The sequence below is a fragment of the Drosophila grimshawi genome, unplaced genomic scaffold, assembly GCF_018153295.1.
Source record: "Drosophila grimshawi isolate 15287-2541.00 unplaced genomic scaffold, ASM1815329v1 contig_848, whole genome shotgun sequence".
Taxonomy (NCBI): Eukaryota; Metazoa; Arthropoda; class Insecta; order Diptera; family Drosophilidae; genus Drosophila; species Drosophila grimshawi.
In genome coordinates this window covers 4273883-4345971 of record NW_025063692.1, presented here as the reverse complement: position 1 = coordinate 4345971, position 72089 = coordinate 4273883, and the positions used below count along the sequence as shown (strand labels likewise).

The following is a 72089-nucleotide window of genomic DNA, read 5'->3' as shown; positions in this document are numbered from 1 at the left end:
GATGCTTGTTGGGCTGGTGGACTTCCAGCCACGCCCACTCCACCTGTACGAAGGCGGCACATCAGTTGTTGTTGCTGTTGTTGTTGTTGTTGTTCTTGTTGCTGTTGCTGTTGGCATTAACTTGACACTTTCCCCATCGTGCCACTCGTAAGTGTATGTGTGTGGCATGCCTCGAGTTGAGCTGTGTGTGTGTGTGTGTGTGGATGTGTGCCCAAATTTATAACTGTAAAAGGCACTTGAAACACATTCGCATGGAAATTTCGCCTGCATTTTTGCCTTGATTAATGTTTGAAGGCGTTGCGGTGTTGGGGGTGTGGTGGTTTGGTGGCGTGTGCGCGAAGGGGCAGAAAAATCGCTCGTGATAAAATATATTTGTGTGTGAAGCATCATGTCTGGCAAGTCAACCAAAGGATAGACTCGAGACGACACCTTAACGACGCCTGCTTAATAAATATGCCCCAAAAAAAAATTGCAATTGTTTGCGGCCAGCTCAACTTGCCACCAAAGCCAGTTAACAATCGGTTGCATAAGTGTTTCCAATTGGCTTACGTTCTGAAGAAACTGAGGTTATATTGTCAATTGGCACATTGGACAAATAACAAACACAAAACAAAAGAAGCAACAAATTAAATCTAAAAATAATGCAGTATTTGAAGAAATTTTGAAACAACAAAGTCTTTTTTATATGTAAATTTGCCGATGTGCCAGCAATTTATTCACTGTCTGTGTTTGAGAATAATATGAATATATATATTGTGTATACGCCATGTTCCACGCATTCTATTTAAAAGCAGTGGGACTCTTTTAAATCGATTATTCGACTACTCGATTACTGCACAACTGTCCAGAAATGACAATCTATGCCAGGTCAAAGCACCATCGAAAAATCAGCTCTCATCGGGAATAGTTTCGACCCGCTAAGATATCCTTCTGTCGACAGTCCTAAGCCTAGTGACTTGCCACACACAAAGTGTTCAGCCTGGGCTACTATGTCCACTAAAGGCCTACGAAAGCGATAAAAATCGATAATCGCAATTCGACAAAGCCCAAATTCCCATAAGGAAAGTTGATGACTAATTCCGACTTATTCCACACTTCCTAAATCTTTATTCAGTAACGATCAGGCGTTTCTTATCAACTGCCATTAATTCAGCTTAAGTCTACATTTTAAAAGTGCTACGATAATTCTTAAAAGTAAGTCTGATCTGTGCTTACAAACTAAGCTTATCTTGGTCAATGAGGCTATATATGACTATAGTTTCTACAATTTTAAATATAAATAAATAAATATACATATAGTCATCATCTCCCTTGGAAAGACACTCTTGGTTCGCGAGTTGGGTGACTTCCTATAGAGTTATATTCTTTTTTTTTCAGTTATACTCTCATATAAAAGGAATATGATATTTAGAAAAGATTTTTTTAATCAAGAAATATTAATCAATAATCATAAATATGCGCAAGAAAATCTGTCTAGTTTTAAATTCGATTTTCATTTTATGGCGACTTTCTAAAATGTTGCGATTTTTTTCTTTTTTGTGTGGTAAACTGGACTCACCGAAATTTGAAAGGCATATTATTGTTTATTCACTGGTCGAGGCAGAATCACTCGACAAGCAGCTGTTATCAGAGTATTCCGCAGTCGGTTCTTCATCGTGTTAGATTCGATTGCCATTTGTTGCTCTTTGGAATACGTTGTTTAATCACGCATTTGAAGCGATTGCGGATGTACATTTATTTTGGGGTCTCCAAATCCAAATCCAAATCCAAATCTCTTCAACATTGTCGCCCTTTTTGGGTGGCTTAGCTGGGCAGAGAAAGACAGAGGGGACTGGACTCTTTGTTGCACTCGGCACGCGCTCATACATTTGCCCAGGCTTGACCCATGTATGTAGTGGCAATGGATGACTGTCCGGACTGCAAGCCCCCCATCCACCCATACCCGATGCCAAACTTACCCGCGCCAACCGTTCGCAAAAATGCAAATCGTGCTGAATTGCATTTTTCGTTGTAGCATCAGCGAGCAAAATTTTTGGGCAAAACTGCACAAATTTTTATAGGCAGCAGTACGAGTACGAGTAGAGCTTGAATAGTTGCACTGGCGCCAACTAACCCTTCCCCCCCAACCCCTCTTCAGTTGCTGCTGCTGCTGCTGCTGCTGCTGTTGAACGAGGCGTTGATAAATGTGGCAGACGCCAACGCCAGTTGCAGCAAGGACTCAGCTGCAGGGTCAGGACCAGGGTCCTTCTGCTGCTGCTACTGCTACTGCTACTGCTGCTACTGCTGCTACTGCTACTGCTACTGCTGCCGCTGCTGCTGTTAAGTGTTGCAAATCCAGTGAGCGGCATAAAATGTTGCGTCATCCAGCGTGAAATGCTGCTAGCTGCAGCTAATAGAGGACAACCACCATGGCGTTGTGTGAATGACCAGTTTTTGGTGAAAACCATCACCAGCCACATCAGCCCCACCACGCATCCTTTCCTTTCCTCTCAATTTTACTACGATTTTCCTTTGCATTTTTTTTCGACATACATATAAAATTTTGTTTTTTTATTTTGCTTTTTTTTTTTTGTTGTTGTTGCCGTTTTCGGCTTCTTTCATGGTAAATGCTGTGGCAACGTTGTTGACAATTTGTCGACGTGTCAGAAGACTCAACGTGAATGTGACAAGTGACGGCGACGTCAGCGTCGACACCAGCGCGGATGCTGACGAGACAGGACACTGGGCTCCATTGGTCGTCTCTGCAGGACTGCAGGACTAGCGGACTATTGGACTCTTGCCTCTTTTGTTGTAGCTGTCATCATTTTCGCTTAAATATTGATATGCCCTATGCCACAATGCGGTTCCATGGCCTTTGGCCAAGTGCCTTGGCCCTTAACAAGTTAACAACTCGTTAGCAGATTGATGAAAGTATCCACTTATCGCTTAGCCTGGAAGTGCTCACTACTTCTTTCAATTACTGCTAGTCGTTAGTGATTTGAGTGTATCAATGTATTTGACAGGCAAAAGGATGCATCAGCATCTGCGACCTCATAAGTATCTATATATTCCTGATCAGCATTAACTAGCAAAGCAGACCTCAACACACAATAAAAGAAAGAGACTTTTAATTTTAATTAGATGTTTTGGATTGGCTGAGAAATGCAGATTCTCTCCCTTTCTCTCTCTCTCTCTGTCTCCGTCTCTTTCTATGCCAAGCTTGTAGGTCATTTCAAGTGCGTTGTGAACCCAGTGTGAACCCTACTATTAGTTTGCTTTTGTATTTCGGGCATTTTTTTTTATTGCGTAAACGAAAATTAATTTTATACACAAGCGAGGAAAAGTCAGAGTTGAGTGTTCGTGCGGACATAAACGGCATAATTGATATGTGTGCGAGTGTGTGTGTGTGTGTGTGTGTGTGTGTGTGTGTGCAGGTCAGACAGTGAGGCAGTTTGCATATAGCGATCCAGATCCAGACAGCAAAATGGTCGGCAAATGGTCGATGTCCTTATGTCACTAATTACATGCATGTCAATTTTTCGCTCAACATTGCGTTTCCATTCCATTTCCATCCCATTTCCTATCCAATTCGGACATCCCATCCCATCACATCCCTTCCCATTCCATTTCATTCCGTTCCGTTACGCTGGCGAAACGATTCACTCAGAAAACGGCAACACAACCAAACCAAACCAAACCAAACCAAACCAAACATATTTGGACAGTTTGTGGACAGGTCGGATGGGTCCAGCTGTGGACTGTGGACGCTGCGCGTTGGTCATCAGCATACAGCATCAGCTGGAAGAGTTGAGTGATGCTTCGCGTCCGGTTAACTGATTGCCCCTTCTGGTCCACTACATGAGCAGAAAAAATCAAGTGCGTCTTGATTTGTGTATTGAAATTATTTCATCTTATTTGAAGTAGGATCGCTTACTATTTACGACTGAATACAAACTTACCTCAAGTGAAATCGAAGTCTAAGAAAGCTAATCATAAAACAAGTTAGAGTGCCTTAGTCGAGAAAGATCGAACACCGATCTCAGTTGTTCAAAGAAAATATACAAAATATTAGTTTACATAGGAAAATGTGTTTTGGTTAACAAGTTATTAAGGAAATTTGCACAGTTGGTTAATAATATGTCTGTAAATATTATATATCAATTGGAAGGGTATATCTTTATCAATTTAAATCGATATTCGTGAAAAGCAAACAGTTATCGATCAAATTAAATACACTTTATCTCTACGGTATACGAAAACTTATAATCAAAATTCCCTAGTGTCTAGCTCATATCTCTGAGACTCTGACTCGGCGGTTGATGCTCCATAAGAATATATATATTCTATATATATGCTTATTTTATTCGGATATGCTTCCTTCTGAGTGTTGCGTACTCAATCACAACTTTATTGTGGACTTTTCCATATGTTTGGTGGGTTCAGGGTATAAAAGGAGTCTGCGCTCATTTTATTCATCTGTCAAGTATTGTTTACTCGAATTGTGAGTGATTGATTGTGGTAAGACCTTTTTTTCTCGCTGTGTAGACGCCGATGCGTTCATATGTGCGTATATATTTTTATTAAATTTTTCATTATTTGCTGACAGCTGTCGGTAAATGGAATTGTTTATTACCTGGCTTCGGTTCCATTCAGCGGGCTGCTCCTGCTGCTCGATGTGGTCCTGCTGCCGCATCGTTGTCGGTGATTATCATAACGTTTGCACTGGACAGCTGGGCCTGCCAACCAGCTGCAAATGTTGACAGTTTTGGGTGGCACAACAAAACACAATTGTGGCTATTGGGTGCCTCAGTGTTCAGTGCGATTAGCGAGGAGAGAGCAGAGTGGGGGTTTGCATCGGATGGGGTTATGTACGGAATACACGGAATACATTCAGCGAATCAAGAGCTCAGCCTGAATTCGAGAATTGCATTGCACAGCCAAAGCATTCATTTTAGAAATGCATTCTAGTAACCATAAACCGCAAAACAGAACGAGCAGCACATGTGTGTGTGGCACAACAGTGTGTCAGAGCTTGAGTTGTGATAGTTGTCGACTTAAATAATAAACCAGCCTAAGCTTAGTAGCTGCATAAAGATTAAGTTATACAATTGAACCCCAATTTGATTCAAATTCAGTATTCAACTGGACGCAAAACCACATTCGAAATGAATTGCATATGAATATCTTTCGTGCAACAATTGGCAGCAGGCTATTTAATTATTAATTACAATTTGTGGCATAGCAGATGTCTTCTAGGTGGCTATAATCGAAAACGAACTTCGAATTCTAATCAGACATTGTGGACTAAGAAGCCAGCTAGCTAAACTCGATATATAATGCACAAATCACATCACAGCAGATTGAGTCGCTTTAGCCAGGAAAAGATGAAGTATTCAATCTCTTCTCGACAAAGATTCTCGTATTGATGGAAGTGCAAGAGGCTCAATAATAATAATAATAATAATATTAAGAGAGAACATCATAAAATGTACAAGTAATAGGAAAATGTGACTTTTGGCTTTGTAACAGGAGATTAGAGACAGGAAAGTATTCTTGTCTGGAGTGACTGCCCGGCCAGCCTGTTGCACAACTTATTGGTACCCTTCCTGCACACAACTTGTTTCAGTCGTTCAAAGTATTCGGAAATGATTATTCGAATTTCTGTGGTTGTTGTTCACACACAATTACAATTAAATTACCGATTTCAGAGGAGGAGACAACAGTTGCAATACGCTTGGGGATGAGTTCGATCAGGGGTTAGGTGGGTGGCAAGATTCAAATTGCGACTGCTTTGCTAACAATGACAACTCAAATAAGTTGCATGCAGTTTGCACTTAATTGCCAGTGCCAAAGTGGCAAGAAAAAAACTGGAGCTAAAGTCAGAGGCAGTTGCAGTTGCTGCCAACTGGCAAGTGGCAAGTGGTAAATGGCAGCTGCTCCTCCTGCTGCTGCTGCTGCGATGCACAGTGGTGCCACCAGCAAAGTGTCAGCGGTCAAAAATATTTGTTCATGGCTCTACATTAAAATATGAATATTACAGTCAGACTAATAATTATACGTATACTATTCACAGCTTTCAAAGCAGCAATCGTAGGAGTTGAACTCGAATCCCGGGAGGATTTCAAATATATATAAAAAGAACACTTGAACTAGAGACATCAAATAACATATTGTAAAAACAATATTACCAAATTTGGCAACTTAATACTGTTAAAAAATCAATAACTAAAGTAATAAATAAAATAGTACCAATAGAAAACTTTATAAATATAATAAAATAATAATAGAAAAGAAGGCTTTAAAATTGTTCCTTTCTTTTTTCCCCATATTCAGAAATTATTTCTAAGAAACGGAAAATATTTCAGGGCAAATCTATTTTTTAGAGCGATTTTTTTCTGATTTACAAAAGCTACATATTTCTGGAAAATCCAAGAAGATTAAATTATATATAATAATATCTTAATATATTTAGCAACTTAACATAAATAATGCAATAAATAATATTAAATAATAAACAATAAATAATAATAAATAAGTAAGCAAACTTTCAACTAAATGAAATGCGGATGGATTTGTAAATATTAAATTTGTAGATGGAAATATACTGAGATGGGAACATCTTAACTCTTCTCTGTTAGGGTATGTAGTTTTCGGCTTGCCTAAATTAGCCAACCAACCAACATTCTATCTTTCTCTCTCTCACTTTGTTTCTCGCTCTCTCACTCTCTCACTGATTTTTGACAAGTTTATATTTAATAAGTAGGGAATCAAAAGAAAGCAACTATCAAAACTGTTGACTTTGATTTCGCTTCCATTTTCCTCATTTTATTTTTTATTTTTTGCCCAAGTTAGCGACCAGTATGCGAGAGGGTGGCTATAAATGGGCGATGGGCGATGGGCAACATGAGAACCAATTAAAGACATCGTTTCAGCGTCGCCGTCGCCGTCGTCCGGCGTTGTTGGCAAACGTCAACGTCGAAAACTAATTAGCATAACAAGCAACAAAGCGAACCAAAGTGGAGCTGCTGCTGCTGCTGCTGCTGCTCTTGGTGGTGCTGAGTGGGTGTGGAACAAAGCCAAGTGGTGCTGCCAACCTAGTTACTTTGACTGGCTGGCTAGCTGCATACGTGTGTGCCTGTGTGTCTGTGTGTGTGTGTGTGTTTATGTGTGTGAGTGTGTGCTTGACGCTTCCGCTTGTGTGTATGCAGCAAGCAGCGTCTGGTCTCGATGCTATTCCCGGAGTTCCCTCAATCTCCCTCTCGCTGTCTCATCAAAAGTTGCGGCATTGAAATGAGCCGCCCAAACCACTGACCCCCCACCCTCCCACACACACACACACACACACACAGACTTGCAGCCACATGGCCATAAACAAATACAATTACAAGTCAAGCGGGACACTGCCACCCCGTCATGCACTCAGAAAAATCAGAGGCCAGTAAACTTAGAAACTTAGCTTTTATTTTTATATTGCAGACTTTTATATTTCCTAATTTGGAAGTTCATTTTCAGCATGTTAGTGTAATTATATACATTTTGTTTATTTGTTTTTAGTTCATGCTTCAGAAATATGACAAATATTTGAGTTGTAAAATTGGAAGATTTTTGTAAAAAGTAGCAGGAAACTTGTTGGAAATTTATGTTTTTTTTTTTGGTGACAGAGAAACCTTTTCAACATTTCATGCACTCATTTTTGAAGACATGAAAAAACTAAACAGAAATGATTGAAAATGAATATTTTTTTCTGAGTGTGACCCAAGCCGGAGCCTGAAGCCTGAAGCCCGAACTGGAGACTGAAAACAGAAACTGAAGTTAGAGTTGGGCATCCTTTTACGCTTGGCGCTGTTGCAACTTGCAGCCTGACATTAATAAACTGTCGGCATAAATAAAATGCAGCAGCGGCAGCAGCAGCAGCGGCAGCAGCAGCAGCAGCAGTTGCAGCAACAGCACCAACAGCAGCAGTGCCAGCAGCAGTAACAGTGGCAGCGGCAACAGTGGCAGCATCAGGCGAAGGACACTGGCAAATAAAAATAGAAGGCGTTATGATTTATGCGCCTCTGCTGCGGCTGCTCCTCCGCAAAGGCGACACTAGCAGTTAGCAGCGTGGACTAGCATAACAGCCTCCTTATCCTCACCATCGACCCCCTCGCTACGTCAATCCCCAACCCTGGCTACCATTGACATCGTCTTCCGGCGTGCAAATAAAATTTCGGGCTTGGCGGTCGGCGCATGTTTCTGATGGCGACGAGACAGCAGCGAGACAAGCTCAAAGGGATTAAATTAAAATGTCCTTTGAGTTGTGTTTTAATTACTTCCTCTCTCTGTCGCCCACTCTCTCTCTCTCTATGTGTTTCCGTCTCTGTCTCAGTGTTTGGCTCCAAGTCACTGTGGCAATGAAAACGTCGTCTGCCTTCCGCACTGTGCCAGCAACGTTAGTGGCCTCAAGACACAGTCCAACCTCATTCACGCCTCCATTTTCGCCTACCCCGCACATACTCAAACCCCTGCTCCTCCCCCAATTCGGCCCCTTTTCACAACCGCCAAGAGCAGCCGTCACAGCCGGAGACAGCATCGCTGCTGGCAAAACTTAAACAGTCGCACAGCTTCTGGCCACAAGCCCAAAAGTTGCACAAAGTTTTCCGTTTCGGTTTCCCTTCTGGCCCGCCCAAAACAACGCATCAAATTGTTCAACAGACCAGCGAATAACCACGAAAATCTCTTCCAAGTGTTTCCCCAATTTGGAAACATGTATCTGAAAATATTTCTAACTATATACATATCTAAGATAGTTTTGATTTTTGAGTTCTGATATTTGAATAAAGAATTTGTTTTCTTTCTCTGCTGAAATTATTTAAATTTGATTAAGTGCTAAGAAGGGAAGACTTAACTATCAGGTTAGCTTATTATTGTATATTATATATGTATATATACAGCTAAAATAAATAAGTATGAAAATTATATATTATTATAAATTATAAATTGTTAAGCTATCACTCTGATTCCTTAAAGTTTTCAATTTGTAGTATTTATAAACCTTTCTAGCTGAAGATCTACTTCAACTGAATTCCAAATAAATTTTTATGAGCCGAATTAACTTCAAATTTTCTGGAAAACGAGAAAAAATATCTTTTTCATTTCACGATTTTTGTTTTTGTTTTTATTTTGTTGTGAGCAGGAAACAAAGATGGAAATTGCAATGAAAAATATTTCCAATAAATTTATCTATCTGCAACAATATTGCACGATGTATGCGAGAGCTTATCACACGCACAACATAACCCGCTGTTGCAAAGCAGAGCTTGTAAAAGCTCACCTATCCATGTGCAACATCTATGTCAGTGTGTGTGCACGTACATTGTCTTTAAGGCTTGGGTCAATGGAAGCCAATAAAATGGGTATCGAACGGAGGGGCAGACAGACAGACAGACAGATAGACAGACAAACAGACAGACCAACAGCATCTACAGCTCAATACTTTTGCATGCATATAGATAGATGGATGCACAGACAGTTACATAGATACATAGATAGATAGATACATGTGTAACTGGCGGCAGCTCATTCATTCTCATCAGCGTATTGGGGATTTGTCGCCTTTGTAGTCGCCTGACAACCTGCGTGCGTGAAACAGCGCTTGCAGCATCGTGCGTGACTGCCAAAGGGAGAGGCAAAGGCAGCGGGGAGAGATATAGCAGACGTGTATATGAGACCGGACTCCGGGTAGACGCCCCAAAAACAAATGGCCAATTAATTGCCAGTGGAACCAGAAGCTATCGACTCTAGCCACACACTGAACAAAATTAACCCAAGTTCGAACTTATATCAAATATCAAAATTGAATTATCAAATATTCAAACCAAGACGTCCTTGTTGAGCTCCCTTGCCGTAATTAAACTTACTAAATGGTACAATTGATTCCGCTGTGTTGATGAGCAAAATTCAAATTTCTGTTCCCTTTCCAGGCCTACCAGTTACTTCTTCTTCCCACTTTCTCTTAAGCGTTGTACTACTAATTATCCTATTCCAAGGACTCTGCAATGATTTTGATAAACGTTCTCTATTTTTGTCGCCACGTCTCGTGAATAATAATTATGTTTGGGCATCTTAACAAATTCATACTAACTATATTTTATTTTTGGCAATTTGGCAATTAAATACAATCAGAAATTACATACTTTTGAATTTATACTTTAATTAGTAAATTTTATTTTTGATTTAATTTAATCTCTGATTTACAATTTGTATTTTTCTGTATCGACTGATGTTAGTCGGCTGCAAATAAATAAATAAATATTCAATACAAAATACGTATTATGAATATAATGTAAGCTGGGCTATAAAATGAATAATATTATGTATTAAGGACGATTGACAATGACCTACTTTTTTCGAGTGTAGTCAGACTGGTGCCCAGTTTGGTGCGGCGGCTTTTGCTGCTGCCATCGGCTGCCGTCTGCCACAATCGATTATTTATTTATTTATGCCACGCTGTGCCGCCTTCAATTGGCTACAATTGCCGCTTATCTCTGACGCTGGCGCTGATGCTGGCGCTGATGCTGACGGTGAAGCTGACGGTGAAGCTGACGTTCGGCGTTCGGCGTTGGTCTTTCGGCTTTGGGCTTTTGTGGGCGTCGCGGACCTGGACCCGGGGCGTTACAAATGTTTTGCATATCATTGCCAAGGGAATGTGTGTGTATATGTATGTGTGCGAGAGAGAGAGAGAGAGAGAGAGAGGGAGAGCGCGAGAATGGGATGGAGGCAGAGAAAGTGCCTTAGAAAAGCCCTACTTGGGGACTTTGCATATATTTGCCAATGGCTTGGGCTGGGCAAGTATTTTAGGCCCTCTCCCGCTCACTGTATCTATCTCCATTGGCCGCTTTCCGCTTTCTGCTTTCGGCCTTCTCTGCATGGGAATTTATTTGAGCAAATTTGCAAATTATTGCGTTGCGTGTGGTGAGAGTTTCTCGGGGCAGAACGTGGAACGTGGAGTGTGGAAATGGAAACGTGGACATCTATTACGCTTGCCCATTTACATTTGTCAATTGCCTTGTTGGCATTTTTTTAATGGCCAAACTCGAGCCCCTCACCATCGACCCCGCCTCCGCCCCCGCTCCCGCCCCTGCCATCCTTTCAGCCCACTCCTGACCCGCTGTTAAAGCTCTGGCTTAAGTCAAATTTGGCAAGCTGTCTTTTTTTTTTTTTTTGGTTTTTTTTTTATGGCTTTTGAGTGGATTTTGGTGCCGACAGCGCCACAAATTGGCGAGACATGCATTAAGACAATGACAATAGCCGCAGTGTTCAAGATTTGTTCCATTCTTTCTTCGGTTGTTGGACTTAAACTGACTTTGAGTCGACAGCTATTAAAATTTCGGCACACAGTTGTAAACAGGAAGAGTTTGCGGCTTCAGCGAGGTTGGATTTTGCTTAATTTATTCAGTTTACGATATATATATTTAATATAGTATTCAGCACATTTTTTTTTTGGGGAAATTAGTTTTGTTTTATCGATAACTGACTTCGATAAGCGAATATCGACATATATTTAGTTCAATAAATAAAAGCAAACATTTAATTCAAATTGATACATGATGATGATAAAAGTCACAAGGAGATGATTCCGCAGCCTACGTTTTTTTTTGACCCTTAAGTTCCTGTGCTGGAAATAAGAAATGAGAGCATTTCCATGAAGACTTATATTTGAGTGTGCAAAATCGCTTAAAGGGAAATATGTCAAATGAAATTCAAATATGTTTAATAGTCTTAATAGTTTTATTGTGAGTGAGTTGGATTTTTATTTGAATAGGAATTCTAGGATTGTGTCTAGCAACTGGTTTGTGGCAAATGCGTCTGCCGCTTGCCTTGATGCTCATGATTTTTCTGCTTCTGGTTGTGCTTCTAATTCTGTTTCTGCTGTTACCCAAAATTCATCTATGCATGCAGTTATATCCGCAGAATTGATTACAGTTGTCTGACCGCTCCACTGACCCTCACCGATACATGCCGACACCCACACAGCTCACAGCTCAATTGCATTTGTTCAACATCAACGATTCATCCGGAAAGAGAGAGAGAGAGAGAGAGACGAAAAATAAGAGAGAGGGGAGAGGGTTAGTGGCGTTAGAGGGGACGGATCCGATTCTAAGGTGGAGGCACATAAAACCCAACTAAAGTTGCACAACAAATTGAACACTGTGCGTCAGCCAGGGGACAATTCAATTGGCCGAGTGGTCCGGTCCGGTACGGTCCGGTGAGATCCGCACCTGTAACTGGCAATTGAAACCCAAGGCATACACACACACATACACACAGACATATGCACGCACATTGAACTGTGGCAAATGTCAGGCACATACTACGACACGTCAAGCAGGCAGGAAGGCAGGCATTAGGCATATAGATGGATTCATGCTCCGAGGCTCCACAATTCAGCCAACAGCTCGAATGACGCTGCATGATGACGCACTGGGCCAGCCAGCCACCCAGTCAGCTATCCAGCCAGCTATCCAGCCAGCCAGCCAGCCAACAACAACAACAACAACAATAGTTACACAAACTGCCAATTAACTTGAAAAAACAGCCCGCTGCGATGGCTACGATGCCCACCGAGGCATTACAAGTGCCCCCAGACCCATCGAACGGAGACGCAGAAAAACAAAAAAAAAAAAAAATAGAAAAGAAAAATTGTTCATGATAAATATCCTTGGGGCTGCTAAAGTTCGAATACCCTTTATACATAAATAATTGCAAAAGTTTAATAACTTTTAATTTTTAATGCAGAAACAGAAGGATGCCCACTACTCAAAAAAAAAAGTTATTTCTAGCATTTGTCAATTCAAATTCGAACACTATTATTATTCAATATACGATTTTTATTAGTTCGAAATTCTGGTCTTTCTTTACCTCCCTTACAAGCATATTTATCAAACATGCTGTGAACACACTATGTGTAAATATAAAGCACACCCTTCATGGCTGCAGTAGCGTTTCCTTCAATGGCTTGGGCACTTGCCAACTGGCATAGTCGGAAAAATCCATCGTTAGGACACCGAAGATAGCATACCCTCCACAGAGCGGAATTATCCTGTCGACAGCTCAAAGCCCATTCGAACAGCTATAGTATATAGTTGACCGATTTTGATAATTGTTTGTCATATGGAGTAAGTTTGGTTTGGAGTACTTGATAAACAAAGGTAAAATGAAATTTGTTCTTAGATATTTCAAGATTCTTCAAGATAGTTTTAAAAACTGTGGCACTAGTTTACCTATAAGCACAAAGACATTAGAAGACATTATAATGCTGTTGTGTGCACGACACAATTATAAAACCCTCTGCAAGTGTATAAAAATGGGGGAAAAAAAACTAATGTAAACTTTTGCTGTGCTGCGTCGCTGGAATCAATTAAAAATTCAATGATTTTGCACTTGATTGGCTACGTTTTTGGATCGCCAAGGTAACGTCTACGACAGCTGGCTGGGTGATACCGATGGGGATTTGCAGCTGGTGCCGCTCCCCGCTCACCGCTCCTCTCTTACATCCCCCTCCTACTCCCCTACATCTCCTCTTCTCCTCACTAGCCACGTTAGGCTGGTCAGTTTTCAGTGTTCAGCTGAGCATTTAAAAGCGGATAGACTTCAGCTTTAACTTTGGCTGCAACCTGAATATCTTGGCAAGAAACTGTTGTCAGCGCCAATTGGCCAATAAGTCTCAGTTTTGCCAAATACTTATCGATTTCATTCATCGTTTACATAACTTAATCTAATCGAATTGGGAAGCAGTTCGCAGGGGACTATCAGAAAGTTAACACATCCAGTGCCAGATCATTCCCACACACAGCCCGAATATTATGCATTATTTTAAGTGAATGTGAAGCACATTTAAATAGGGTTATAACTAAACTTAATGGAATGAATGAACTAAAACTAGCTTCCACAATAAGAAGCGAAAATCTGCGATGCGTATTTCCCAAGACAACATTTCGCATTTTTCTGGGAAATGCAGAGGATGGAAAACATTTAAAGAGCTCTTTCATCACACGGCCTTTCACGGATAGTTTCTCAAGATATAGCCGTTTCATTAATGTATAATAGACCCTGACATTTATTGATCAACTAGATCAGATGAGAAACACAGAAATCTGAACGTATTTTCCTATGGAACAAACTACTTTCAGCAAGCCTAGCTTGGCTCAGGATATCTCCGAGTCGAGTTCAACTTTCGTCATATCTTTTAGTCGAATATTTATCGCTCTGCCACATATAATTATCATTATTCGATTTCTCTACCAGTCGCTCTTTTTACTCTCGGCCTACTCTCTGGAGAATAATTGTGTTGATTTTTTTTTTAGCTTTTATGGCCCATTTGTGATGTTAAGTACAGTCGATTGAAATGCAAATTATGCTGGTAAATGAGCAGTGAAATACTTATTACGTAGTCCTATATAAAAGTGTCGGATCAATGGGCTTAATCGGATTTTTCATTTGTATTTTATATGTAGACACATTTGGACACATTCTGTAGCTGTAGCTTATTTGCAGTAATCCCTACAAAACTGTCGGACAATGTGTTAATTATACAATACAATAAGTTGGACAAGCACAAATATTGAAAATACTGTATTTATATATATTAAATATCTTATATATATGTAGGTATATTATATATTATTTTTATATTCAAGTTCGAGTTGATTTCGATGCGAGCTTGGGACTTTCAATGGATTTAAATAATTCAGTTGGAATGCGACTAAAATTCCAACTAGAAATTAGCAAAGGCAAACATTTTAGATTTGCTATTTATTTCGTTGGTTCGATTGTTATTTTAATCAAAGATTTTAAGCTGTAATTAAACAAAGCAAAAATTGCCTGACACATTTGTATGTGTCTGTCTGCGTGTGTGTATGTGTGGGTGGGTGTATGGGTTGTGTGTGTGTGTGTTTATAATACCCAAAAGAATTTAACACATTTGAGTACAAATTAAATATTTAATGTAACAACAAATTGATATTTGAATTATTAAAATGGAAAATAATGCGCCGTCATGTACAGGCATGTGATGTTGATGTATGTGTGTGTGTGTGTTTGTGTGTGTGTGTGTTTGTTTGTTTGTGTGTGTGAAATTTAACACACACATTTGCGCCTAGTTGACGGCTGGTGGCCTTTTTTGTTTATTTGTATGGCGGAAATATCAGCGACAAAGTTACCAAAATATTGAAAACAAATAAAATAAAATTTGCATAAATACATAAATGCTCTTTATGCGTGTTTGCATGTGTGTGTGTGTGTGTGTGTGTGTGCGCGGTGTGTGTGTTTGGGTGGGTATATATTTAATCCCTGAAGCACTGGATTCAAATAACAACAACAAAAACAATAACAACATCAGCCACAATACACAGATGCAAAAATATAACATCATACTTGCCTTCAAGATGCAAAAAGTTAAAAACATGTATAGTTGTTTATGCACACACACACACACACACACACACACCTGTTCCACATATTTATACACAATAATATATTTACAAATTGACATTGTGTTTGCCAGTTTGCAAGTTCTGTTCATGGTCATGTCAGGAGATTAAATACAAATCTTTTGGATATATTTTGTTGGTTTGACCGAACCCACCAGCCTTAGCCTCACACCCACGTTACAAATTCTGGAATGTTGACCCCAAAAAATGTCAACAATTTGCTGTTTGTTGATTTTGTAATCATCATTTGGCCATTGCAATAGCCTCAAAAGAACTGCAGCTTGAATTTGCCTACAACCACAGCCCATCGGATTATGCAGGCATTCAAAGTGCAATATCCACAAATCATATTTGAATAAAATAAAAAAACAGATGAGACAACAAATCTCTCTCTGTCTCTCTCCATCTCAGCCCTTATGTCAATAACTGTTAAATCTATATTAAAAATGTCTTTGTCTATTTCTAGCCCACTACTCTCTCACTCTGTATAAATGTATGTATACATATGTCAGATCACTGTATAATGTAGCTGTTATAGGAAGAATCGGTCGAAAGATGACTTCCCGAATGAACAACTTTTTGTTTAAAATATATATTTGAGCAAAAGTCATGCTATCATTAAAACAACCGGTCGAAGGATAAGATATTTTTCTTATTATTATTATTATTGGGGACCTCATGAGCTGTTAGATCCTTCTGAGCTTATAGCTTTTCCATCAACCCTGATTCCAGCACGAAAGCGAAAATCTTTCTCGGCTTGAGATTGAAACCCTCTTACGAGTTTAAAACATGTTTCTCTGAAGACATTTGGCGTGTTTCAAAACTAGTCTGGTTATCAATATATGCCTACTATAGCTTTAACTTTTCATTGGAAAATATCATAATATATATATATTATGACAAGTTCGTTTTGAGAAGTATAAGAAATAATAAAGATGTCACAAATCTTGAGTAGAACACTCGCTTATAATAATAATTAGTTTCCCAAGTTGCTGTAAATGCACCTTCAAAATTTTAAACAAATTCGATTACATCAATTATATTGATTAAAATGAAAATCTTTTCAGGGTTGGCATGTTGTTTTTGGGTGGTGAACAGAACATAATAAAACTTTGACGGCTCAGAGAGTGAATCAGTTGCAGAGATTGGTTTTGTTTTGGTTTTTGGGTGTGTCGTGCGTTAATTTAGTTGAAATAATTTAATAAATTAAATAAAAGCAAACAAATCAATGAAAATGAAAATGAATAATTGAATCAATTTTACAAAATGCCAGTCAACCGACAACAAGAAAAACAACAAGCAACAATCAACAAATTCAAATATATGCAGAACATTTTCATATTTGGCCAGTCAAACAATTCCTGTGTAAATAGAAACTTTGGCCACATATTGGATTTGCGGTATTTGATAGTTGATCAGTTATAAATTACTTATATATGTACACACACAGATACACACGTCTGCAATGATGCACATCAGTGTGATTAATTCGCAGCTGCACTCGAAATACAATTGAAGTTGTCAATTCAGTGAGAGATGCCGAAAGAGGACTGCTTTCAAGTGAGTCAAGGGACATGCTTATCAGATCTAATTGCATTCCGTTTCTTAAGTTTCATTCACAGCTGACACAAATAATTGCATTAATATTTAATTACTTGAAATCTTTATCTTTGGCAACATTAGCATCAGCATCAGTTGCAGTTGTTCTTAGTTGATAGAAATATAAATTAGAAATGAATATAACTAGGAATTAGATGTGGCAATTGCCACTTTTACTGTTTTGCAAGATGGGTTTTATTTGGCTTTTAGTTGGCTTTAAGTTTATCTGTAAGCCAGGCAGCAACTAAAGCAACCTAGTTTAAAAACCTTCTTTGGAATCCGATATGGTTTCTTGTATTTTTTACAATTCCGGAGTCCAATCAATGCGACTACTTTGCATGTTATTATGTAAAATGAATTGAAAATAATATTTCATATTTGAATATTTATTTTTCGGCTATTTTGAAATGATATTCCTAAGATAGCTAAATATAGTAGTAGTAATAGAAATTCCATGTTGATGATTTTTAGGAGCACAGTTTGAATATTTTTTTTTTATCTGTGGGCATTAGTATGTAAAATGTTCCAATTTTCACTGCAAGGATTGGCAAAATCCAGAGAAGCCCAAAAAGTATATATGAGAGAAATTAAATCATTCTTTTTTTTTTTTTTGTGCATTAAAGTAGAGCGCTTGAAAATTGGTTCTCCAATTGAGTACCTTTTTTGCAATGAGTCTACTGAGATAAAGCGAAATGTAATTGAAAACTAAATTTAGCGTATTCGTCTGTTTTATTTCGATCAAGGTTATTTCACTGGCAATTGTATTTGGATATATATATGTATATATATATATATGGTAGTTTATATATATATATATATATGTATATGTTTAGAGCAATAATAACAAAGCAATCGGAAGCAGCGGAAATCAGAGGCAAACAGGCAGCAAGCACAAATACAAACGCAAAAAAGTCGCTTGGCTGCATTTGCAACTTCATCCATGGGTTTGTGGGTGGGTTTAGAGATGCCCCACCCACTCGCACAACCAACCCACGCACCCACCTCCTGCTGTGGCAACAGCGTCCGCCTGTTGCTGACAGTTTTCTTTGCTTTTTGGTTTTATTTTGTTTGGCTTTTCTTTAGGTCGCGTGCCCGCGCGAAAATTAGGAAAATATTGTTTTGCTTTACTTATGCCGTTTTTTTGGGAAATGTCGCATTGCTTCCCCACTCCTCCACCACCTCCCCAACTTCCCGTTTTATGCATATTGGTATTTATTTACTTTTTGTGCCCACCAAAATAAGCTGATTTCAATTTCAATGCCAAATCAAAGTGGCAACGCCGTACCAAAGTGGGTGGGTGGCATGTGGTGCATGGTGGTGCGTGCGCAGGCGGTGTAAACAATGCAAACACACGGCTGTTGGCGAAGGCGTGGCCTTTGGGGGCGTTTGAGCTTAAGGTATCTGCGATTTTAGTTTATTGCTTTTAAAATATGTCTCATTTACTATTTACTCTTTCCGATTTTATATCTGTCTTTATTAATAAAACAACACCTGTCGACCAGTTGGTATAATCAGCTTAGACATATCTATATTACTCACACACACACACACACAGCCAAGCAGACACCCAATCTGAGAGAACACTACTCTTCAGACTCTTCAGACGGTTTTTTGGCTCTCAGTTTCGAGTGCACAACCGGCACGAACAAAAGGCTCAGCATCCATTTAGCGGCACAGTAAGTTGGCAACACACACACAAGCACTCACACACAGACAACACAGACTACCTCACAGCCAGAGAAAACTCAATTCTGTATACTTTCCCCCATTGGAACTGGCCTCTGTTCATTTTTTATGTATTATGGTTTATTTGTATTTGATGTTGTTGTTGGTGTTGTTTTAAATCCATTAGGATATGACAACCCCTGCTTAAATTCAATTAAATTGTTTTCTCTTTGGGTTTACATTTCTTGGCAACTTTATAATTGTTTCATGTGTTTAAACCACCAACTACGACGAGCAACGTGTACGAACCGTGCCCCCGAGTCAACATGGCCGTGAATCATGCCGGAGGGGGAAGGTGGAGTGGAATGGAGGGAAGACCGCCAAGGCGCAAAGCTAAAAACCAAGCAGCATAAGAAATAACTGGCCAAGAAAAATATACAGAAGCGAACCAAACCAAACCGAACAGAATGCTGAAAACTGAATGCGAATGCCACACAAAATACAAAGTAAGGCAAGAACAAGAAAGAACGCTTATCTTTGTCACTGAAGTCTCAATACTCTTGCTGCTTCCATCTTCAGTTTAGTCCACAGCTTAAAGTATTATTATGTTTTTGTTTTTTTTAAAGTATAATCTTAGTCCGAGCTCAAAATATGTTGATCAAAACTAGTTTAGTTCGCCGATCGTAATTGTAATTATTTAATTTATTTTTATTATAATCATCATCGATGGAGCCCAAAATATTATTCTTATTTAGCTATATAATATAGTCGTCCATCGAATCTGAATGACTGAAGCAAAAGCTGTGTATATGTCAACTTAGAGAGAAAGTCAAATTCATTTAAAAATTGGGTGTGAAAAATGGGAGAAATGCGAATCCTGACAGACGAACACGGCTATATGGACTCACCTTGTGAAGCAGATCAAGAATATAAATATTTTATCGAAGACATCTCCCCGTCAAGGCGTTACACATTTCGTGATAAATTTATTATACCATTTATAAGGGTATAAGAACACCGACGAGAGCATCACAGATCGGAGCAAAGGAAAAACCAAGTTTTCAGTAGCCTCAAGAGATTTTTTTCCATTTGTTTTGCATCAACCCCCCCCACACCCAACCCCCTTCCGCCACACGCTTGAGAAACCAGCCACCCTAAGGCTTGCCTGGCATTCGTTTCGTTTCGGTTGTTGTTGCTGCCTTTTTGTAAAACAATCAACAAAATAAAAAGTGAAATAAATAATACAGAAAGCAAAGCGACATCAACCAACAAAAACAAAAAAAAAAACAAAAAAACTGTGGGGAATCAGTCAAAAAAAAATCTCAGTTAAAATCTAAATGCGCTACAATTTGAGTTATCGGCTATTTCGATCTGCATCGGCTAACCAATATACTACTGAAAATAAATGAGTTGTGGTACAAAACTAATGATTGTTATTCAAATTCACACTCTCAAAAGTATTCTAAAACATTGAAACATGTTTCAACTTGAATTCAACTCTTTCCACTTCGAGTCTTAACTCTTAACTCCTACGTACACCACTGGACAGTAAAATAGATGTGAAGTCAATAACAAAAACCACAAAATATATTAATTTGATTCTTTATACAAATCAAAAGACTATAACTTATACTGTCATATTCTTATCTTCACACCTATTTTCCTATCCTATTTCTTTCTAATCGATGCATAAAGTTGGGGAATTACTTAAAAGCCGCGTTTTGTAGCGCATTGTTCTGGCATTTGAAGACAGGACCCATTCCCATATCCACTTCGGTTGGCTTCTGCTCTCTACATAAACCCAAAATAGACGAATCTTTACACTCAACGCGCCGCGACATATCTGCTGTCACTCATGTGTGTGTGTGTGTGTGTGTGTGTGTATGTTTGTGTGTGTGTGTACAGGTATGCATGTGTTTGTGTGGGGTGGCATAGGCCGACGCCCTTTTGATGGGACGCTATCTTTGCACCCCAGACTCCAGCTGGGCACATACTCGTATTTTATACCATTTCATCTTTATCATGAGTTCGTTTTACTTTGTTTCCCCCCCCTCTGTTTACATATATGAATGTGTTGTGCGTCCTTTTGGGGCAACGGTTCCCCTGCCATACAACCAGATCGTGAAATCACGGCGTAACTCGCGCAGCAGCCCCCAAAACAATACCCTCCCGCCATTCACACTGGGAATTTAAATGGTAAACTTTGTACTTATAGCAAAGAATGCAAACTTATCGATAAATTCCCAAATATATGACTTTTTCGGTTTATGTTCAACTGGATGGCTCTGCTTAAGAGCCTGTCCACAGGAAGTGTAATCAAGTACATAAATAAGCAAGTAGAACGATCTTGGGCTTATGAGTATCTAAATCAAAATATAAAAAATAAAAATATTATATTAAAATAAAAGTTGCAAATTACTAAATAAATAGAAATGTAAAATGAAACAATATAAAATAAAGAATGCAATAAATCTGCGGGTAAAATGTAAAATCATTGCAAGCAAGTCCAGAATGAAAGTCAAACTCTTCAATTTATACTTGAATCCAGAAGTATTCTTCATATTTAGTCGGCATTTAGGAATATAAAAAGAAGATTGAACTTGTAACATTTTAATAACAAAATTCATAGAGATCTAACCGATTTGAACTTGAGTTTTGTAGTAGGTTTTTTGGCGAGTGTGGAAAGAGCACCCTCAACCCCATGGTACGGCAACTTCAGGTACAAGGTGCACGGTGTGAGGTACACGGTACACGGTGCATGGTAGCAGCAGCATTTTTACATGTGGTGACTGTGACGTCGACATCAGCCGGCGGCTGACGGACCAGAAAATAAGCATTCACATTCGCTGTTGATGTTTTTGGCGTGCGGTAAATGGCGACGGCCGAAATTGTGAAAGCGGGTAGTTGAATTGAAGAGGTGAAAGTAGGATGTGAGGGTAGGGGTACAGTGTATGTGTGTGTGTGTGTTGGCTTGTTGTGTACTTTTGGTTACTTGAGTGGCGGCACCGGCAAATGTTACAAATATTTGAAATATTTAAAATAGCACACATACACACATGTGCAAACACAGATACAACACCCACACACTTACAAGCACACACGCACAGATACACACACATACACAAAGACAGCCACTCCAATGTGTAGTGTGGCATGTGGGGTGGACCTAAAAGTTTCTCACCGAGACCTTTTTGCATTATTAATGGCAAATTTCAATTAGCCTTTTGCAGTAAACGCAACAGACCAAGAATCCAAATTACAAAACGAGGGCTAAACGAGCACTTTGGGGAGCAGCAGCAAGTTCGGCTCAAGACATTCTTATTACGTAGCACTTAAGCACGAATGATGATGATTGTCCAACTGATGACTGACCATTGAGGTCAAACAAAAGGGTTGCGTACCTTAAATAAACAATTGAGCTGGAAAGCACAAAACGAATGAATTGTAAATGAGGTCATTTAAAATTTGCTTTATATTTTATTGGAATATTTTCAAATACCATCTTGATTTGCCAAACAAACTTAAAGTGGTGCATTGAGAGCTTTCTTAATATTCTACATGTATCCTTCTAACTCATTTCTATAACAGAAGGTCATCAAAATCATGAGTTGAGAATGTTTGACCTGATTATACTCTCTCTCTCACTCTTGCTCAATATGACAATGAGTTTTGGGCTTATGTCGGGGTATATAGTTGGAATTACATATCTTTAATTATATTATCGGTAAAATAAAATATACTTCACCTGCCGATGTTATTTGATAACTTATATTCCAAATGGGGAACGGAACTTGATTTTTAATCTTTTTTAAACAAATTCTTTAAATATGGAAAACTTAATTATGAAATTTAATATTTGATTGGATAGTGTAATTGGAGTTCACTTTATATGATAAAGAACAGAATCGTATACAATTTGTATGTATATCGATATAAGCAGCTTATAATTATCGCAAAGAACTTGAACGTCCTGCGCAAAAATGGCAAATTTGTAAGTGCTTGTATGTGTGTTGTGTGTGATTGTGTGTGTTTGTGTGTTGTTGTATGTGTTTCGTTTCGTTTAGCACACAAGTCAAAAGCTGAAAGTCAATTCCAGCCCCCGGTTCCAGCCTGTGCACCTGTGGACATATTTTAAAGCTCAGTTGCCGCAATGTCTTTCTCTGTGCATGGGTGTGTCTGTGTGTGTGTGTATATGTGTGTGTGTGTGTGTGTATGTAGCAGTCTACTTGCTCCGCCCATGCCCCTTTAGTAACGAGTTTTGGGAGCACTTGAAGGCTCAGCAACATTTTTTACATGCCATGTATAAAAAAGTATGCCTGTGTGTTTGCGTTAGGGGGTGTGTGTGTGTGTGTACGTGTGTATGTACGTGTGTGCTAAAGGTAAGCACTTCCGTTTCCGCTTTCATGATGTTCAGCACACACACACACACACACACACACACGAACATTAGCCAACCTTGTCCTTTGGCCAGTAACCAAAAGAAGAAATAAGTCTGAAATCATCGCAAAAGTTCGCCGAGCTGACTTTGCCTTCATGTTATGGTTGGGTCACGCCCACACTCGTCCAACCAACCTCGCCCACACAAATCTAGATTATTTAAAGATAATTTGACTGGTTTGTAGTTGTCGTTGCTGTTATTGTTATTGTTGCTGGTATTTACATAAATGAAACGTCAAAACAAAAATGCAAACTAACAAAATGCACAAGAAAAAAAAGCAAAAACAAACAAACAAAAGAAATAAGAAAAAGTGCCATACTAGAATGAGATAGACACACAGCCAGAAATAGAGATTGCGAGAGAGAGAGAGAGAGAGAGAGAGATAGTTATACAGATAAATATGGTTCGCTTGTCGTGGTTGTGTGTATCTCTTGGATTTCTTCTTCTTTTATTTAATTCGACTGATCCAATCCTTTGTGGCTGGTTCAGTCAAAAGTTTACGGTGTGTTCCCTGCTGCTCTCTCCCAGCATTGTGTCCCCACTGGCAATCCCAACCAGTTGACATCCTCGTCCTGGTCGTTCTTATCGTTCTGGTCGTCATCATCTTCTTGTCGACATCGTCGTCGTCGTCGTCGTCTGCGGCTCCTGCGGCAAATTAAAATTAGTTGTTTACTTTGCGCAACATAAACAAATAAGGACAACAATGACGACGATGATGACGATGACGATGACGATAATGATGATGATGGCGCTGAAAGCAGAGGACGAACTCTGGTCCAGCTAGTCTACTGAAGCATTACACGAAATGCATTTTTAGTTAACTAAAATGCAAATTGAATTGCTGCACAGCACATTTGCCCCGGAGCGTGGCAAAGCGTGCACTCATTGCACTCAATTCAAATCATTCAAGCTGTAAATGAGTCCAATCAATATATTCACAAAAAAATAAATGAATAAAATAAATAGAAAAGCTAATAAAAGAGCTTAATATTGCCTTAAATGCCCTAAGAGATATCTTAAGCATTCCAGATCCCAAAAATCGATAAAGCTTTATAGATATCTCCAGAGCCATCGAGCTTGATATATACTACAGATATATGTGATATGATATATATACAAATTGCTGATAACACTGAACCCATTTGCCATTACACATGCGAAAAAGGGTATAGGAAAGTTGTGCGAAGTATAGAACGGGCAGAAGATAGCATCTATGACATCTACGATAAAGTGTATATGTTCTTGTCAATAACAGAATCAAGATCAAGAAGACAGATTAGCCAAGTTCAGCAAGCCTCTGAGAGCTAGAGATAGCTAGAGATATTGAGCTGTCTCAACTACAGCATTCTCACTTGTTCAACCTTTTCATTCACCATCCACCAAAGATAGAAAGGGTATTTTCCAACTTACTTTAGTCACCTGCTGGCATCACAATATCAAGAATTTGTCTATTTAAAAACCTTAAATGTGCATAAAAATAAAAATAAAAATAAAAATAAAAATGATGAATGCACTTTTGCATTTTTGTGTGCGCAAGGCAAGCATGAAGCGCCACCTGGCGTTCGCTAGCAGCCAATTAGGGCACAGAAGCGTTTGATTAATTGACTGCATGATGCATTCAAATTTATACGCATTCATGAACACACATACACATACACACACACACACACACACATGCATTTACTTAAAGTTACAGATTGCTAAATTGTTGCCCTGGAGAATAAGCCACATTTCATTTTGTAATTGTGATGCAATCTTCACTGTACATACAGTAGTTGCTCCAAATATATGTATTTCTACATATGTAAGTATACATGTATAAATATTATATGTCTATTTGTTATTGTGATCTTTACTTGTATTTGAAATACGAAAAATAATTAAGTTTTATCTTCGAATTCCTTTAAATGTTTTCATATGTTTGAAAAAAAATATAGAGTAAATAAGATTTACATCTATTTAAATATGTAATATATTATATTTTAGTTATTATATTGGTAAATATACATATTTGTAGAATGTATGCATACAAAATACGTATTATCATAATATAATAACTTGTAGCATTAGACAAAAATGATAATAAATGTCAGATAGAAATTTCAATAATATTAAAAAAAAAAATAGTAATAATAATAATTGAAAAGTGAAAAATTAACAAATAAATATTTAGAGAAATAATTTATGAATGATTATTAAAAGTGCTTACAGTGCGTGCCAATTGTGTGCGCACACCGCGCGCGAGTAAAGCACACGCATTATAAATTCCACTTGGCTGGGCTAATGAGCCTACTTTCTCTCTCTCTCTCTCTCTCTCTCTCTCTCTCTCTCTCTCTCTTTCTCCCTCTCTAAGCACACACTTGACCAACTTTTTGGGCACACCCTAATGCCTACGTGCGTGTGCGTGTGTTTGCGTGTGTGTGTGTGTGTTTTTGTGTGTGTAAAATGGCGCCGCATCGCCACGGGATTAACTGGCCCTGGCTGCTTGAGGGATAATAAGTGCATTGGGGCATCAAATCAATAAAACGCGCACATTGCACATGGTGGACAACACACACACATACACACACACACACACACATAGTGGTGGGTGGGTTGTGTGCAAGAATTCGCTGCATCAGTGGCTGTGCAATTGCGAAACATTGTTAATTTATGCAAATTTAGCCACCGCCGCCATCCGCTTTATGCAACGCCAATGAGGCAGAGAAAGAGCTGCCAGGAGTCTGTTCAGGCCACAGCAGTTGCCGCAGCCACGGCCGCAACGCCAACAACATTAACGCTGCTGTTGCACCACCATAACCACTGACACGACTTGCATAATTTGGCACAAGGGGTGCGGCGGCGATGGCGCCTTTGCTTGATTTGCATGGAACCGCTGCCACTGCTGCCCTCTCGCTATTCCCTGCTATTTCCTCTATGGCCGCTATTTCCTCACCCGCCGCTCCTATCTGCAGTCTGCTATCTGCTGCAAACTGCGTCCTGGATACATTTTTGTCAATGTCGAGCACAACGGGGCGCAACTGGGGACAACTGTCGGCAGAATTGCGGCAGGAGTCGCCTCAGGGCTCAACTGGGTGCACAACGAATTAGCGCGTTGACTCTGTTTGCCTCTTTGCCACTTAGCTGAGCGAGCTGGGGCGCCGCACAAGAAGAGCAAGAAATCGCTTTAAAAGAAGCTGCAGTGGAGCACATAGCACCTAGTTAAACACCCACAAATGTGATTTAATGCAGCAAGCCCACGATGAGCCACATGCAGCTAATCAACTGCAGAGGGTCGAGACGAGCCGAGGTCGATACTTAATGGTACAGTAGCTAATAATTATAATGAACTAAGACTATCTATGCAGCACAATTGAAATGCGTACAGCACAAGTTTCTACTAACCCTCGTACTGAAAACAAGAAAGTCATAATGTAAGCAACAACAAACCCAATGGATATTAGAAATATTGAAGCTAAAATGAAGTAAAGAAAACCCTTTGCATTCAGCAATAAACTTCTTGAACAATAAGGTAAGTATGGCGATTTTCAAACTTCTTATAAGACCAAGTTATACAAATTTATTGGAATATAATTGGAATATTTACAAATATTAGCTTAGTCAAAGAGAATTTGTTTGTAATCAGTTTTGTGATTATTACGTGCAACACTTACACAAATAAACTAAGATTAAAAAAATGGTATCTCATTTGTGCGTAATGTTGCACACTTTGTGGCACAAACGGCGAGGAGAATTAGAGGGTGGCAGGTGATAAGCCAACAAATTGACGCCAATTATAAAATATATGTATCGGATATACATACACATCCACTTGCATTTGGGTATGCGTGTGCAGCATATGATAATACAAATATATGACTAACTGTATTTATTGTATTGTCTAGACATGAAAAACCGCAGTGGCTGCATTGCAATTCGCATTTTTATTTTACTTTATTTTATTTTATGGTTTAACCGCATTGAATGAAGCAACTGACAAAAAATGCGAAAGAATCAAAGGAACAATTCATGCTGACTGTGCTCGACTAAAGGATACCCTGCAAGCAAGTGGCGTGAGAATGCTACTACCACAACCAATCAACTCCATATCCAAAGCTTACAAGCGATTCCAAAAGCAGCTTGATTTCACTGTGTCCAAAATTGCTTACATTCACATTCTTAACATTGCGCGATTCAGTTGTGAGTCGAAGACATATAATATACGACAGCCTATATACCCCAAAAAATAATGAAAGAAACTAATTTTTAAATTAAAAAGGATCTTTTTTATAGTCAAGCTTCAGCATTAAATAAAATTATATTTAAAAAAATGAACAAAATTATTTCAATTATAATTGTATTTTAAAATAGCGTTTATCTTTTTTGAAAAATCATCTGATTGTGATATTGATGCTTTTCATAGCATCGAAACGGTATTCAATAAATCATCAAAAAATGAGGTATGGGAAAATGTACAGGCAAACACTATTTTACCAACAGGACACATTCAAAATGTCAGAAATGTTGATTTTGGAATCAGTGTAGTACATAATCCCGATAAGCAACAATATAAATTTGACCTATTTTGTCGTGCCACTATTATTTGACTTAGACTTATATAATTTAATATTCTCTCATCTATGCCACATGTTGCGCATACCTTTTGCGTATATTCAATGTGTACCACAAACGGTGCATTAAAAAAGGCACTTAATTGTACAATTACATGCAATTTGTGGCTTCAAAGAGCATACGCAATGTGAAATGTGAATTTGTGAATCGACGCCTGTCTACAAATTGCTGTTCAACTTGTGTTTAATGTAGCTGCACCTGTACTGGCAAAGGGTGGGAATGGCCAGATGTTGAGCCAATAACCGGCAATTCATTCAGAATCGCTTGATATATATATATACGAGTATATATAAACAAAATGTAAGCGGCAGCGGCGCAGAGTTCGCAAGACTGACTAAAGCAGCAATCGTTAATAAATTAATTTTAAAACTATATTTGTGCAAATTAGCTAAAACAAGTCAAAAATCTAAAATTTATATATGGGAAAAAAGATATTCCATTCCGAAAACGATCTCTTGTAATATATTTATTTGTATTAAAAATAAATCAAAACTATCAAACATTAAGATGATTGTGGACGAGAATACAGAGGAGAAATTCAAATGTTTTCGAACGGGGCAGCCACAAAACGCTGCCCACTCTTTGCAGCAGCAGCAACAGCATCCAAGCAAATGTCCACAGCCGATAGAGAAAAGAGGGGCAACGGTGGCGGAACGCTGCTCCGCGAGGATAGCAACTTGATGCGCAAGCCCAATGTGGTTCCAGCTCCAGCTCCAGCTCCAGTTGCAGTTGCAGTCGAGAAATAGATTACCGCTTCCGTTCAGCTGAGAGGCACGGAGATGCGTGGTCTGCTCATGGACTCAATTATGGGCACGAAGTAGAAGTAGTTTTAGACAAAAATTTGCCATAGTTTATGCATATTAATATTATTATTTAAATAAGTTTTATAAATTGTGCTTTATATAATTATATTTTGTTTTGGCGCTTCTCAATTTCACTTGCAGGTCGTTTAATTGTTTTAGGTAATAATACTTTGTTTACCACCATTATCGACAGACAACTGTGTATAAAGTATATAGTGAGTGGCTTATAATTAATGCCTGATGCCAGATGATTGTCTGTTATACAATCCGAATGACAGTTTATGAGTCTGTTTCTCTCCGGGCTCGGTTTGTGTTGAGATTAACATAACTGACGCTAACGCTAGCGCGCTATTTATCTTGTTGGGATCGTGTATCTTGTATCTTTGGGGCCGACAAGCATTACTTGGACAGCAATCAGTTGTAATCTGCCAACTGGTTTGCTGTGGCACTTATCGCATTCGAATTCATGATCATGATCATTGCTGCTCTTACTTGTACTACCTGTACTGCTAATTGGTGTAGCCATATCATGGCTATCATGATGATTGCCAAAACATACGTAAAAGATACAAATTTAAGAATCGGACAGAAGACGAACAACATTTCTGACTGCTTTTGCCTGCGTCATGGAATGGGGTGAGTAGACACTCTACTCTGCTATAAATATATATATATATATATATATATATATATATATATACATATGTAAATGTGAGATGTGCATCATGTGTTATCGCCAGATAAGACCATTCTCGTCTTAGTCACGATATTTGCAGGAATCCACTTTGAACCACATTTCCGGCCAGCCGTGGAAAACAATCAACAATTTTATTCACTCTCTGATTGGGTATGACAATTTCATCATCAAGTGTGTAACACCCAAAACGTATATCTGAACCAAGATTGACATTGGTAACAATCGTTTTTAATTTAATTTAATTGTGAAAACTAAAATAAATAATAACTAAATGAAATGGGCGCTATTTTGATTTACTAGTTTCCTAATTATAAAATGTAGCAGAAGTGTATTTATTTAAATCTTGGTTCAAGAAATCGATGTGAAACTTAGGTGAGCAAAGAAGTTAAGTTTATTGACATTCATTTCAGTCTCTGGTTAATAATACAAATATATTGACTTCAATTACTTTCCGATTCTGGGCAAGGGTAATTAAACTTCCATAACCCGATTAATTATGCTACCTTCTTGTTATTTTCGTGAAATTAGACAAATAGCGCAAATTTGTCACAGGAAATGCGCAGCCGACTTGTATTTTTTTATATATTTTTTTATCAAATGCTTTTCTATTATGTTGACTTGCTCAGATTAAGATTGCGTACAACAGAAACAGATGTGTGAAATATCATAATTGTCTTAACTTAATGACCATCGGAAGCATCGAGATAGTACCTTTTATTAATTTATATTAGCTTTATTTGTGTTATTATTGTGCACGAGCCCTAATTCATATCAAGTAACTTACTAAGCATTGAGCGTTAAAATGAATACAATGATTACTATTTGCATTACGGCGAAATTCTTAATGCTATCCAAGTGACAACGAGGTTGTTTTTACAGCTAATTAAACTAAGCAAACTAAATTTAGTTTGAGTTTATTTAATTGCGTTTACCTTGAAATTTTTTATATGTATATGACTGTCTCAAAACACTTTTGAGCTGCTTATAGCTGAAGGAATCCCTTTCAAATATTGGATACGGTTTAACGATGCTTGGATATGTTTGTCGAAGAGAGCTTGTCGAACTTGCTGCTTGTTAAGCTTCTTAACTATTTATTTTCAACCAAAATGCTTTTGGCACTCTTTAATGGAATGTGAGACCTCTGTTTTGATAATTACAATGTATATTTAGAATTTATGAAGTAAAACAACAATTGCAATTACGTCAGCTGATAAGCGAAAACAAAATTAGGAACTAAAAATGTATTTAAGAAAATAATAATAATAATAAATAAATAAATAAATAAATAGGTTTACCAACAGTAGTCAAAAAATTGTAAGAGGCGCAAACAGCTTTACGTTGGTTCAGATTTTAACTGCAATATCATAAATTGGCCGCAAACTTATCTGTGGCAAACAGAGATAATCATTGGCTATTTGCATAGCGTCAGGCAGATTTGCTCGGAGATAAGTGTTGAATGGGAAGCGTTCTAGATAAAAGCGACTCTCAGAACTATACAGGGGATAGTAACGATTTTTCATTCGAACCAAACACACATCGACGATGACGAAAAAATTAACCAGAATATTGATAATACTTGTGGTAATTGCATTCAACTTACTAACGCGTCACAGAAACCCAAAACCCGATTTCCTGTTCCCCACATTGTCATGCCAGAACCTCAAATCAAAATTTGTACTCAACCTTTTTTTTTGCTTCCTATTACTGATGAGTTGTATTTTATTAACCAAAACTGTGTGGCAACTTTACGGGCTATTTTGGATACGCGTGACTAAAACCAAACCAAACAAACTAACAAAAGCTGCCGGGACTCTTGCTACTTTGGATATCGTTCAGAGCACTCGGCGGCAACGCGAAAGAATCCTATGCAAGTGTTACTAAACTCAAAGTGTAATTGTTACGGTCCCGAGGCTCCGACTTGTGACAGACAGTGCACCAGTGCGACCCATTGAGCAATTATAATAAATCCCTATTCCTTTCTTTTCCACCATGGTGTCGTCTCTTACAGTTATCGGCACTGATCGACAGCCGAGCTCAGCCTATCGAGACCAGTGCGGCGATCATAAACCTCAATTGTACTGGCCGATCAACCGTCTGCGTGGGAAAAGACAAATATATGGTATGTCAGTCGAATGTTGCCACAGGGATTGCTCAACTTTGTCCGGAAAACACTCGCTGCATCAATGATGGCATCGAGCTGTGTGTGCCCGTCAAACCGTATAGTGTGGCGAATTCAGCGGCTGTCGCCAAAATGACAACTATCACCGATCATCCGATTAGTGGCAGCGGCCCAGCGGCTATAATTGAGTCCACCACAAGCTCGGCGACCTCCGGGCTACCCAGTAGCACAAAGGGTTTTGTAGAGACAACTGTTCAACCGATCTTTGAAACCACAACTACCAATACCAATGCACCCGTCGAGCCAGAATCAACGCTACCGGCGGAAACAACAACAGCAGCCAACATTCCAATAACGACAGATGGACCCAACGTTCCAGTCAACCCCATAACTACTGAGGATCCTAACGCACCAGCCAATCCTGAAGGAACAACAGTATCTCCAGTAGATCCCAACGCACCAGTCGATCCAAATGCACCTGCAAATCCTGAAGCCACAACAGTGTCTCCTGTCGACCCCAATGCACCAGTTGATCCCAACGCACCAGTTGACCCGAATGTACCTGTAGATCCAAAACGCACCCGTTGATCCTAATGCTCCAGTCGAACCTAATGCACCAGAAGATCCCAACGCACCAGTAGATCCCAACGCACCAGTCGATCCCAATGCACCAGTAGATCCTAATGCACCTGTGTATCCTGAAGGAACAACAGTGTCTCCTGTTGACCCCAACGCACCAGTTGATCCTAACGCACCAGTCGACCCCAATGCACCAGTGGACCCCAACGCACCAGTGGAACCCAATGCACCAGTCGACCCCAACGCACCAGTTGATCCTAATGCACCTGTAAGTCCTGAAGGAACAACAGTGTCTCCTGTTCACCCTAACGCACCAGTTGATCCTAATGCACCTGTCGACCCCAACGCACCAGTTGATCCTAATGCACCAGTCGACCCGAACACACCAGTGGATCCCAACGCACCAGTTGATCCTAATGCACCAGCCGACCCCAACGCACCGGTTGATCCTAATGCACCAGTCGATCCCAACGCACCAGTTGATCCTAATGCACCAGTCGACCCCAACGCACCCGTTAAGCCTAATGAACCAGTCGACCCCAACGCACCAGTAGATCCCAACGCACCAGTGGACCCCAACGCACCAGTAGACCCCAACGCGCCAGTTGACCCTAATGCACCAGTCGACCCTAACGCACCAGTTGATCCTAATGCACCAGTCGACCCAAACGCACCAGTTGATCCCAATGCACCAGTCGATCCTAATGCTCCTGTAAATCCAGAAGGAACAACAGTGTCTCCTGTCGACCCCAATGCCCCAGTCGACCCCAACACACCAGTGGATCCCAACGCACCAGTTGATCCCAATGCACCAGTAGATCCTAATGCACCAGTAGATCCCAATGCACCCGTTGATCCCAACGCACCAGTTGATCCTAATGCACCAGTCGATCCGAACGCACCAGTTGATCCTAATGCACCAGTAGATCCCAACGCACCAGTTGATCCCAACGCACCAGTTGATCCCAACGCACCTGTAGATCCCAGCGCACCAGTCGATCCCAGTGTACCTGTGAATCCTGAAGGAACTACAGTATCTCCTGTCGACCCCAATGCACCATTAGATCCCAACGCACCAGCTGATCCTAATACACCAGTCGACCCCAACGCACCAGTCGATCCTAATGCACCAGTAGACCCCAACGCACCAGTTGATCCTAATGCACCATTAGATCCCAACGCACCAGTTGATCCTAATACACCAGTCGACCCCAACGCACCAGTTGATCCTAATGCACCAGTAGATCCCAACGCACCAGTCGACCCCAACGCACCAGTTGATCCTAATGCACCAGTGGATCCCAACGCACCAGTTGATCCTAATGCACCAGTCGATCCGAACGCACCAGTAGATCCCAATGCACCCGTTGATCCCAACGCACCAGTTGATCCTAATGCACCAGTCGATCCGAACGCACCAGTTGATCCTAATGCACCAGTCGACCCCAACGCACCAGTTGATCCAAATACACCAGTCGACCCCAACGCACCAGTTGATCCTAACGCACCAGTAGATCCCAATGCACCCGTTGATCCCAACGTACCAGTAGATCCCAATGAACCAGTCGATCCCAGTGCACCTGTGAATCCTGAAGGAACTACAGTATCTCCTGTCGACCCCAATGCACCATTAGATCCCAACGCACCAGTCGATCCTAATGCACCAGTAGATCCTAATGCACCAGTAGATCCCAATGCACCCGTTGATCCCAACGCACCAGTTGATCCCAACGCACCAGTCGACCCCAACGCGCCAGTTGATCCCAACGCACCAGTAGATCCCAACGCACCAGTCGATCCCAGTGTACCTGTGAATCCTGAAGGAACTACAGTATCTCCTGTCGACCCCAATGCACCATTAGATCCCAACGCACCAGTCGATCCTAATACACCAGTAGACCCCAGCGCACCAGTCGACCCCAACGCACCAGTTGATCCAAATGCACCAGTCGACCCCAACGCACCAGTTGATCCTAACGCACCAGTAGATCCCAATGCACCCGTTGATCCCAACGCACCAGTTGATCCAAATGCACCAGTCGACCCCAACGCACCAGTTGATCCTAATGCACCAATAGATCCAAATGCACCAGTCGACCCCAACGCACCAGTTGATCCTAATGCACCAATAGATCCCAATGCACCAGTTGATCCCAACGCACCAGTAGATCCCAACGCACCAGTCGATCCCAGTGCACCTGTGAATCCTGAAGGAACTACAGTATCTCCTGTCGACCCCAATGCACCAGTAGATCCCAACGCACCAGTTGATCCTAATACACCAGTCGACCCCAACGCACCAGTCGATCCTAATGCACCAGTCGACCCCAACGCACCAGTTGATCCTAATGGACCAGTAGATCCCAATGCACCCGTTGATCCCAACGCACCAGTTGATCCTAATGCACCAGTGGATCCCAACGCACCAGTTGATCCTAATACACCAGTCGACCCTAACGCCCCAGTAGATCCCAACGCACCAGTCGATCCCAGTTCACCTGTGAATCCTGAAGGAACTACAGTATCTCCTGTCGACCCCAATGCACCATTAGATCCCAACGCACCAGTTGATCCTAATACACCAGTCGACCCTAACGCACCAGTCGATCCTAATGCACCAGTAGACCCCAACGGACCAGTCGACCCTAACGCTCCAGTAGATCCCAGCGCACCAGTCGACCCTAACGCACCAGTCGACCCTAACGCACCAGGCGATCCTAATGCACCAGTCAACCCCAACGCACCAGTTGATCCTAATGGACCAGTTGATCCTAATGCACCAGTGGATCCCAACGCACCAGTTGATCCTAATACACCAGTCGACCCTAACGCACCAGTCGATCCTAATGCACCAGTCGACCCCAACGCACCAGTTGATCCTAACGCACCAGTAGATCCCAATGCACCCGTTGATCCCAACGCACCAGTTGATCCTAATGCACCAGTGGATCCCAACGCACCAGTTGATCCTAATACACCAGTCGACCCTAACGCCCCAGTAGATCCCAACGCACCAGTCGATCCCAGTGCACCTGTGAATCCTGAAGGAACTACAGTATCTCCTGTCGACCCCAATGCACCATTAGATCCCAACGCACCAGTTGATCCTAATGCACCAGTCGACCCTAACGCACCACTCGATCCTAATGCACCAGTCGACCCCAACGCACCAGTTGATCCTAATGGACCAGTAGATCCCAATGCACCCGTTGATCCCAACGCACCAGTTGATCCTAATGCACCAGTCGATCCGAACGCACCAAGTGATCCAAATGCACCAGTCGACCCCAACGCACCAGTTGATCCTAATGCACCCGTAGATCCCAACGCACCAGTTGATCCCAATGCACCAGTCGACCCCAACGCACCAGTTGATCCTAATGCACCAGTGGACCCCAACGCACCAGTTGATCCTAATGCACCAGTGGATCCCAACGCACCAGTTGATCCTAATACACCAGTCGACCCTAATGCACCAGTAGATCCCAACGCACCAGTCGATCCCAGTTCACCTGTGAATCCTGAAGGAACTACAGTATCTCCTGTCGACCCCAATGCACCATTAGATCCCAACGCACCAGTTGATCCTAATACACCAGTCGACCCTAACGCTCCAGTAGATCCCAATGCACCAGTCGACCCTAACGCACCAGTCGACCCCAACGCACCAGTTGATCCTAATGCACCAGTCGACCCCAACGCACCAATTGATCCTAATACACCAGTCGACCCTAACGCACCAGTCGACCCTAACGCACCAGTCGATCCTAATGCACCAGTCGATCCCAACGCACCAGTTGATCCTAATGCACCAGTAGATCCCAATGCACCCGTTGATCCCAACGCACCAGTTGATCCTAATGCACCAGTGGATCCCAACGCACCAGTTGATCCTAATGCACCAGTCAATCCGAACGCACCAAGTGAGCCAAATGCACCAGTCGACCCCAACGCACCAGTTGATCCTAATGCACCAGTAGATCCCAACGCACCAGTTGATCCAAATGCACCAGTCGATCCGAACGCACCAGTTGATCCTAACGCACCAGTCGACCCCAACGCACCAGTTGATCCTAATGCACCAGTCGACCCTAACGCACCAGTGGATCCTAACGCACCAGTAGATCCTAATGCTCCAGTCGACCCTAACGCACCAGTAGATCCCAACACACCAGTCGACCCTAATGCTCCAGTAGATCCCAACGCACCAGTTGATCCTAATGTACCAGTAGATCCCAACGCTCCAGTCGATCCTAATGCACCAGTAGACCCCAACGCACCAGTCGATCCTAACGCTCCAGTAGATCCCAATGCTCCAGTTGATCCTAATGCACCAGTCGATCCCAACGCACCAGTCGATCCTAATGCACCAGTAGATCCCAACGCACCAGTCGATCCTAATGCACCAGTAGACCCCAACGCACCAGTCGACCCCAACGCACCAGTTGATCCTAATGCACCAGTAGATCCTAATGCACCAGTCGACCCTAACGCACCAGTGGATCCTAACGCACCAGTGGATCCTAACGTACCAGTTGATCCTAATGCACCAGTAGATCCCAACGCACCAGTCGATCCTAATGCACCAGTAGACCCCAACGCACCAGTCGACCCGAACGCTCCAGTAGATCCCAATGCTCCAGTTGATCCTAATGCACCAGTAGATCCCAACGCACCAGTTGATCCTAATGTACCAGTAGATCCCAACGTACCAGTTGATCCTAATGCACCAGTAGATCCCAACGCACCAGTTGATCCAAATGCACCAGTCGACCCTAACGCACCAGTGGATCCTAACGCACCAGTAGATCCTAATGCTCCAGTCGACCCTAACGCACCAGTGGATCCTAGCGCACCAGTAGATCCTAATGCTCCAGTCGACCCTAACGCACCAGTGGATCCTAACGCACCAGTGGATCCTAACGCACCAGTTGATCCTAATGCACCAGTAGATCCCAACGCACCAGTCGACCCGAACGCTCCTGTAGATCCCAACGCACCAGTTGATCCCAACGCACCAGTCGATCCTAATGCGCCAGTAGATCCCAACGCGCCAGTCGACCCCAACGCACCAGTTGATCCTAATGCACCAGTAGATCCTAATGCACCAGTCGACCCTAACGCACCAGTCGATCCTAATGCACCAGTAGACCCCAACGCACCAGTCGATCCTAACGCTCCAGTAGATCCCAATGCTCCAGTTGATCCTAATGCACCAGTCGACCCTAACGCACCAGTGGATCCTAACGCACCAGTGGATCCTAACGCACCAGTTGATCCTAATGCACCAGTAGATCCCAACGCACCAGTTGATCCCAACGCTCCAGTTGATCCTAATGCCCCAGTTGACCCTAACGCGCCAGTCGACCCCAACGCACCAGTAGATCCTAATGCTCCAGTCGACCCTAACGCACCAGTGGATCCTAACGCACCAGTGGATCCTAACGCACCAGTTGATCCGAATGCACCAGTAGATCCCAACGCACCAGTCGACCCGAACGCTCCTGTAGATCCCAACGCACCAGTTGATCCCAACGCACCAGTCGATCCTAATGCGCCAGTAGATCCCAACGCTCCAGTTGATCCTAATGCCCCAGTTGACCCTAACGCGCCAGTCGACCCCAACGCACCAGTTGATCCTAATGCACCAGTAGATCCCAACGCACCAGTCGATCCTAATGCACCAGTAGACCCCAACGCACCAGTCGATCCCAACGCTCCAGTAGATCCCAATGCTCCAGTTGATCCTAATGCACCAGTCGACCCTAACGCACCAGTGGATCCTAACGCACCAGTGGATCCTAACGCACCAGTTGATCCTAATGCACCAGTAGATCCCAACGCACCAGTCGACCCGAACGCTCCTGTAGATCCCAACGCACCAGTAGATCCCAATGCTCCAGTTGATCCTAATGCACCAGTAGATCCCAACGCACCAGTCGATCCTAATGCGCCAGTAGATCCCAACGCACCAGTCGATCCTAATGCACCAGTAGACCCCAACGCACCAGTCGATCCTAACGCTCCAGTAGATCCCAATGCTCCAGTTGATCCTAATGCACCAGTCGATCCCAACGCACCAGTCGATCCTAATGCACCAGTAGATCCCAACGCACCGGTCGATCCTAATGCACCAGTAGACCCCAACGCACCAGTCGACCCCAACGCACCAGTTGATCCTAACGCTCCAGTCGATCCCAATGCTCCAGTTGATCCTAATGCACCAGTCGACCCTAACGCACCAGTGGATCCTAACGCACCAGTTGATCCTAATGCACCAGTAGATCCCAACGCACCAGTTGATCCCAACGCTCCAGTTGATCCTAATGCACCAGTAGATCCTAATGCACCAGTCGACCCTAACGCACCAGTGGATCCTAACGCACCAGTGGATCCTAACGTACCAGTTGATCCTAATGCACCAGTAGATCCCAACGCACCAGTCGATCCTAATGCACCAGTAGACCCCAACGCACCAGTCGACCCTAGTGCTCCAGTAGATCCCAATGCTCCAGTTGATCCTAATGCACCAGTCGATCCCAACGCACCAGTCGATCCTAATGCACCAGTAGATCCCATCGCACCAGTCGATCCTAATGCACCAGTAGACCCCAACGCACCAGTCGACCCTAACGCTCCAGTAGATCCCAATGCTCCAGTTGATCCTAATGCACCAGTAGATCCCAACGCACCAGTTGATCCTAATGTACCAGTAGATCCCAACGTACCAGTTGATCCTAATGCACCAGTAGATCCCAACGCACCAGTTGATCCAAATGCACCAGTTGACCCTAACGCACCAGTTGATCCCAATGCACCAGTAGATCCCAATGCACCAGTTGATCCTAATGTACCAGTTGACCCCAATGCTCCAGTTAATCCTAATGCACCAGTAGATCCCAACGCACCAGTTGATCCTAATGCACCTGTAGATCCAAACGCTCCAGTGGATCCTAATGCACCAGTCGATCCCAATGCACCAGTCGATCCCAATGCACCAGTCGATCCCAACGCACCAGTTGATCCAAGCGGTCCCGGTGGATGGCCATGGCATCCACGGCCAACCAGTCACCCTATTCCACAACATCCAGTGTGGCCACATCGTCCTCATGGTCCAGGTAATAACCACGGCCACCACAGCGGTCATCACAGACCGACAGGAAAGCCTTTCTGGCCCAATTGGCATGATTGGATCACCAGTTGGCGTCCAACTGGAAAGCCCGATCAGCCCACCGTTGCACCCACTGCAGCCCCAACATTATCCCCCACAAAAGCTCCCACAGCTGGCCCAACTGAGTCCAACAACAAGTCGGAAACAAGTGAATCTGTAGAGCAACCGTCTGGTGGAGCCGTCTCCAATGAGAACGCTTCGGTTGAAGAGAGCAACAAAGGTTCCAAAGGCAAGGATAAACCAAAATCTTCTGAGGATCAGTCAAAAGAGCAGGACGAGAAGAAGAAGAAGCCGGACAACAACAAGTCGAAAGACTCTAAGGAGGAAAGCGATAAGAAAAAGTCCAATAGCTCCGATGAGGAGAAAAGCGAGAGGAAGGGTAACAAGGACAGCGATAAGATAAAATCCAGTAGCTCCGATGAGGAGAAAAGCGAGAGGAACGGTAACAAGGACAGCGATAAGAAGAAATCTAATAGCTCCGATGAGGAGAAGAACGAGAAAAAGGTTAACAAGGACAGCGATAAGAAAAAGTCCAATAGCTCCGATGAGGAGAAGAACGAAAAGAAAGACAATGGGAACCACAAAGACAGCAATAAATCAAAGGATTCCAAAGAGGAGAGAGACAGCGAACAGAAAAAGTCCAACGAAGATGAGGATAACGAAGCGCAAAGCTGGAGGGAGAAAATGGAATACGTAAAGAACGTCATCAAAAAGCTGAAGGATGAGGAGGAATGCGATGAGGACGATGTCTATCCAGATGTGCGCGACTGCAAAAAGTATTATCGCTGTGAGGTGAAGAAATCTGGCAAGCATAGGTTCGTCCACCTGCGTTGCGACAGCAAGGAACACTTCGATTATCGCAGCCTGAAATGCGTCTCCCGGAATGACGCCGAGTGTCTGCACAAGTAGAAGGAAGCCACATGCTGGAACATCCCGAACATGCAACAAAACCAAATGCCGAACGAACTAAACGGAAACGATAACTGTAGCATTCGTACAATATAATCTCACAATAAATTCAATGATATTAGCAATGATATATAGTACATATATCTGTACTTACCATTTTTTTTTCTTATTTATTAAAACCATTAAAATTAGTTTTCGAAAAATAAAATATAATTTATATATATGCATTAATCAATAAAGTCCGTTGTTAATTTGCTTTTTGGAAATACTTTCTTCTCTATTGTGTTTACACTAGAGGGTGTTACGATTTTGTCATGGTATGTGTAAGGCAATGAAGAAGACTTTTCCGACCTCACAATATTTATGTATTCTGGATCAGCTTTTCTCTCTCTCTGTCCGACCTTGGTCTTGTTCACTTTCTTTCTTGGTGAGACTTGGCTTCGATTACTTCGGTTACACTGATATCATATAGTTGTGGGTCGTAGGCGTACACGTCAAAAACAAAATGAATAAAATAAATAAATAATACAAATTAAAACTGAAACTTAAATGCGGTCTACAGAAATGTGCCAAAAATAATCTATCTATGATTTTGGACTTGACCAAAATACAAGCAGGAATTTCAACGCCTCATTGACTATTTGACTAGATTTATTTTTGGCTTGCCAACTAATCGAAAGCAGGCTGCTGACAACTTACTAAAGAGTCGTTGGCACTCTTGCACAAAATTTAAATACTCTGTTGATTGAGCCGAAATGCACTTTAACTAATTGCCAACATGGTTTTAAATTTTTATTTATTCTATTTTTTTTTTTGTTTGGCTTAGAACTGGTCACAGCTGGAATCATTAAATACCAATCTCTCTAATTATCAACGCACTTTGGAATAAGCTCCGATAAGTTCGTGAGTTGCGGCAAACTGCTCAAGTTTTTTGTTAGTCGACCATCTTTAAAGCGTTTCACTTACACTTGCAAAGTTTTTCCTATGTAAATATTTAGTGTAGCATAGAAATTTGAAGTGAAACGTAAACACAAGCAAAAAGCGTTAAGGGAAAGTGCATTGGATGACAGGGCACAAGACTCGCACCAGCAGGACATAGTCACAGAGCTGCCAGAGAAAGAGAGAGAGATGATGGTAGGTTGAGGAGGAATGCTGGAGCTGGTTGGGGTAGTGTCACCGAAGCAGAGCAATACACTTAAGTTGATTCGCTGTCATCCATTGCAGCTCATTTATCATTAGATGAAGTCACACGCACATATACACACAGAGGAGTGGTAGTGCACACATAGACAGGGTGCAGGATGCAGGAGCAGGGTGCAGGAGCAGGCTCGGCGACAGTTTCAACGTCGTCTAAGTAGTGTTGCTGAGACGTGGGCGTCACTGTGGGCGCGTTAAGAATAAACATAACAGGACGAGGAACACAAACAGATTCAGAACCAGAACGAGGACCAGGACCAGGACCAGAACGAGGACCAGGACCCCGACCCGTACCCAGAATCCGGGGCATGACCAGGAGACAAAGGCAAAACTAGAATGCGATGCGAACGCCAGCGATGAACGTCGACGAAGTAATTCAATTTTTATCGTGGGTAATTTTGTAACGAGAAACGAAAGAAGCGAATGGCAAATGGTGTTGGCCAGCGGTGTGGATGTGGGTGGGCAGATAGGAAACTGCGGTAGTGGCAGGCCAGTTGGGTGTTGTGGGTGTGTAGTGCTGTTACAATAAATGCTATATAATGGAGCAAGTAGAGCTTTAAGCCAGCTCCTTGTAATTGTGGGCGTTTCCTACACTGTGTTTGTGTATGTATCTGTGTGTGTGCTACTGCCATACGTTGAAAATTCAATTTGCCTGATGACTTGCTGCGGTTTAAATGCCGGCGTTCCACAAAAAGGACGACATCGGCCATTAAACTGTGGCCAACGGTTAAAGGCGATACAAAACGCATGTGGCATCATGTAACCATGCAACCGAGTGGCGAATATAGTGCTCTTCAACTGCAGCTACAACCACCAGCTGCCCGATGACTCTGACCCATGTCCATATTATATACTTATGCATACAACAAAAAAATCAGCAACAAAAATGGAAAGTCAAGCGTACGCAAAAAAAAAGGAAAAAAAGAGAGATAAATAAATAAAAAAAAGGAAAAAAAAGACGAAAAACTTTGTTAACTTCATTTGACAACAGCAGCAGCAAAGAGATGGTGCAGGGGTGCGCGGGGCAGGGGGAAGGGGCAACAACAGGGCACTGATGCGCTGTTCCAGGCCATAGCTCCTCTTCATGTGCGAGCCACTTGTAGTTGCTGGGCCCTACTTGGAGCTGGTCGCTGATTGGATTTCAGGCGCTTGAAAAATCAATTTTTATTTAATTAATGTGCCTCGTTGCATGCCCCAGAAGCACATACACAAACACACACACACACAGTATACAACAAGTGATATATACAATTTGACTGTAGCTTTAATAAATCATTTTGTTTTATAGCTGCTTATAAATAATAACAAAGTACTCTGTGCTCAAAAGGTTTGTTATTAAATATACAACATGTTTCAACGGGGGAAAAGAAAATTGTAATCTGATATTTGAAATATATGCCAAAACGAGGATTATCATACCGGATATTAGATACAGAATTTCAAATAATACACAAGCCGATTTTCCAAACTGTATCCAATAAGAAAAGGCGCTTAAGGCTTGTCCACAAATGTATACGATATGACAGACTGGATCATGCAGCAATATGCTACGCGTTAAACCTCTCATCTTAATATATGTATGTATGTAAGTAAGTAAGTATTTGTTGTATTGAAAACATCTGGCAAACTGATTGCCAATCTGTGATAAGAACTTGAAGCGTCAAAAGGCTCAACCCCAAGCAAATCTCGACATCAATCAGTTGATGCCATCAAACGGTTTATTTTGTTGCCACTTGCAATGCACACAATGACGCCGCAGGGAGTTGTCACAACACTTCACAGAGGTGTTCAGTGGGGGTCGGTGGGTTGGATGGCGGATGTAGCCTGCATAACACCTGCAAATACCGCTACTCATGGCAGCAACAACAGCAGCACCAGTAGAGAAAGGAAAAGAAATCAAATCTTATACTTGTATATTTAATATTCATATTTCAATTGTTTTTTTTCCCAACCATTTCTGGCCTTCCTGCTCCTCCTCCCTGCTATTTTCATCCCATTGCTCTCTCCCTCTCTCTCTTTCTGTCTTGCAGCTACTACTTGAAGCACTGTGTATTCCAGTTGGTAGTCTTTAACCTCGAGCAGCCCTCATTCGGCTTCTGCCATCTGCCCTCTGCCCTTTGCCCGTTTGCTTTGTTTGCTTTGACTTTTGAGCTCTGCGTTTGGCAATGGGATTTTTTGTAGTTGTTGCTGGCGTTACTCTTGCCCTTTATTTATAAAATTTTGATAAAGTTTTGTGTTATTAAAAATGGAATATATTCTCGGGGCGAATACGCAATGGAATATTGATAGCTGGAAAATACCTTCATTTTGTACTATTGAAAATACCATCAAGCAATCTGTGAACGTACAAAAATATTGAAAGGCTGGCAACGAAACACATTTCTATTGAATGGAATTTAGCAATACTGTTTGGGCAAAACTTTTTCATTTTAAGCATTTAAAAACAATCGGAATTGAACTATTTTAAAAATGTTGCTACAAATTGTTCACGGCTTTATTTATTAAGAAATTGCGTATCAAACACAGAAAATCAAAAAGGTGGTCGAAATGCATATTGAGAACTTGGGCGAAAAGCAACTCGAAATGGTGGCCAAAAGGGATATTGAAATGGCCAAACCAAAGAACCCCGGCACCAACACCAAATCCATTTGATGGGAGGCACTCCCAGAAGACCACCGAGAAGAAGACTTCAAAAAGTGGCCATGGTAAGGAAAAATACGATCGAAAATAACGAAGGCAACTGAAGTGATCGGCTCAAAGTGAGAGAGAAGTATCAATTTGTCTAAGATCCTTGGAAATATCAATCCTAGTATCAGCAGCATATTAATGCGTATGTATAATATATATATAAATATATACACATGCATATTGTTTGGCCATGCGAGGCGTCTGTATTCTCAGCGCAAACGTGCCAAAGAAAATTGCCTCCGTGAGGAGAAGAGGAGGTGGTATAATAAATCACTTGAGAGGGGTACTGGAAGGGGGAAGGGTTTATACTGACGGTTGGTGGGAGGAGACAGCGTTGACCCAGTAAGTAAACCCGATAAGACGAGAGAGTTGGCCGGGGTCGAGGGAAAGCAAAAGTTCGCCTTAAGTCAAGTCGAAATGCCTCGTTGCGTAGGTGTCCGAACTGAATGTGAATGAAGATGGGGGGCTGGCAGTGAGAATGGAAAGGAGAAGCGGGATGGGAATGGGAGTGAGCTAGTGGATGTGGCAAGCTGGGCAAAAGTGCACCTTGAGCACGGTAATTGCCTTGGACGGCTCGCTGAAAGCCCAAACAAATTATAAATTGCCGTCAACGACGACGGCGACGGCGAATCCTGAACGCTGAATGCTGAATGGCCATGCCCAGTTCAAAGGCTTAAGAAAGAAAGCAGCGACTGCAACTAAAGAGAGAAAAATTCAAATATAAGAGTGCTATAGCATACGCTAGACCATAAAATACCCTGTACGTAGCTGTAATTTGCCGTAAGTCCTCACATATTTTATTTATTCGTGAGGAAGAAGAGGAATTCGATCAAGTATATACAATAGTAAGACTATATATTAGAGTAAGTATGTTCTTGTTTCTCTCTCAGTGCTTAACCTATATCGAAGAAACTTAAAACGTTTTCATTTGCAAAAACTTCCGATCGGAAAACTTTATCATGTGAGTGCCATAAAAAATAAGACATTACTTATAAAATATGTCTTATATATGTATATTAGGCACGTTACTAGTTGAGACAAGGTAAGTAAAAAATAAAGCAAAGAAAACAAGTCAGAATGATCTAGTTTAGAGATCGATCGGAGATATCCTGATATCAAATCTGTGTTTCTTATTCGATCTTTGTGAAATTTTGTACAGTTGATTAATAATATGTGAATCAACTTAAGTCGCTGTTCGTGAAACTTTGGTAGTTATCGACGAATCGACAACACAGACAGGTGTTTTAACTATCAAGAATATAAAGAATACTTGATGGGGTTACAGTTGCTCTCTTCTGACTGTTACATAATCACGCACAACTTCATTACACCCATTTTCCCATATTGAACGCATTCAGGGTATAAAAGGAAAAGAAAGTTGACGGTTGTGTGCTGTGTGTTATATGTTGGCCCACTTCAACTCGCTCATTACCCCGCCCACTTCAACACGACTCCCCCCACCTCTCCCCCATCACCGCCCACGTCACGGGTAACCCCCCGGGCCCAACTCAACCCGGCTGTCTTATCTGGTCGCTGTTGATCCATCACCTGGATTGCTGCTGCTCGTGCTGGTGTTGCTGCTGCCTGTTGGCTAACTGTTAACTGGTAACTGGCTTTCCCTGTCTGGGCCAACATGAAACATTTTCTGATTGCGTGTGCATTTTTAATGTCGCCTGGCCTTTTGGCCTTTTCAAAAGCTGGCAAAATGTACGCACTTCATTCATCAATGGCGCCGCGGCAGTCCCCGAAAAAATACTGGTTGGCTACCAAGACAAATGATTATGTCTACCAAATGGAACGACGCAGGTTCCAAAGATGCCACCCAGCCAGCCAGTCAGCCAGAAGGTAGACCAATTACTACACTCTGAAAAATATGTATGTGCCTTGAAATAAATTTGCTTTTTTTCCTGAAGACAAGATTTTTGCAATATTCGACATACTTTCCGTTCGTCTATTCAGTCCACTCTCAGTCTTGCAGCTACACACTTGAAACCTGGAATATATATTCGTCTGCATGCTCCAAACTGTTAAAAACTGGAAAATCGATAACGTCGATAAGAACAAATCGATATAATTACATATATCGCACATTTTTAAAGTTCCAAAATATCAAAAGGGGGCCATATCTTCTCCAAAATGATTTTTGCGCTGGAGTATTCAGAGACTAATGGAGAGACTAGAGACGAATATCGATACAAAACGATTTCCGATAACAATAAAATCCAATATGGCCTTCCAATTAATATTTAATATACCCTGACATATGATTGATTGAGTGACAGCTGAGCTGAGGCCAGCTTTTGGTCGAGCTCTCTCGACTCGCGCATTCTTACTCGCTTTTTTTTTTAGTGTGACAGGTAGCTGGTATTCCATTCCTTGGTCTTAGTGTTGGATAGCATTTACTGTTAACCTCCCCCCTCCACCCAGCTTCCCCTTTTGTTGGCCATTTCTGTTTGCTCTCGCTCGCGCAGCCTGGCAGCATTACTTTGATTTTTATAAATTTTATATAACGACACACGCCTTTCTCTGGCTCCCTTGAAGGCGGTACTGCAGAGGGTAATGAGGGGTTCCGAGCTGCTCACTAATGAAATATGAATAATTAATATTGTGTGCGCTTCTTTTTTGCCTGTGTATTTTGTTTTGTTTTGTTTGTTTTATTTTACTTCATTTGGAGTTCATTATTTTTGGCTCGCTGCACTTGCGCCCTTTTGGCCTTCTTCGTTTTGAGTGTTTTGGAATTCGAGTAAGTATCTTTTGCCATCTAACTCATTGTGTGTTTGTGCATGTGGGTGTGGAATGCCATTACAGTTACTGTTTACAGTTATGTAAACAGAGAGCAAAAGCAGCACTTAAGCTAAAACTAAAGTGGCTTATTAATAAGCAAATGAAGCTCTCATTTCAAGCAGAAGCTAACTTTTAGGCATATTGCATATTGCTTTTAGCATCGATCGATAGAAAACAGAGAACAGTTCCTTGCATTTATATATTTAAACAAACAATAATGGCATTCTTGTTACTTGTTATAGGGGACAGCAGGCCCATAAGGGTTCCAAAAGAAATTTAAGATACGATTGCGAAGCATTTAAATTCCCGCCAATCCTGGAAAGAGCTAATGAGATCACAATATATAATAACAGCTGATAGTTGATAGAGAAGCAGTGTTGCATCTAGGATTACCATGAAGGATGGGCAGACCACCTTCAGTTTACTTTCTTGTGAGGCCAATAAAACGTGCCGATAAATCAGGTATCTAAAGCTGTTTACAAGAAATATAACAATATATATTTAGCACATATTTACATAATCCCACTGCTGCTTGCCCCCAGCGCCAACACATGTGTCCCAAACGTGCAATGCACAAAAAAAGAGGAAAAAAAGAAGGGAAACCTGAAATGCAAATTGCAAGTGCAGATGCCAGACATCTGTGGCGTTAATTTGCCAGCAGAGATAAGAAGCAGTCGCCAGTTGCCAGTTGCCAGTCGAAAGCACACAAATAGAAGCAATATGGAATACTGCTGCTAATGCCGACTCCTTGCTGACTCCTGGCAAGAAACAAACAAGTGGGGCAAGAGGCAAGGAGCCGGGGAGCGAATCCTTAACACTTTACTTCCAGGTGAGTACGATACGGTGTTTTTCCCTTTCTTTGCCACTTTTAATGCCACGTTATTTGTGTCGCACAATTTAGCATATAATTATGCACAGGCAAGTGTATATATATATATATATATATATATATCCACATATGTATACAGATATGTAAAGCTATAACAAGTGTTAAACATGAATTTGAATTACAATACCAAACTTGGATATCTATGAATCCTATAAGTCGACAAAAACTTTCTCCCTGACTCTCTCTCTCTCTCTTACTCACTCTCACAGACTTTTTCTCTTTCTCTCTCTCTCTCTTTCAGTTTTTATCTCTGTCTATGTGTGGCCAAATGCATTTTGCTCTTTGAATTTTAATTGCGTCAAAGGCGACAACGACAAAAACAACAACAACCACCACGCTGACCCCGCTTCAAGCCCAACGCTTGACATTTATATACTCTAAGCCCAAGGCGATAAATGAGGAATGCTCGACTTGCAAGCTAACATGGATAGTCTCATTTATAGAGAGAGATATATAAACGAAAAGAGAGTGAGAAAAATGTACATCGAAAATGATATGAAAGATAGAGAGACAGAAACAGAAACAGAGGCAGACAGAGGCAGACCTCAAACCCAATACAAATTGCTAAAAACTGTATAATGAAGTATGGAACATTCAAAAGGAACCATTTCTGACTCCATAAGGTATATATATATTATTGATCAGGAATCAGCCAATTCAAATTTGGAATATTATTTCACGTATACCATACGCAGATCCAGTTCATTTCATTTTTATATTGCAGAAACTACTATCTGCCAACCGACCATGTATTTAACAGCTGGCCTCAGGATATCTCCTAGTCGAGCTCTCTCTCTCTCGACTAGCGCATTTTAACATATTTTCTTTAGCTCAGCATAAAATTATTGCGATAGAAAGCTGAACTCAGCCCTTGGTAACAAAAAAAAAAAAGGCAGCCTGGGACGCAACCCTTGTCCCTTGTTGTCGACAGCGTCCCCTACTCAGTCGTGTCGGCAACATCGACTAATTTCTTACTTTTGTCACTTTGGCGCTGGACTTAGAGACGCCATAAACAGAGAGAGAGAGAGAGAGAGAGAGAAAGGGCATTGGGAAGTGTAGGGGGAGAGGGGTCTGGCTTTCAGGTGTTTGGCATATGGTGGTAACCCTTTTCAAGGACATTTTGTATTCAAATAATGTTTGACGTTTTTGTTGCTGTTACGTCCCTTGCTTTCGCCCCTTGCATTTGCTGGCTACGTGAGCTCTTTTTTTCCTATTATTATTTTGTGCGTCAACTTGGAGCTTGTCAAACATACCCCACACTCCGAGTCTGCCCCAAGAAGCGCACGTGCCATTTAAAATTCTTTAGTATTTGGCATTCGCACGTAATTAGCTGTTAATTTTGGCCGCCGGTTGGCAGTTGGGCCGCAAAATGTTTTCCACTTTCATCTTTCCACTTTGCACTTCAACTTGAACTTGCCGCACGACACTTTACCTTAAATGGCCACTGATAGTGGCCAAAAGAATTTATAAATTCATGATCCAAGCAGATGTCAGACAAATCACGTCAGATAGGGAATATACATATATGCATATATATATATATATATATATCAATATATATTCTGTATCAGAATGAACAGGCGAGGCGATTTATTCAATTTATTTTCTTATTTATCAATTTTTATTATTATTTTTAATCGATTTTCAATTGTATAAAAAAACACACAATTATTAAGAGACAGACCACTTATTTGTATATATAATAGACCCCGACATATTACTAATCAGCCGTAAAAATTGCAATAATATCAGATAAGAAACATAGCTGCTTACCTGCTGGCTACAGAGTATCTGCTAGTCGCGGCAACCTGTGTCGACTCCAGAGCACTCTAGTTTTTTTTTGTCTCAACTAACTAATGCAACTATTTAGATTTGTCTCATGGCTAAAGCTGTATTTTTTGTAATTTGTATTTTCTCCAACTAAGATTTTAAGTGCGTGCTGAGATAACTTTAATGCCACTTGGTCGGGCAGTTAACTCGAGTGGGTAGCATATATTCTTTCTCTCTCCCTCTCTCTTTCTTTCTCGCTCTGTGTCTCAACCCCCCTTCCTCCCTTCGTTCGCGATTGACACTAAATTACTTGACCCGGCCGCACCAACCACAAGCAAAGGTATGGCAACCGTAAACCTTACAGCTAATTATAAATGAAATCGGATATCAAAGACGACTGGAACACGCCTTTGTGCAACACCCGGGCAGCATAACACACACACACACACACACACACACACACACACACACACCAACACACACGAATAGACACAAATAATGACAATTCATTTGAAGCCGCCGCTGGCGAAACAGTCGCCATCAGCCGGTGGAGGTGGAGATGGAGGAGGAGGATGCGGGGGGATGTAGGCGACGTGGCTGGGAGCAAAAAAGTGAACTCCCCGCTGCGGTTCTAAGCAAACAAACAAACAATGGACGACGTCGACGATGACGACGAAGTTGTCCTGCCAGAGGGTTGCCACGGCTACACACAGCTTGCGGACAGGGCGGGGACGTGGGCGGGGGCGGGGGCGGGTGCGAGGGCTGTAGTTTGCGTAGGCGTGGATGTGAACGGTAAACGATGAACGGCAAACGTGGAACGTGGCACGTGAATGTGGCAAAGAGGCAAGAACAAAGTGGAAAATTCATAAAATGTCATTGTCGCTTTATTAAAACACGCCAAAACGCAGGACAAGCGACTCAAACACACACACAAACACACACATATATACATATATATATATATATATATATATATATAGATATGGTTAATAGATGTGTTGGCAAATGGTGTTATGTGCGAGGGGGCGGGATGGGCGGGGTTCAGCTAAATTGTGCACTCGCCAAAAAAAATATGTTGCCATTTTTGGAGTTTGTCTTGCGAAAAAAGCTACAGCCAAAAGTGTTCCACTTGCGACGGTCCGACTGGCAGATACCCTGTATATACACAAATTATAAAGCTCAATGCTTTTAAGTCACAAATCAATTGTTTGTGAGAAAATACAAAAAGCTTACATTTCTACTTACCAGTAACATTTGTATTTATTTTTCTTTATCGAAAGCATTGCTGAAAACACAAATATCAAATCAAGTTTAAACAGTTGTCAATATATGTTTCTTTTAGTTAGTACGATCTGATGTTTTTCTCAGTGTACGCGACGTTGTCTGCCGTTTTTGCCATCGACAGCTGTTGGCGTCATTTACAAAAGCTTTTTGGCCGTTTTATGGGATTTTGCAACAGTTTCATTTTCATTTTGGCCAAAAGAGCGATGCCAGAAACACACTCCAACCGTATGTTGGTCTGCGGAGAGGAGTGGGCGGGCTGTGTGTGGGGATGGGTGTGTTGAAGGGGTGGCTAAAGGGCCTGGCTGCATAATGCCGCCATTAGAAGTTGCCCGTCGAAGCACTTGCTAACGCCAAAAGATGATGAGCAGCAACAACAACAACAACAACAACAGCACACACCATGTGTATAAACACATTATATATATATATATATATATATATATGTGTATGTGTGTATAAGTGTGGGTGTGTGTGTGTCATGTTGCGACAACGATAATAGCTTCAACTCTCGGTGTCTACTTTGTCTGCGTTTTCGTCGTCGTCGTCGCCATCATCATCATCATCGAAATCATCGACATTATCCTTTCACCCATACTTGCACCAATTCTTGTCCCCCATGCTTGGCCCATCCTTGCTCCAATCGTGCTCCAACTCCTTTTGGCTCGTCAGCGTCATATTTGAACTTTTAATATTGACGCCATTTAACACGTTCTGTTAGAAATTTTATAAATGACTCCATCTGTCCGTCTCTCTCATGTGTGTATGTGTGTGTGTGTGTGTGTGTGTGTGTGTGTATGTGTGTGTGTGTGTGTGTATGTGTGTGTGTGTGTGGTGTATGTGTTAGCTGGTGCCACACTCTGTGATTCGCTGCCATAGGCGCCGATTATTTTGTGGCTTTGGTGGCTCGTGCTCAAAAAACTATTAAGTAATTGAATGCATTATGAATGCATTTAAAATCGGATTACACTCAATGATTGAGCCACTTGTCAATTATTCAAACTTTGTCAATTGCAATTGAAAATGGTTTTTATAAGTTTCCCAATAACTGGAAATTTCCAGTCGTGCTGATAGTTCTTATTAGCCTTATTTTCAGTTATTTTTCTTGTAACCGGTTCAAGTGCAGTTCAGTGTTTCACTAAAATATTGAATCTGTGCAAAGGATTAAGTGAAGCTGGTCATAAGTAAAGTATCGGAATAGTTCACAGATCAAGTAAATAACTAGCTCAATATGTAAGTTTAGTTTGTTAACTGAACCGGTTCTGTTGTGCATAAATGTGCATAAATGAAAAGTGAACCGTTCCTCAAATACAAATGGACACATTATGATTGAAAGCATGTGTAAATAGTTAATGTGTGAATGTAATATATATTTGCTTATCGCACTCTTCCATCATAAATAGCCGATGTCAACGCGATAATCAGGAGCGGAGGAGCAGACTCGACTGTCAAGTTTACACTGAGCATCAAGTTGTCATATGTTGCTTGCGGCTTTTAGTGTGGAAATGTTGTTTGTGAATTAACTGGGAGATCAAATCACTTGAACGGCGCCCAACTCAATCACAGACTGCGCCAAGCCAGTTGGGTGTGTGCTTTGGGGCAAGCGGAGCAAGGACAGCATAAAGGATGCCAATGCGAGTATCATATGTCAGCAGTGTCTACCGAGTGTGTGTGTGTGTGTATGTGTGTGTCATACCTTATAAATCGATATGAGTGCCTGTCTACATATCTATATATATATATATATATATATATGTATAGATATATATATATACAGGCACAGTCCTGTTCCCAACTTGGATTTCGACATTTTCTGTTTTGAAAACCGAATACGAATTGAATAATATTGAATTTATTTCATTTACCAAAATATTTTTATGCTCTTTTTTGGGGTGGTATCCAACTGAACCAAACCAGTTTCGGTTCCGGTTCTGGTATGTTAAGTTTTAGAGTTTCGGTAAAGAATTACGGTTCCTTACTGTTACATAATGGTACCAGACAACTAACGGTACCCAAATAAAGTGAGAATTACGGTTACGATGTGCTACTGTGATCCAAGAATAAATCATTTTTCTTAACTGGTTCTTCAAAAATGGTGAATTTCTCCCGAAAACGATTTATTATGTTTTATCGATTAACGGTTCAAATATCAATTATTAAATAAAGCACAAATATTTAAATTATTGAAAGAGTTCACCGAACAATAAACACAGATAATAAATAAATAACGGTTCCGCTTGCTTAATGGACAGTTTTGACATGAATTCGAACTGTTAAAAACGAAATGAATCCGTTCGCAATTTGGAACAGACCCGATAGATATATGTATGTATACATATGTATATATGTAGACATGTATAAATAGCCAGACAGACGATTTTCGATCATTACACACACACACACACACACACACACACACAGAGAGCAGACGTTGCATGTCTCGCTTCGATTTCGGTGGCGGGGGGCAGGCCCAAAGAATCCCTGAATGCAATATGTAGCGAGTGTGTGTGTGTGTGTGTGAGAGGAAGAAGCAAAGCGTCATCTTGTCAAATATTTCGCGCTAAATTAACACGACAGCGCGTCCAAATGGAGCAAGAAGAAGATGAAGGGGAAGAGGAAGAGGAAGAAGATGCCAGCCAGCCAGCCAGGCAGGCAGGCAGGCTGGCAGGCAGACACTCCCAAGGAGACAGAGGGACAGACAGGCATGCCTCAAAGGAGCAATGAAGAAAAAAGTCAAGTGCCCCAGCACACTGCACATGCTACATAACTCAAACAGCAACACAGTTATGCGAGTGTCTATATATATATATGTGTGTGTGTGTGTGTGTATAAGTGCATAATTTGTTGGCTTTGTGCTGGGCCGTGCCGGCAGACAGCTCTCAAAAGAGGACGAGCATGAGGAGATTGCAACAGCTGCCGCCAATGCAAAAGTTAAGCCCAAGCATACCCACAGAGAGACATAGAGAGACAGAGAGAGAGAGAGAGTGAGAGAGATGGAAGAGGAGACATGGCGAGACACGGCATATTATTAAAAACGATAGCAGCAATTTAGGCGCGGGCGTAATTAAAATTAGCCAAGCTAATGATGCATCATAAATGGCATTATCACCAGCAGCAACAGCAGCCAGTAACTCAGCAACGAAAGAGAGAGAGAGAGAGAGGGAGAGTGAGCGAAATAGAGAGCGATGTGGAGAAAGTGTAAGAGAGAGAGAGAGAAAACAAAGAAGTAAATGATGCAAATGATATACAGGAAATAAAACAGAGCAAAATAGCATATAAAAGAAAATAAGTAATGAGGAGTAAACAAAAGAGTGTACATTAAAATAGCTGAAAGAGAAAGAGTGTGCGAGAGAGAGAGATTATAACTTTCAAATAATAGTTTTAAAAATAAAAGAAAACAAAGAAGAAAATTAAGCTTACAGGAAATTCAGATTAACAGAAAGAAGTAAGCCGAAAATAGGATAAGGACAGAAAGAAGAATAAAAGAAAACATTGATGCAAATACAGTAAAGAGTGGATAGAAAATATACAGAGGAAAATCAGATTAATAGAAAACCAGTAAAAGTAGAAGGAAAAAGAATCGATAGTCAGCCTAACAAAGAATTAATATGTATTCGAGTATACAATTGCTCTACTATATGATATCCTGTACTCAAGTCAACATTTATCTAACTGTGATCGTCGAGCAGCGAGTGCTGGCTAATCTAACATTGATAAGATAGTGGAAGAGATTTTAGGACGTGAGATGGACACGAACTTAATCCGATTAGAGTTATCCGAAGCAACTATACTGATTTAGAGTCTAGATGAGTCCAGAATCTGTAGCTAGATGAGATTCTGGACAGGCAAAGATAATTGAAGAGTTTTCAATAAAACTGGCGAAGCTTGTGTTCAGATTTAAAGATAACACTGGATGAATGAGAGCGCAAGATGCTCTCCCTCTCTTTATGTGGCTTACACTATTTCTTATCTTGATTAGCTGCCAAAGACTCGACTTATGCGAAGAAGAAATTCAATGATTTTTTGCATAGCTGAAACAATCCTTTTCCACAAAAGAAAGAAAACAAACGAAGGCAAAAAAAACACTTGACTCAACATTATGACGTCATTGTTGGGGCGCATATGGCGCAAATGATTAAAGTCATCAAAGCCAAAGCCAAAGGCAAAACCGAACCGAAAGCATGGCCAAAGGCAAACGGCAAAGCCAAATGCGCATTAAAAGCCAATAACAACAGCAGTGATGAGCACAAAATTAATTTACAAACATTTGATGGGTTTATTGGAACACAAACACACACACACACACACTGACACACACACTGACACACACACTACATACACTAAACACTTGCTCTTTGCACCACATGGCTGCAAATGTTTGCCCAATAAATGAAAATCGCTAAAATACGTCGAAAGGGGGCTGTGAGTGCTAGGACGTGGGTGAGGGGAGCTAGGGAAGGGGAACGGGGTGGCCGCTGTTCGCCACGAGGGTGTGAAAATGCAACAATAAATGACGAGCGCACTTATTAATTAAGAGTCAGCCCCGGCTTTCAATAGAGTTTTATGTGCGGCTAAAATATATACGCATAAATATATAAATATATATGTATATAAGCCGACCATAAAGTCCTTGAAATCCTTGCTAAAACTACCCAAGAGCTGGCGTAACGACATTTTGTGCCTAGTCAAATCAGAGGCTCATCAAAACTATACCCCTTCCTCACCCGTCTTAGTGCCCGGCCAGCACCCTTAACCATATTCCCGCGTCAAGATTTGATTACTCAAGTTGGGGCGAAAACTATTAAAACAACTTGAAAGTTGGCATTATTTTGGGTTTTTCCACTTTAATTATAATTCATTGAAATGAAAACGCAAAGCGCGCAAATCTTATGAGCCCCAACAACAACAGGGTTGCCAGTGTTGCCAAACACACTCAATTTAATAACTCAGCCAAGTGTGGCAAAAGGCATTAACATTTATATATGTATATTGAATGTTCATCAAATGCAGTTGATATCAAAATTTGTTTATATGGCAGAGAATAAAATATTTATGCTGAGCAAAGGGCAACAAAATTAACATGATCAAACCAATTGGAGAGAGCCCGACTAGCAGCTACCCTATTGCCAGGTGTTAAATAAATACTATTCTGGCAGCGAGTTCTTTGTTTTATATCAAAATATATTTTCATGATATCGAAATCTGTGTTTCTTATCTGACGTTAATTGTTGATCAATAAAAAGTCACAATAAGATATTACTTGGAAGATTATATCTTTACTCAATCGGAAATCGATGCAGTTATTGATGCATGATAAGAGAGCTTATTAATTTGAGAGGAGTATTGGATATCATAGAGGTAAACTTATAGTAGAAGTATCGCAGAAGAGGGACTACTGTACTGTTAAACGTACCCATTGAGTATTTTTCGCAGTTGGTTTCATAAATGCCTTACAGCAATTTTAATGTAGTTCTGATTGTTGGCGTTAATAATGCAGTTTAATCAAGCAAGGATATATACATATATATATGTTTGTGTTACAAAAACACTCGTATGCATACAATTAGGGTTCACAGTTGAATGTAAGACACACCTGCGTTGCCATAATTAAAGTTTTAACAACTATTTCGTAACTGGCTGTGAAATTGAATATTTCCAAGAAATAAAATTATTGCTCTGGTTGAATAAATAATACAGTTGAATATTTATGATAATTAAATCATTAAGTGAAGCATATCAAATTGTTTTGACACAGGCTGACAATTAAATTTCAATTTAAATCGCAACGATGTAAAAATACACCTGCATAATTTGACATATGGGGAAAAAATGCATGTAAATTAAATAAATATTATATTAGAAAAACATTTGTCTTGCTTTCACCTGGTTTCCACAGCAAATAAACGGATCGAAACTTATCTTAAACTATCTCAGTTGGATTAAGAAACAATTCAAGGCAGTCTATAAAGAAATCTTCGATCCGTGCCTCAATGTGATACTAATGGATGAATTTATAAGATTGCATTGTACAACCAAATAACCAAACAACCAAACAACTTTTAATTCGTACTCTCAGAGCCTAATAATATTACTGCACAGACAAGTTTGTGGCTCATTCCGCAGACTTCGTTTCGTGATTACCCACAAGTTTTCTAACCGAATTAGTTGTTGGCTAAGACAAAAATCAATGCAGGCTATGCAGGACATCATGCTGTTAAAGCCAATTTGTAGTTTTCAATATGGCGAAATACTTCAACGTGCTGAAGGACATATTCCTTATTGCCAGCAAGCTTTGGTATTTGTGGCTTGGCTGGTTTGTGCATGTATATATATATATGTGTATATAATATAAATATACTTATAGTTAGTATAATGATTTATTTAGCTGACTTATGGATATGGCACGTCGTAAGCACTAAAAACAGCAACGGCAACAAATAAATTTGCAACAGCTGCATTTGAAAATACGACAAACATATTTGTTGGATTTTTGCAATAAAAAGGCACTGCATATAACAACACACTTACCCACACTGGCTAGTAGTTACCCTACCCACACACACACACAGACACACACACACGCACATGCTGCTAATAGTTGTCTGATCCTTTGGCAGTTGCCCCTGCCCCCTGCCCCCTGCCCCAGACGACTACTACTCACTGCCTGCTGCGGTCGTTCAATTAAATTTGCTCAATGCATGCGGGTCGATTGGATGACTGAGCGTTGTGTGTGTGTGTGTGTGTGTTTGTGTGTGTGTAGCTATGGTTTGAATTTCTATCACTTCATATTTCTTTCACATTTGTTTGCCAGAGAGAGAGAGGGAGAGAGAGAGAGAGAGAGAGAGGGAGAGAAAGAGAGAGGGGAAGAGCTCCATTCACGCAGCTCAATTAATTTATTTGTTTGCCAAGTGCCCGGAGTTATTATTGTATTTCCAGTCGCACAATTTAAATCATAAAAACCCCTGACGCATACACAGAGAGAGAGCGAGAGAGCGAGAGAGAGTGAGAGAGACTGGAGAGGGCTGGACAGACACACACACACACACACACACACACTCAGTCACACGCAGACACAGTCATATCGTACATTATATGGCCTATTAATTACCAAATACCGTTAAGCCCATGGCCAGCTAGCAAGTTGCCCAGCATCTCCCCCCTCCTTCTCCCCCTCCCCCCACCACGACACACTCCTGCTGCATTTGCTGTTGCTGGCTCAATGTTGTTTTCAAATTGCATTTGCACTTGTTTTTATGGGGCCAAAGCCAAAGCCAAAGCCAGCAACACACAAGGCAGGACACAGCACGCAGGGCGCAGCACACAAGAGGCGGGGTGCAAGACCAGCAGCAGCAGCAGCAGCAGCAGCAGAAGCAGCAGCAGGGCCATTGCCACGGCCAGGCTAAACATCGAATGCAGCTGTCGGTCTGCACATGCCTACACTGAGAAAACACATCAATTTTGCTTATTTTAAATTAATTGTTCTTTTATTAAAAAATGACTCACTAAAATTGCGATAGCTCGATTCCAGTTAATTAAAAATGACAATTTAACAACTGCATTTCTTTTAGATTTAGAGGTACGTAATAATCACCCAATTTGCAACTCGATTTTAAATTTAGAAAGTAAGAAACCAGTAAAACCATTTATAATTTAAAATCTACTTTTATTTGGAGCTTTATTTCCAAAGAAATTTCTCATCTTTCAAGTAACAACTACATTTTTCTGAGCGAGAAAGTTTCTTAAAGTATTTTTTTAACTAGAAATATAGAAAAGCAAGCGATTCTTCTGCTCCAAAAAAGTTAAGTGAGTCACTTTATTTTATTTATTTATTTATTTTTTTTATAAGTGTAGATGAGTTAGACACAGATCGAGGGCAAGGATTCGCTTCTACGGGTGTTGCTGCCACGGCCAGTCCTTGGGGCTGGCCAGCCTCATTGGCTGTTGTGTCTGGCGTATTTCACATGATAAATGATGCAGCAGACTAAACGCTCTAGCGCGGGGGTTGGAAGTGTGAATTTGTAGGGGAAGGGGGTGGGGTGACTGCAGTTGCGCATCGGAAAAGTGTGGAGGGGGAGGGAGAGGTGGTTGGGTTACACGCAATCTTCGACTAATAAGGCCTATTGCTAAGGCGTCACTGAAAACAAACAAATTGAAGAATCGCCCCAGCATCCAGCATAAATAATGAGCGTAAACCAGCAACAAATGGCAATAGGAGCAAGAAGATGAAGAAGATGAACGAGAAGACGAACAAGAAGGTAAAGAAGAGCAGGTTCAAAGATAAGTGTCCAAAGCACGGAGCAAAAAGCAAAGTAAGGGCAATGTGTGAGAAGATTATGCAAAATAAATCGAAAAGAAAAAAGAAGAAGAAGAAGAAGAAGTCCAATGACGATAGGCAGAAAGAGATAAGTTAAAGTTGAGAATAAGTTAAAACAGTTACTCTCTGTTGAATGCTTAACAGCTTTAACTTGAATAATGCATTTTATTACACGATCTTTGGTAATAATGTGTGAACAAAACAAATATATATACATTCGATATATCGGAAATCGATTTGTATCGAGGACAGTTGTCGATAAAGTGAAATAAACTTGATCTGCGCGTCGTAAACGAGCACTCATATTCCAAATCTCTGAGATCGACTTATTTATACAGACAGATAGACAGACGAACGTTGCTTAATCTAACGTTTAATTATTTTCCGTCTTGATGAAAGAATATCCTTGAATTAATCTGAAAGTCATTGGCTAAACAAGGCTACCTGTTGCTAATCTATATATATATACTTGGTACAATCTGACTTTGTTGATGATTTGTTTTTGATGTCGAGGCCAACTAATGAGACCATGGAGTGTGACAGAAGACGAACAAGTGCTCGTTATAGCTTCAACTTTCTGGCACAAGTAAACGCTCTGTCCACACACACACACACACACGCACATCTGTATGTGCCTATGTCTGAGTGTGTGTGTGTGTGTGGGAATGCTTAACAAAAGATAACTGGGCCAGTGCACAGGTTCCGGGGATCCATTGTAAGGACAAGCGTCACGCACACTTCCTGCGGTAAAAAGCCTAAAAATAGCTACGAAATTATGATGTGAACGATGGATATAACAAAAGGAACCCCCTGTGTACACCCACACATTCCCCTTGACCCCCTCGACCCCTAAATGCGCAACAACAACAAAAAAATCACGAAGAAAAATATTTTGAACGCATATTGTTATCGACGGTTGCCCAAACGAAATCGGATATGTGCACACAGATTCACACAAATACACACACACATATATATATATTTATATATTTATAAATATATAGTGTGAATGGGCATGTGTGTGTGTATGCAAAATGTATAATTAACCACACACGCACACACAGCAAGAATATGTGCAGAATGTTATGGCCGCTTACACAGCAAGCAGCCGGTCGGGCACTTTGGCCACTTTCCATCCGGACACCAGTAGCCAAATAAAAATGGCCAAAAAGGAGCATCTCAGCTATTGCAGACACTTCGTGACAAATAGAAGGGGTGACACTATCGATAGTTCGATAACTTTTGTGCCATATTGATTATGTGCAAGCTCTATAGTTCTATATATATACATATGTCCTGGAGAGACTTCAAAGGCCTAGAGATGTTTGATAATAGTAATAAAATAATAATAATGAAAATAATATCATTATTATTTTATATAGAGCGTGAACGTTGTTGTGCAACTTTAAAACTTATCGACTTGTTATCGATTCTTGCCGCGTCTGATGTGCAATGTGCCAAATTCTCTTTATATAGTCTTTTTGTAGCTATTATTATTATTATTATTAATATTCTGGATAAGTATTGCATTTCAATATTCTGGAAAAGTATTGCAAATTGTACCTTTTTCGAGAGAGATCACAATTTTGATGGTTAGCGCAACTTATTTCAAATTACAGCTAAGTAAATTTCTTAATTCAAGAAACCTCTCGTTAAAATAAGAAAGACATGACTTAGAAATAAACCTAAAATTAAATGAACTTTTTAATGGGATGAAAAATGCATTTTATATTAATTAGATTTAAGCATGAATCCATATGTTATGGAAATTATATTTACACTTTCATATACGATTTGCATCTTAATTTGATTTAACTGCCTTGAGACTTGAAAGCTAGAGGCGGAGACTTCCAATAATCTTGGGGCGATATAGGGTCTTAGGTAAATTTCGTATGTACTGTTTTGTGGAGAGAATATAAGCTTTGTGAGTATGTGGAACTTTTTGTTGTTGTTGTTGCTGTTGTTGCTACTGCTACTGTTGATTTTGCTGCAGCGTGTGGCAACAATGAAACGGAAAATGTTGCTCATTTTTTCTTTTTTTTTGCTGTTGCTGCCACTGTCGAGCCATTGGACGATTGCTGCGGTTGCGGGTGCAACAGGGTTGCAACAGGCGGGTGATTGGTGGGGGAGGGGAGTCGCGAAAGATGGGCAGGGGCGGGGAGGGGGGCGGTCTGTGATGTCAGGACGTGCGATGTTTTGTCAGTGAATGCTCATGCACGCTCTGCTCGGAATGCTGTGGTCAACTGTGCACTGGACGTATCTGTGTCCATGTGTGTGTGTGTGTGTGTGTGTGTGTGTCTGTGTGTGTGTGTCTGTGTGTGTGTGTGCAAAAATATGGAAACATTTGGCACTAATTGCATGTGCTCAGCAGCAGCAGCAGCCACGTCCACATCGTCGTTGTCCTTGTCGTCCTGAACAACAGCAAAAGAGCGACAGTTATGACGGCAGAGCCGCAGCACCGCACAAAGCACCAGGCACAAAAGAAATTGCGCAAAAATCGTTGTAACAAAAGAACAGTGCACACATGCACACACACACACACACACCCAGCTCACAGCACACACACACGCACGTTGTTAAAAGGAACAATTGCAGGACATCATAAACGTTTGCAAGGCAAGAGTCCAAAATATACAAAAAAAAAATAAAAAGCCAGCCACCGATTCGTGTGTGTGTGGGGGGGGGGGGGTGTGTGTGTGTGTGGGCCAAACTTCAAAAGTCAGACCAAAAGCAGAAAAAAGCAGGAGAATGTGTCCAATATGGAGAGGTGGTTGCGTGTGAGCGCACGGGGGTGTCGGGGGTTTTTGGAGATAAAGAAGGCAGCAACAGCAGCAACAGCAGCAATCCTGTTGCTTCTTGTTGCTCCTGCACTGAGCAAAAACAAATATATAAAATCGTCCTGAAGACAATAACTAATAATAATAATTTCTAAATAGATTAAATGCATTTCTTAAAACTTGGAAAGGCTTTTTTCTTTTTTCATTTCTATTCTAAGAAATGGAAACTTCTAAGAAAATCAAAAGCCACCATGGAAACTGGACAAATTTTTGTTAAATTTGTAGAAAACTCAATACTGGAATTGATGCTGATTATTAGAAAGGAGAAAGTTATGCGTACGATTGTTTTTCTGAGTGTGCTGCTGCTGCTGCTGCTCTTTTCTAATAGTTGTTACAGACACACACGCATGAGGGCAACATACACATAAAACGACACCGAGCTGAACGACAACAACAACGAAAACAATGCGAACGAGAACGAGAACGAGAACGAGAACAACAACAAGGAGAACAAGGACTACAACAAGGACATCGACGCCAATGACAATACAAAAGGAAACCCGCGACATATGTACGTTGACTGCGGCATGGGCTTATTACGTTTTTCAATAAAAGCCAGCCAGCCACCCCCCCACACACACACACACACACTCATACACACACACGCACACGCACCCCCGCAAGATACACCCTTATAGATATTATCACACACACACACACACACATACACATGTATTTATGGGTTTGCTTATTTTCCACGTTTATGAAATTTTGGTGCGCAAAATGTTGGCCAGTTGGTTAAATTGGCCTCTGGAGCAGGCAATCTAAAAAAAGAAAACAAAATAAAAATGTTGTGGCATTAGTTGGCAGCATAACCCCGAGCTAATTAGTAATGCAGTCCATCCATGGACACACATACACACACACACATGTAACTATAGACTTAAGAAGTGCTCAGCAGTGCTCATTAAATTATGATAATTTCTTGGAACTTATTTATGGAATTTTGAATGTTTTTCTTTAGCAGACACAAAAGTTCTTCGGCTCTATTATACGGCCTGAAATGTTTATCTACGCCTTTATCGATCCTCAGTTCTATATGATATATGAACCCAATCCGGTTGGCAACGGCCTGAATCAAAATGACGGATTCATCATATCTATAATAGGAGTGACAAGAATCCACAACAGATTCTGGAATATTGAATTATTTTTCTAAATGATTTGTTCAATTGAAATACCTTTTAAAATTTCGAAATTTAACCACAAATTTAAATCAACAATCTCAGCAAATCAGGAATTGTAATACGAACTCAGTTGAATAATAACTGCTCTGTTTCTGAAATTTGTGCAGCTCAAAAACATATATTGTTGATTTAAGCTGGTCGTTCTTTTTCGCAGTGTAAGCATCTCATATAATGCAAGTCTGCAACAGAGATCAGTTCAGTTCACGTTTGACCTATTTCAGCAGCATTGCCTCGATTCCCATTACGGCCGTTGTCGGTGGAGGTGAAGGCAGTAGAAGAGCTGGGCGGGGTTATAGTAAAATGGTTAAGTGTTGCATATTCACGTGTAAGGCAGCGATGATTGTACCATTTGCACTCGCACAAGTTGAGCTCCGTTTATCGGGCAGGTGGTTTTTGCTATCTGCTTTCAGTTTTCAGTTTTCAGCTTTCAGCTTTGTGCATTCTGCTTTCAGCTTTCAGCTATATGCCATATTCCAAGTGCAAATTGCAGTCATTTGCGTTGGCTCGTTTTGAATTCAAGGTGTTGCACGCAGCAAGTTGCAAGTGCGTTAAATTTGAGTAGCTGGTAACTTTTCCACTAACTGGCTAATTGGATTTGTGTTATACGAAACGTCGGTTAGAAAACCAGCGCTTCTTCGAAATCATAGTTCGGCTTCTAGAAACCAACTTTACATTCTAAGTTGATAATTATAAGGATTGTAATACGATTTTCATATTCATATTGCTACCTTAAAGCGGGCGAAGTGGGTGTGATCAAGACATGTTCCTACCAATCTTGGGAGGAGGTTTCTTGCAGACTATCCTTCATTTCACTTCGTATGTCTGGATATAAGCATCCCGATTGATTTGTGTTATTGGAAGCTATTATTAACTTCAAGAAGTACACTTTTTAGCTTATAGAGTTTATTTTTGGAAGAGTAATTTGATTGCCTTTCATATTATTTAAAGTACGCACAGTTGGCACATCAACAATATCCAAAAGAAATGATTTAAATCATTGGTACACAAATTAAGTTTTATCATTGCTTAATTCGAGCTGTTTAATGCTGATTTTAATATCATTAAAAATATTATTTCATTTTTCTACGATATTTATAATATTATGATAGTTTTCTGGAGTTGGCGAGTCCCAAATTTTCCAACTTTTTGACGATAACCGAGACAAAGTACTCTGTGGGTAATTTCGCAGCTTGATTTTCATGATTGCCCACAAATTTCCTAATGGAATTTTATCTGCGATTGACCAAAATCTTGATACAAATATTTATCTGCTTTTTGTATGTTATTGCCATTTCACCTTAAAATAAAGTAATAACCACTCGACTTGGAGCCAGCAAAAACAACATATTTCAATTATTAAAAAAGGTAAAAAAAAGAATTATTATTAAATATTATTATTAAACAATAATATTTGCATTTGTCACAAATTGTGTCCACAATTAAAAATACTCACATCGCTGGAAAGGGCATCAAAAAATAAGATGTAGGCGAAAATTTATTGAAGAGCAAACTCATTTGACTATAACTTATGATTGGATTATCGGTTTAGTATGGCATTTGACAGCAGACCGGTTTAAAGCGACTGTGTGCGTGTGTGTGTGTGTATGTGTGTGGGTGTGTGTGTGTGTGTGTGTGTGTGTGTGTGTTGGGGGGTGTGTGTAAGTGTGGGTGTAAGTGTGTGATAAGACATATGTCTGCGCGCCTATATAAAGGCAATGCAGCCAAATTCTGTGACTCCAGCGTCTCCCAGTGTGTGTGTGTGTGTGTGTGTGTGTGAGTGTGTGTGTGTGAGTGTGTGTGTGGAAGTCATAAATGCGCCGCAGACAAGCGGAAAGACTCACCCAAAGATGCTGGCTGCCAGGCTCTGCCAGACTGCCAGACGCAGCCAGATTGCCAGACAGACAGATTGCCAGACAGACATACTGCTCTTTTTGGCTCGATTCGAGTGAGTGTGTGTGTGTGTGTGTGGGTGCATGTGTGTGGGTAAGTGAGTGTGTGTGTGTGTGTGTGAATCCGGGTTCGCTTTTGGCTTCGGTTTCTCATTTTTTGGTTGCTTCATTTGGCTGCAGTCAGCGTATACATGTGTGTGTGTGTGCAGCGCCTGTTAGGGTCTGTTTTATTGCGCCATAAACACGCACTTAAGCACACATAGATACACACACTCACACACACACACACACACACACACACTTACACTCTATCTCGCTCACATAAGCACACTCAACAAAAATATTGAAAACTTTTTATACTCACTTCAATCGTTTGAAACTCTTATTTTGAAAACGTTTTCTTGTTGGACCGCAAGCTGCTTAATGTTAGACTTTATCGGCTTAAGTCAAATGCGCTTGTTTCCACTTTTAAGCAATTTAAATCTTAAGCTACTAAATATCATAACTTGAAGGCAAATATAAGTTGCTTATTTGAAGTATTCAAGTGCTGAAATCGATGCTAAGCTCATTTTAAAGTGAATCGAAATCAGCTTGAATCAAGTAAGAAAACATTATGTTTTATTTGAAGTAACTCCGGCTAAAAGTGATTCGAAATCAATTTAAATTTAGAATTAATAATACTTTACAAAGAACATTTCATTTCTTTTCAGTTCCTCTAACACTTAATCGAAGTACAATAATTCATTCTAAGGAATTCCATCACTTGATTTTGTAACGAAATATTTCTCTGCGTGCAGTAAACTTTGTGCGCGTAACTTTGTGCAGCCTTTGGGAATGTGTAGCGAAGTGTAAAATTTTTGATTTTTCCCAAGCACCCACATTCTGATACACACACACACACACACACACACACACACACACATAAACAGTGGCGTTGTGAATAAAAATCATATCTTGCATACAATTAGCTTTAATATTTTAGCACTTTTCTTAATGTGTACATCAATAACGAATATGGCGGATAGATAGACAGCCAGAAAGAGAGAGAGACAGAGAGAGAGAGAGAGAGAAAGGGAGAGAGATAGTGGGTGGACTGGGAAAGATGGAGGGGTGACTGTGACTGTGAGTAAATGCAAATGAATGATTTATAACATCAACTGCTCGAATAAGCCAAATGTGTGAGCAGTCTTTCTTGTATCTGTGCACATTCTTTACAATTATTATTGAGCCTAATAAATCTCAGATGATATGCCAGTCAGCCCAGAAGCAAAGCAAAGAAAGAAGGCTCGAAGCCAAGCACAAAACGGTCTGAAACGAAACCAAAGCAAACCAGAAAAAAAAGAAGTCCTTTAAAATTGTGTAAACTACAAATAATTTCTTTGTCGCTTGGAAAATTCAATTCGAGCACATCTGTGTTCGACTGCAGATACCCTATAGCTAGCTCAAATAAAGACACATCAAAAACAACGTAATTTTTGCAGAAACAACAATGAAATTACCAGGAGATGTTTAGACAAAATCATATTACTATACATAATATATTGATACAAAATGAATTATGAGTTTAATGGCAAAGCAAGCCAGGAAACCAGGAAGGATCAGCTTAGAATTATAGCTATTTGGCTAATCGTTACTGTTATTGGACAAACAAATATCTGTAAAAATAACTATAAAAAGTCTAAGATATAACCAATAGAGCCATTTTCCAAACAATTTTGATATTTGCAAAGCATTCTTGATCTTTTTGAAACTATTATTTTGAGCAATCATTTCTTTTCGAGACCTTGGTTATTTTAAGTCTTAACTAAGTTTGTTGTAACTTACTTACGAGACTATACTTCATGAAAAAAAAGAAAAAAATAACACTTCAGACATTCGAGAAATAATTATTATATGGATTATATGTTCAGATGGGCTTGCAATTTAATCATGAAGAATTTCATGTTTCCATAACATTCGAGATGGAATATACAAACTTAGCAAGCTTTCCATTGCTTGTGCAATTAATGAAAGTGCTTTATGCCGTTCTGTGAATAAGTTTGAAGCAGATTTTTACAGATAATCTGCACACGATTCCACAACTTACAACTAATCGAAATGTTCCAAGTTTCTACAAGCTAACTTCAAAGCTGAGGCACTGGTTTGCATAGACAGACAGACAGACAGATGGAATGGATTACATCGATTTGGCTAATGATGATGATCAGGAATTTATATACATAATTTGTGTATTATAATACCCTCCCCAAGGATATACAAACATGACAGATTCAAGGCTAAAAACTACAAGAAGCAATAACTAACTCAATTTCGTTATTATTTTCGAACCAGCCGAGATCTTAAGTTTCGACTTAAGTTTCTGGGCGCTCAGTTTGCCTAAATTGGTCAAATTATTCTATTATGAAGAAGAATTTTCGCTAAAAATTTAAGTTGCAACTCTGCCGAGGCTAATAGGCCAATATACTTGTAGATGACAGCATTTTAGTGACATTGCAACAACAGTCTTCTCCATAGCAAGCAGAGAGGCGACGAAAAGTTCAAATCTCGGCGTAAACTAATTATGTCTGCTTTTTCAGGCAGTTGGCAGTCGGGGCAATTGCCACACACACACACACACACACACACACATACACACACTCTCCACAAAGAGGCAGATATTGAATTTCTAAGCGACATATTTGGGTAAGGTGAGCTGGGGCTGACGCTGAGGGTGTGCTTATGGTTCTGAAGTACTCTCGCAGTTATTCAACAAGTTTTAGCGGTTTTCTTTTTGGCCTTTTTATCATCAGTCATCAGGGATTCTAAGTTATCATTTAGAAATATATTTTCTGCATTCATTATAGCAAATGACTGCAAATAAATGTTGAGGATGCCTCCCTATATTTGAAGTGCTATTTATTTTAATTGTTTGTTGTCTTTTATGTATAATTTTGTAATTATGCCACAATTGCTTGAAATATATACCATTTTGGGCGATTTTCTTTTGTTCGATATTTCGAAATTATTATACAAATAAATCCATACATTTAATTATATTTTCGATTTAATTTAATTTAAAAAAGTGTTTATTAAAAGTTTGCTTGCTGCCACATATTGAAAGTTAATTGGTTTTCATCGAGAAGTTTGCTGCTTGGCTTATTATTGCCCATCTTTGGTCCTTTGGTGCAGTTCACCACCCAAAATACACATGTCCTGTAAATGCTTCAGTATAACAGTTAACACTTTGCAATTATGTAACAGTTAAGCAGCATTGTATGCTGTTAGTTGCAAAAGTTAACAGCAAGAGAGAAAGAGAGAGAGAGAGAGGAGAGAGTCGGAAACTCGCTCTTGGCGCTCACTAACTGTAAAGGATATATATAACAGTCTCTTGTATAACGTATCACAAATCGGAGTCTGCTATAAAAGTGATTTAATCATAATTATTTACAATGTGTTACCGGCCAATTAAACTTTTTTTTCTTTAAATGGAGTTTCTTTTTAATTTCCCGCCACTTAAACTGCCGTTATCTTTGCAAGTATCCTTCGCTTGCTTAGCCGAGACACACACCCCAGTATAAGAGCTGCATCCGAGCAGAGAGAGAGAGAGAGAGAGAGCGTTACATTTGATTAGCATCATTTTGCTGTTAACTCAAATCCAATTTCCATAGCTGGCTCTCTTTGCCTAGTTGCCAGCTAACAGTTAACAGTCAACAGTCAACAGTTAACATTTAACAGTTGTACACTCTTTGCAGTCGACGCAGGCGCAAATCGGGCACGCTTAAGAGAATTGAACAGCCTGTTTTATAGCTGTCTGTATAACAGTTACGCTCATCGAGTTCACATTTTCTCAATTCGGACAGTCGTTTGTCTCCTTACATCTGCTACAAGCTGTTAATCCAAATGCCACGTAACAGTAATATATCTGAGGCATATAGCTGACCAAAAACTGTATAATTATATACAATATATACAAATATATACGATATTTGAATAACGATTCCTGGCGTCACTTGTGTCACATATATATTCAAAATTTCAATTTGTTTCTTTGCTCTCTTCCTTTAAAAGATCGATTTTAAGATCGGAAATGGAAATATCCAACCAATAACCAATTGATATATTGAGGCATAAAGAATAAATCGTTAGAGCCCAGAATTTTGAAGAACATTTTTCTCTTAAGCTTTGTTCAACACTAATTGAAAACTGTATCTCGAAAGTACACAATAGATACAAATATATAGTAATATATATGGGGTTAGTTAGTTAGGGTTAAGTTTGGGACTTGGGGTTGGGGTTATCCGCTTGTTGCTGTCGCTGCTGCTGCTTCGCGGCACGTGCCTCCTCACTGCACTGCATTCAGTGCTGTAATTTGTATTCAATGTGCGGGGGCCTAAAATGAAATTATCGACCAGAGACGCAGCACAGACGTGGATTCAATTACAAGTCACACACTCTGGTCTAGCGGCAGTCAAGTGTTGACCCCTTCTTGCTGCCTCCTCCTTCGAACACCTCCCACATCCGATCGTCCCCAAATGCTTCTACACTCTCAGAAATAATTATGTCAGAGTATTTGGCGAATTCTATGTGCCATTATTAAAGGTAAGGATTATGAATTACTTTCTAAATCGTTTTCCTAAGAAAAATTGTTCGTATTTCCTATTTTAAATTTAATATGTGTTTAGTTCAAAAGGATCGCACTTCATTTTTATTTGAAACACATTTTGTTTGACGAGTGTACAACAGTCTGTGCATCAGGAACAGGAGCATTGGCGGCATGCCTGAGCAGATGGGCGCAGTTTTAGGAGTGTTGTGGTTTGTGCGCGGGGAGTGGTGGGGGGGGGGTCTTAAGATCTTGGTGCTTGGATAGCTGTGCATTCACTTATGCAACAAATACATATGCATAAGTTGCAATCTACATTTGCATAAATACATCTGGCTGCCCCACTTTACCACATTACCACTCTACCACACTCCCCCCCAACGTCCATCTCCATCTGCCTCTCTTCCCCCTGTCTGTCGCTGCTTGTGTCTTGTTTGTGTTATGTGATTTGCTTACGAAATGAACATCATTATCGAGCCACTTACAACACACACACACACACACACACACACACATGCAGCAGGACTTAACGGACAGTGCTGGCGTTGGTTAATTAGCAGCACCATCATCTATGTGTGTGTGTGTGTGTGTGTGTGAGTGTGGTCGGCAAACGCTTTGTCTCGTAACGTAATTGGCTTGTATACAATTGTAATTATAAACCGCTAATAAGATTCGAACACGTAACGATTTCCGAGCTGCTATACAAATGGGGAAACACTCGACCCCATCAACTCTCTGCCAACTCTCCGCCATCCCTCTCCAAATCGAACACATCCCCAAAACCATTTCTACCGCATCATCACATCAACAAGTTAATATTGCAATTGGGCGAATAGTACTATCTATATATACATATATATATATATATATATATATATATATATAAATATGTATATATATATACGTATGTGTGTGCCTACATTTAATTTGAGGTGCTCTGCTTTCTGTTTCTGAGTGTTTTGCAAAGCTTGAAATACATGTTTCAATTGTAGAAGCAGCTGTAATGTGAGCAGCATTTAATGCGATTAAAATGTCAAAGAGCAGTTTAGTCGTACCCGTATCGCGCGCAGGGTCAAAGGTAATTTCATAATTACCCCAGTGAAAAAAGTAAGAATACACGAGCCGTATGTCCTCGACTCGGTGATGCCTTTTAACTATCCAACAGAAATTTGTACATTTGTATATAGACTTACCCGATTAGACTGATAAATGTTTAAAACTGTGTATCTTGCTATCGGTATTCGATGTTTATCGATATTGGTGAAACGGAGCAAGATATCGATCAATATATTCTAAATTTAAAGTCTCCCCCTTTTTACAAATTTCACATAGTATAACGCAAGATAAATGGAATTTGAATAAAACCAGCATATTTATTCAAATATTTACTTTTATCATATGCTATGTTTATTTATTATTCATCATAATATATGTTTAACTCCAGTACAGTTACTTAGCTAATTGACCTTTTGTTGCTAAGCTTATGTTAAGCTCACTTACACGCTCCCTTTGGGCCTTTTGTCCTTCTGTGAGCACGCCATTCTATTCAACACTAATCAAATACTACACATCGATAAATATCCTGCACATATCCGAAAGTCTGAAGTGATTTCAAAATCAGTAGTAAAATGAATATCCAAAATAAGAGATCCAAATCCAAATCCTATTTGAAAAAATAACTGAACATATTCATTTTGTCTCTCTTATATTTTACAACAAACAAATTTGTTTTGAACTTGAATTGGATTTTGAAAATTTGATGTTGGATGTTTCAATGTGTCCTTCACCTGTTTATTGTGAGCAAGTGCAATAAATAAATATGAATTATGCGCATTACTTAAATACAACGCACACACACACACACGCACACACGCACACACACACACACACACACAGGAGATATGCGCTGTCTGCGTGCGTCTTTAAGCCGTCGTCCTTAGGGCTCGTCCCCCTTTACTTGTACCACAGCTCGTATACGTAATCTATTTAATTCAGCCACGCAAGCGTGTCAGCTGTCTGTGTATGTGTGTGTGTTTGTGTGTGTGGTTCGCTTTGGCATTATCAACTCATAAATATTTATTGAATTTTAAGAAATTTTCAAAAAATTGGTTACAGAAGTAGCCATCGAACAGTCTCTGGCTTCGTTCCTTGGTTCGTTTGGCTGACTGACTGGCTGGCGAGTGCTGGGCCATCAACACATATCCGTCATCGATTCCACTTAGCCGCAATACCAATCCACCCCCAATCCCGCCACCCACCCACCCACCCGCTAGCACACTCGCACACCCCCAGACAGCGAGCTTGCTGTCCCGTTCGGTTTGCATTCTCTTATTTGGATTATAATTTTTTCCATTTCACATATGAATGCGTTTTCCTTGGTTGCTGGCTGCTGCACGTCGTCGTCGCTTATCTTCTGCTGCTGCTGCTGCTGCTGCTGCTGCTGCTGCTGCTACTGCTTCTCGCTTCTGCTTCTGCTTCTCGCTTCTGCTTCTCGCTTCTGCTTTTTGTTGTGTCCACTTGTCAATTTCCATTTCCATTTTCATTTTCATTGCATGCGCGCCAAAAGTGCCGCTGTTGGACACGCAACTTAAGCATTGCATGCTCTTCTCTTCTTTTCTTTTCTACCAAATCACA

The 72089-nt window shown here is 40.6% G+C and overlaps 3 protein-coding genes across 3 annotated transcripts; all 3 read left to right on the top strand.

The window, feature by feature from the left end:
- Positions 1–30790: 30790 nt before the first annotated feature.
- Positions 30791–31969, top strand: LOC6565809 (signaling mucin HKR1). The gene is made up of 2 exons (XM_032738726.2): positions 30791–30843; positions 31271–31969. Exons 1-2 carry the CDS (start codon positions 30805–30807, stop codon positions 31967–31969), a joined length of 738 nt encoding a protein of 245 aa, XP_032594617.1. The 5' UTR covers positions 30791–30804.
- A 1435-nt stretch (positions 31970–33404) lies between these two features.
- Positions 33405–36084, top strand: LOC122322823 (sporozoite surface protein 2; the record flags this gene model as incomplete). Its single annotated transcript, XM_043215985.1, has 3 exons — positions 33405–35298; positions 35443–35684; positions 35941–36084. Coding segments are annotated over 3 exons (2280 nt in total), but the record flags the coding sequence as incomplete, so codon positions are not given.
- Positions 36085–36432: 348 nt separating this feature from the next.
- LOC6569180 (sporozoite surface protein 2) lies at positions 36433–40170 on the top strand. Its single transcript, XM_043215984.1, has 2 exons — positions 36433–36512; positions 38090–40170. Exons 1-2 carry the CDS (start codon positions 36433–36435, stop codon positions 40038–40040), a joined length of 2031 nt encoding a protein of 676 aa, XP_043071919.1. The 3' UTR covers positions 40041–40170.
- Positions 40171–72089: the final 31919 nt, after the last annotated feature.

Coding starts and splice junctions, on each gene's coding strand:
- LOC6565809 (XM_032738726.2), top strand. CDS start 30,805: ATGACGAAAAAATTAACCAGAATATTGATAATACTTGTG. Junction 30,844..31,270: donor GAATATTGATAATACTTGTG/GTAATTGCATTC, acceptor CGTCTCTTACAG/TTATCGGCACTGATCGACAG.
- LOC6569180 (XM_043215984.1), top strand. CDS start 36,433: ATGCACCAGTCGACCCTAACGCACCAGTGGATCCTAACGCACCAGTGG. Junction 36,513..38,089: donor CAGTTGATCCTAATGCACCA/GTAGATCCCAAC, acceptor GGTCGATCCTAA/TGCACCAGTAGACCCCAACG.